General features: G+C 36.5%; 1 protein-coding gene across 1 annotated transcript; it reads left to right on the forward strand.

The window, feature by feature from the left end:
* Nucleotides 1-15,628: 15,628 nt before the first annotated feature.
* On the forward strand, nt 15,629-59,600 carry LOC127545061 (tetraspanin-33-like). Its single transcript, XM_051972094.1, has 8 exons — nt 15,629-21,374; nt 26,310-26,367; nt 39,165-39,289; nt 40,187-40,261; nt 41,390-41,485; nt 51,125-51,253; nt 55,550-55,711; nt 57,245-59,600. The coding sequence occupies exons 1-8, from the start codon at nt 21,318-21,320 to the stop codon at nt 57,395-57,397; spliced, it is 855 nt and encodes a 284-aa protein (XP_051828054.1). The 5' UTR covers nt 15,629-21,317; the 3' UTR covers nt 57,398-59,600.
* Nucleotides 59,601-72,089: the final 12,489 nt, after the last annotated feature.

Consider the following 72,089-nt stretch of genomic DNA (forward strand, 5'->3'; position numbering starts at 1 on the left):
TGAAAAACATTGATGCTCCGTTAGCATGGAGGTTGCAGATTAGTCAGCTGTGAGATGGGTCAATTATTGGTATTAATATACTTGGACTGGTTAATCTAGGTTGGACATAAAAAAGAAAGAGGCCTTGACTTCAAAGAGTTTACATTCTACTAGGAAATTTAATGTTCCAACAGTGCAACAAACATTTATTAAATTCTCACTACATGCAAAGCCAGGGAGATATATACAGAGTTCAGAGAGTAGGAGGGTTGTCAACACTGACATTTTCAATTCAGCTAGCTTTCATTAAATGTCTATTATGCTTCAACCACTGTGATATCTGGGGATAGACAGACAAAAGAAACATTGGGAGCAAGAATTTATACTTTACAATAAATTCTGTTTGCGTGTAAAATGGAAGATTTTGATGCCCTATAGTCCTCCCTGGCTTATTGGTTCTTGGCAGCAGAGACTGTCTTGCCTTTCTTTGCATCCCTGATGTTTAGCACAATGGCACTGTGAAAAGAAATGTTCATGGAACCTGGGCTGCCTGGAGAGTTTTTAAATGCCAAGGCTGATACTTTATCATGAGAAGACATAGAATATGGTGAGAGAAGGCACCTTTGAGATTACTGAGTTCAACATCTCCATTTTACAGATAAGGAAACCCAAGAACTAGCTACAGAAAGGAAGGTTACTGAGAGCAGAATCTTTATCTGAATATAGGTTCAAATAATGAGTCCATATCGTGTACTCTTTCAACTAGGCTACTGCTCTTCCTGGGCCTTGGAATACATAACTGGTCTAATCATTCTTTTAAGTGCTTACTTTGAGCTTTTTTACAGGAGCATAGAAGGCTAAGAAGAGCCTGGTATAGATATAAACATGGACATAATCATAGATATAGATACAAATATTGACACATATACAAATAAAGACATAAACACATAAAGACATAGACATGGATATAGACAGGGATATAAATATAGACACAGATAAAGACATATATATAGACATAGATACAGATAAAGACAGACATATAAATAAAGATATAGACATGGATATAGACATAGATACAGATAAAGACATATATAGACATAAATGCAGATAAAGATATAGTCATAGACACAGATAAAAACAGATATAGCAATAGACACAAAGACAGACATGGATATAGACATAGACACAGATAAAAACTTATAGTAATAGACACAAATAAAGACAGACATGGATATAGATGTAGATACAAATAAAGACATAGACATGGATATAGACAGAGACAGAGAAAAACATAGTAATAGACACAAAGACATAGACATGGATATAGACAGAGACACAGATAAAGACATATATAGACACATAAAGATATATACATAGACACAGATAAAGACACAGACACAGATATAGACATAGATATAGTCAGAGACATAGATATAGATATAGACATAGGTATAGAAAGAGACATAGACATAGATATAGATGTTGATATTGGACTAGCCTTAGAGGCTTGGATCCTGCCTGTAGCTTGACTCCATTCTAGCTGTGTGACTATGTTCTCTTTATATTTTAGAAATGAGGCCTTTATTAGAAACATTGATTATAAAAATTGTTTCCTAGCTTTCTGCTTTCTGTCTAATCTTGGTTCTAATCTAACATGGCTTTATTTGTGCAAAATTTTTTTTCAATAGAATTTTATTTTTTTTGAATATAAGCAAAGATAATTTTCAACATTCAACTCTTCAAAGCCTGTGCTCCAAATTTTTCTCCTTCCCTTATCTCTCTTCTCCCCGAGACAGCAAACAATCTGATATAGGTTAAACACATACAATTCTTCTAAACATATTTCTGTATTTGTCATGCTGCACAAGAAAAATCAGATCAAAAGGGGAAAAAAACCATGAGAAAGAAAAAAAAAAACAATAAAACAACAACAAAGGTGAAAAATACTATGCTTTGATCCACATTCAGTTTTTCATAGTTCTCTGTGTGGATGCAGATGGCACTTTCTCATCCCAAGTTTATATGAATTGCCTTGAACTATCTGATTGTTGACAAGAGCCAAATCCATCACAGTTAATCATTACATAGTCTTATTACTATATACAATGTTCTCTTGGTTCTGCTCACTTCACTCAGCATAAGTTCATGTAAGTCTTTCCAGATTTTTCTGAATTGTTCTTATAGAACGGTAATATTTCAAATGCCATAACTTATTCAGCCATTCCCCAACTGATGGGCATCCACTCAGTTTTCAGTTTCTTACCACTACAAAAAGGGTTACTACAAACATTTTTGCACATATGGGTCCTTTTCCCTCTTTTAGGATCTCTGGGATGCAGACACTGCTGGATCAAAGGGTATATATAGCTTTATACCCTTTGGTCATAGTGCCAAATTGTGCAAAGTCTTTTAAATTTAATGTTATCAAAATTATTCATCTTGCATTTTATCATGTTCTCTATCATCTGTTTGGTCACAAATTCTTCCCTTCTCCATAGATTTGACAGATAAACCATTCCTTGCTTTCTTAATTTGCTTATTTCATCACCTTTTAGGCATAAATCATGTTTCCCTTTTGACTCTTTCTTGATATGTGGTTAATTGTGTGACTATGGACAACTTAGTTAATCTCTCTTTGTCTCAGTTAAGTTAAAACTTTTAATTTCAGTTGCTGTTGAATCTGTGGAGACAGTCTCCACACCAGAATTCACAAGACCTGACTTCTCTTCCTCCTCCCCAAAATTCAAGCTGGAAGAGTCTAGAATGAACATTGGAGTTGATCTCCATTTTGAGACAGATTCAGGGAAAGAAAAGGACTTGCCCTGGATTATCTTGTTTTAATTGGTTCTATATTTATTTCAAGTTTCCACGGATCATGCTTGTTATAATAATTTAAATGTAGGAGAAACAGACCAATAAGTATTGAAAGTCTGACCCCTGACCCAAAAAGGATTAGAAAACCATGGGATTATGCTGTAGCAAATATTCATGGACGACCTAGTACAACCCCCCTCATTTTACAGATGAGCAAACCAAGGTAAATCCATGTCTTTACTATGATCTGCTGTTAGGCTGCTTTTTTTTTTTTTTTTTTTTTTTTCTTTTTTTTCTTTTTAATGAACACTCAGTCCCAAAATAGTTTCCTAGTGTGCTCTGGGATCAGCCACCTTGTGACAACTGGACTGACATACATGCCTCCCTCCTATGTTCTGGGTCTTGCTGTCCTGAGAATGTTCCCAGTCTTCAGCCACTGGGGATGAGAAGACGATGAGGAGGGGGAGGGGGCAGAGCTTTGAGATTCCCTGCTCATGTGTGAGAAATCTGAAGGCATTTCTGGGTCTAATTTTAGCCTGAGGCTTAATCTCCAGGGGGCCCTCATGGCTCCTGGAATCTAAGAATGTGACTAACATGGTGGAGAGATAGTCTACTTCTTGGCTGTTGCTGGTAGATGGGAATGAGCCCTAGACCTGGAGGCAGGAGACATGTCAAATCCGAATCCTGGGTACTAACCCTAAACAAATCATCGGGTTTATATTCCTTCTTATCCCAAGATGCTGACCTGGGAGGAAATTTGTGCTTATTCTATTCTGTTTAGACATTCAAGAAAGGAAATAAACATTTATTAAATACCTATTCTATAATGCCAGGCACTGTGCTAAATGCTTTATAAATATCTCATCTAAGACTAGGAGGTAGATGCTATTATTAGTCTATTTTCATACATCTTTCTCTCTCTCTCATACATCTTTCTTTCCCTCTCTCTCACACATCTTTCTCTCTCACACATTTTTCTTTCTCTCTCATACATCTCTCTCTCTCATACATCTTCTTTTTTTCTCTCTCTCTCTTTCTCTCTTCCTCTTTTTTCTTCTTTCTTTCTCTCTTTCTTTCTTTCTGGCATTTAGGGTTAAGTGACTTGCCCAGGATCATACAGCTAGGAAGTGTTAAGTGTCTGAGATCAAATTTGAACTCGGGTCCTCCTGACTTCAGGGCTGGTGCTCTATCCACTGTGCCACCTAGCTGCCCCTAGGGTGATTCATCTTTTATTTTTATTTTTTAAAATAACTTTTTATTGACAGAACCCATGCCTGGATAATTTTTTACAACATTATCCTTTGCACCCACTTCTGTTCCAATTTTCCCCTCCCTCCCTCCACCCTCTCCCCCAGATGGCAAGCAAGAGTCATTCATCTTGTAAGTATCTGAGGCTGAATTTAAATTTCCTAACTCCATGGCCATTGTGTTGTCCACTGTACCTCTGTAAGAGTTTAGTAGTTACTAAATACAAGGTACTATGCAAAATGCCAGGGATGCATAGCAAAACAAAACATGAGTCCTGTCCTTAAGAAGCTCCCTTTCTAATGGAGGATGTAATATGGAAACAATGATGTATATTTGGGATATATACAGGATAAATTTCAGAGGAAGGTCCCAGGACTGGGGGTGGAGATAACTCTATTTCCTCTCCTCTCCCTTTCTTCTTAACTTGCTACAACTTCTGACCTCATTATTCCACCAAATCTGCTCTTTCTAAGATTACTGATGATCTCCTAAATGCCAAATCCAAAGACCTTTTCTCCTCACTTTGCAGCATCTCTCAAGTAGGTCCCTTTTTTTTCCTAACACAGCCACCTGGTCATTTCAGGTATGGACTATTGCAGTAGTAGCTGGTGCCATAATTAAGCCTCATCTCTCTTCAATCCAAACTCCATTTAGTAACTAAAGTAATATTCCTAAAGTGTATGTCTGACCATGTCATCCCCTTCTCTATAAACTCCAGTGGCTCCCTTTCATCTCCAGGATCAAATAGAAAACTTATTTGGCCTTCAAACCCTTTTATAACCTAAGAGGGGTCTCTTACCTTCCAGTCTTCTCTCACCTCACTCCATTCTTTGTACTATATTATCCAGTGCCATCAGCCTCCTTGCTCTCCCCTGAACAAGATACACCATCTCTCAGCTCTGTGAGGGATGTAGAAGACCCTTACCCCAAATGACTACTCAGAGAGCACTCAGTAGAAGGCAGAAAAGTTGTTTATTGAAAACCTCTGGAGCATGAGCCATTCCATCGCAAGATAAGAAAGAGAAAGCTCGCGGTAGGAGGGCTAAAGAAGTAGTAAAGATACATAGCTTTTATACAAGAAATTACATCACAAGTAAGAGAGCATTGAGAAGGGGAGGGGGAGGCATCTAATTGGCTGTTGCTATTTGGGGAGATTGGAATGGAAGTCTGTTTCCCTGAAATCTTCTGATTTCTAGGAAACAGAAAGTCAGGCCTTCAGGCTTAATCAAGCAGACAGTGGTCCAGCTAATAGACTAAATATCGATAAATGTCAAATACCAATAAATGTCATCAGCTCAGGTTAAGTAAATATGTTTCTAGCTGGCCAAGATTCAAATAGATATGAGCCTGCACATATTATACAGGTCATAGGGGAGACACAGAAATAATAAAATACAGAAAAAGAATTCATACATTCCTGTAAGTTCTTCACCTTATCTATTCCCCACAGCTCCAAGTATTTTCACCTGGAATGTCTCATCCCTGCCTTCCAGCCTTTCCAACTTCCTTTAAGTTCCAACTAAACTCCACCTTCTATAGGAAGTCTTCCCTAACTCCTTTTAATTCTAGTGCCTTCCTTCTCTCTCTAACACCTCTTATTTCTAGTGCCTCCTTTTGTCCCTAATGCCTCTTGATTCTAATGCTTTTCTTTTGTTAATTGTTTACTACTTATCCTATTTATAGCTTGCTTTCATATCTATCTATCTATCTATCTAAATATATTATATATATGTACATATGTGTGTGCATGTGTCTATTTTGATTATGTGTTTGCATGTTATCTCCCCATTAGATTGTAAGCTCTTTGAGGGCAGGGACTGAATTTTGCTTTTAACATTTAGTGGATTGCCTGGCACATAGTCAGTGCTTATTTGTGAGTGAGTCTCTAGAGACTGAAAGCCCCTTAAGGAGACATTTGAGCTAAATCTTGAACATGTTTGAGCTAAATCTTGAACTAGTAATCAAGTCAGACATTTCTTCAGCATTTTAGCAGAAGTTTATAGGAGCTGGACCCTACTTGTTCAACCCTTTCATTTTACAGGTAAGGGACTTGAGACTTAGGTTAAGTGAACCTGGGATATACCAGGTATGACCTGGGCATACAAAGACAAAAATAAGGTAACCCCTAACCTCTAGGAGTTTACATTCTATTGGGAATACAATAAATAGCACTTACCTCTGCTGTTATTATTATTATCATCATCATTGAAATCATATCAGAAAATGGTCACTAAAAAAAAAGAGAGCTTTAGTTTAGGAAGTTAGAGGGATTATGTGTGAATCCCAAGAGCAATCAATCCTGTTCTGGGCCTCTTCTGGGAGCATTGATTAGATCCTTCCACTCTGAGTAAGAGGTAGAAAGTGGAGCAGCAGCAGAACAAATGGAAAGATACCTGCTCTGGTTGTGTTCTGGTGGCCTGGAAGATGGCTGGATGGGTAAAGCATGGTGTGGGACTGACCAGAGAGGGATGAGGGGCAGACGGGTTTACTCACATTCCAATCCCAAGATCACTCAATGGAATTTGAACGCAGCTTCCCATTATGCTCTGTTGCAAACATTCTCTGCTTTGGTCTTCACCACAGCTCTCTGAATTAGACATTGTATTCATCAGCATCCCCATAACCTGAGGCTGCTTAGAAGTAAGACTTGTCCAGGGTCACATAACCTGGAAAGTGACTGAATCTGGGCTTTCAGCTTATTCTTTTAAACCAGAATTCTTTCCCTCAGAAGCTTTGTTCTCCAGATGTCTATCTAGTAAAAGTCCGATACTCCTACAAAGAAAATAATACTCATCAAAGAGCCCTGCCCTCAAAGAGCTCTGTTCTAATGAGAGAAACGACATGTACATACAAACTACATACACAATAGATGAAGAGATATATAGATGAATGTAATGTCAGAAGGGAGGACATGCCCTGAAAACGTAGGGGATGAATGGGAATCAGGATTGAGTTTAGTCTTAAAGGAGGCCTGGGAAGCTATTCTGGGATTTATAACACAGCATACTCATTTCTGATGGAAGAGTTTTCTCCTCTCTGTCCGTGGTTACAATTTAAGTTTTATTTCTTCTATCAAGTTTTCCCGGGCATCTGAGGCCTTGCTAATATCACCTTCCATTTATATAGCTCTTGGGATTCTCTCATTTATAGTCCCTCTAAAAGCTACTATAATTTGATCCATTTTGTAGATTAACATGCATGTGAAACCATATTTCTTCAGCCCCCACAATGTGTTTGCTTTTTTTGAGTCAGAGGGCCCAAAGCAAAAGATATAATCAAACAGTACAGCAAAATGTGACAAGAATTCTCCTAAACACACGGAGGTATATGTCTCACAGATTATCACTTGATCAATGTCTATGGGACACATGCATGGAACACACTTGGCTAGAAACATATTTGGAAGGCACATGTGACACGTGTAGAAGAGTCATTTGGTCATGTAGAGAATATTACGACTGGGACGACTCATGCTTCCAATTCTGCTGATGTACTTTGAGATGTCCGGTAATCTGGCGGTCATCAGCTGGGGCTTTTTCTTTGGCTAAACTGCTTTCTATTGCCATCTACTGGTCTTCTTTGGAGTTGTAGTTTTTTTCTAATAAGGCATCAATTCTTTTTGTATTGTGAATGCCTTTGGCAGCTGATAAATAGTCTATGGGCTTCTTCAAAGAATAATGTTTTTAAATGCAGGAAATAAAATACATAGAATTGCAAAAGAAATTTTCAAAGAATAATGTTTTTAAATGCAGGAAATAAAATACATAGAATTGCAAAAGAAATCTTCAAAGAATAATGTTTTTAAATGCAGGAAATAAAATACATAGAATTGCAAAAGAAATCTTCAAAGAATAATGTTTTTAAATGCAGGAAATAAAATACATAGAATTGCAAAGGAAATCTTCAAAGAATAATGTTTTTAAATGAAGAAAATAAAATACATAGAATTGCAAAAGAAATCAATTTTACTGGTATGCAGTTCTCAAAACATTAAAAAAAAAAGTTAATGAACCCCAGATTGAGATGCCTTAAGGCATCTAAGTAACAAACATGTACCAAGTTCTCCCTGTGTACCAGCACTGTGCCAAGATCTGGGAAGACAAGAACAAGCAAAAACATAATCTGCCCTCACAGAACTTACATTCTGTTGGGGGAAGACCATACATAAAAAGAGGTATGTGTGGGGAGAAGGAAGTTACTGGTCTGTGGCGCCTGGTGGTGAAGTCCCAAGAGTCAGAGGGACAGCCAAGGGGGGAGGAAACATGGTGGGCCTGGGCCATCCCCCAAAGGGAGGTTCTGGAAGGAACTCACCAATGAGAGAAAAGGAACCTCATGGTGTAAACATATTCTGGAGGAAGTTGGGCTGTGTAGGAGACAAAGTCTGATAGCTCTACAGATCTCTGGCTACCTCTCACACCTTCCTTTCCAGCCGTCCTTCTCCATGATTTTCTGACTTGTCTCTGTGCAGTCCCTCAGACTTTTCTGGCCAAACTCTGAGTTATGTTAAGAAACCTAACTCCCACCAGCCTCCTCTACCACTTGCAAGGACCCCTTCTAACTCATCACAGAATTTCTGCTTTGCAAAACTGTAAAGGAGCCAGATAGAGCTGGGTTGGAAGGATTCTTTTCAATTCCATGGTGGGGGACAAGAGAAATTGTCATGTTAAATCAGCTCTGGACAAAATTGAAAAGGCCTGGATGGATCTGGGCAGCTGGGTACTACGGTGGGTAGAGGTCCCACTGACCTGGAATCAGGAAGACCTGAGTTGAAATCTGTCCTCAGACACTTATTAGCTATGTGACCCATTCATGTCAGTTCATTCTATTTGCCTCAGTTTCCTCACCTATTAAAGGAGCAGGAGAAGGAAATGGCAAATCATTCTAGTGTCTTTGCCAAGAAAATTCCAAATGAAAAGTTGGACATGACTGAACAATCACAGTCCAATGGAACTTTTTGTCCAGAGTATTTAATTATAAACGCTCTTAGATCTTTCTCTACTCTAATTGGCCAGTTAATCAACAGGCATTTATTAGGCACCAACTGTGTGTCAAGCACTTTATCAGTATGATCTTGTTTGATCTTTACAACAATCCTGTAGGTGCTGTTACTATCCCCATTTATAGATGAGAAAAAAGTTAAATGATTTGCCCAGCATCACATAACTAGTAATTATCCGAGTTGAATTTGAACTCAGGTTTCACTGACTCCAGGCCCAGCCTATCCCCTGCACTACTAGTTACCAGAATGGAGAGACACAACAAACAAACGAATAGGTACAAACAAACTATATGCAGGATAAATAGGAAATAATTAACAGAAAGAAGGCCCTAGAATGAAGAAGGATTGGGAAAGACCTTTAGAAAGTGAGATTTTATTTATTTAGGCAAGGCAATGGGGGTTAAGTGATTTCCCTGGGGTCACTCAGCTAGTTAAGTGTCTGAGATCAGTTTTGAATTCAAGGTTCAAAGGTTGTCCTGACTTCAGAGACGGGTTCTCTATCCACTGTGCTGTCTAGCTGCTCCAGAAAGTGAAATTTTAGTTGGGACTTGAAGGAAGCTGGGAAACCAGGAGGCAGAGATGGGAAGGTTGAGAATTCCAGGCATTAACCAATCAATCAATAAGCATTTCTTTCTTTCTTAATTTCTTGTTTTCTTGTCTTCTTTCTTTCTTTCTTTCTTTCTTTCTTTCTTTCTTTCTTTCTTTCTTTCTTTCTTTCTTTCTTTCTTTCTTTCTTTCTTTCTTTCTTTCTTTCTTTCTTCTTTCTTCCTTCCTTCTTCCTTCCTTCCTTCTTTTCTTCTTTCCTTCCTTCCTTCCTTCCTTCCTTCCTTCCTCCTTCCTTCCTTCCTTCCTTCCTTCCTTCTTCCTTCCTTCCTTTCTCTTTCTTCCTTCCTTCCTTCCTTTCTATTTCTTCCTTCCTTCCTTCCTTCCTTCCTTCTTCCTTCCTTCCTTCCTTCCTTCCTTCCTTCCTTCCTTCTTTCCTTCCTTCCTCTCTATAATAGCTTCTTATTTTCAAAATATATGCAAAGACAGTTTTCAACATTCACGCTTGCAAAATCTTGTGTTCCAAATTTTTTTTTCTCTCCCTGCCCATTTACCTCTTCCTACAGACAGTAAAGTAATCCAATATAGGTTAAACATAATTCCACATTTATCATGCTATACAAGAAAAATCAGATCAAAAAGGAGAAAAAGTGAGAAAGAAAACAAAAATCAAGTAAACAACAACAATAAAAAAGGTGAAAATACTGTCCTTTGATCCACATTCAGTCACTATTGTCCTCTCTCTGGATGAAGATGGCTCTTTCCATCACAAGTCTGTTGGGATTGGCTTGAATCATCTAATTTCATCAAATATTTCTTAAAGTACCTATTCTACCTGGCACCAAGGTACAAAGACAAAAGTATATCATACCCTGTATTCAGAGAACTTGCATTTTATCAGGGAGATATAAATAAGGGTACTTAAAGTATATATAAGATAATATCAAGTAAGAGAGACTAGAGTAGAGAATGCATAGGGGAGATCAGGGAAGGTTTCATATAGAAGATGGAACTTGAGCAGAATTTTGAAGGAAACAAGCAAATCTAAAAGGCAGCTCATTCTTTGAATTATCACTAGCCGGTGTAAAAAGATGGAGGCAGGAGATTGAGTGTGAAGAACTGGACAGTTTAGCTACTCCACAGGGCTCAGGTAGTAATGTAGAATAAAGATGGAAAAGTAAGTGGAGGCCAGAATTGAAGGCTTTTAAAAACTCAATAGAGCAGCAAAATCAAATGATCCCCAAGGCACGAAGGAGTCATTAATGTTTGCTGACTTGGGAGTGAAATAGACTCTTTCACTTTGGTAGCAGCATGTGAAGAATGGATTAGAGAAGGGAGAGACTTGAGGCAATTGGGAAATTGCAGCAATAGTATATGTGAGAGATGCTAAGGGCAGGAAGAAGGGTGGGGGCTATGGGAAGACGGAAAAGAGGATGGACTTGAGAAATATTGTGGAGATAGAAACAAAATTTGTCAAATGAATGGAAATGTGAAGTCAAGTCAGTAAGCTTTTATTAAATACTTACTCTGTGCCAGGTATTGTGTTCAGCTGGGAATGCTGAAACAAATAAAGTGAAAGGTGGGCTCCATTCTAAAAAGAGAAGACGATATGAAAAAGGGAACACAAAAGGAGCAGACTGAGGATGGTCAGACTGCCTAAATACCAATTTAGGCTGCTTGTTCAATGGTATACCAATCAAATTGCAAAACTTTATTTTCTAGAACTAGAAAAACTAATAACAAAATTCATCTGGAAGAACAAAAGGTCAAGAATATCAAGGGAATTAATGAAAAAAATTACAAAGGATGGTAGCTAAGCAATATTAAACCTAAAACTATATATATTATATATCAAGCAACAGTAATTGTAACAATTTCATAATGGCTAAGAAATAGAGTGGTGGATCAGTAGAATAGATTAAATACACACAACACAATAATCAAGGCCTATAGCAATCTAATATTTGATAAACCACCAAACTCTAGCTTATGAAATAAGAACTTAGTATTTGACAAAAATTTCTGGAAAAACTGGAAAATAATGTCAGAAACTCAGCACAAACCTATATCTCACATGCCATATAAAAATAAGGCAAAATGGATACATGACTTGGGCATAAAGGATGATACCATAAATAAATTAGAAGAACAAGGCATAATTTACCTATTAGATCTTTGGAGAAGGGAGGAATTTATTAGCAAAGAAGAACAAGAGAACATTATGAAAGACAAAAAGAACAACTTTGATTAGATTAAATTAAAAATATGTTACACAAACAAAACCAATAGAAACAAGATTAAAAGGGAAGTACAAATCTGGGAAAGAATCTTTACAGCCAATATTCCTAATAAAGATTTTATTTCTAAAATATATGAAGAACTGTGTCAAATTTATGAAAAAGCAAGTCATCCCCCAATTGATAAATGGTCAAAGGATATGAACAGACAATTTTCAGATGATGAAATTAAAGCCATTTATAGTAAAATGAAAAAAAATGCTCTAAATCACTATCAATTAGAGAAATGCAAATTAAAATAATTCTGAGGCATCACCTCACACCTCTCAGACTGACTAATATGACAGGAAAAGATAATGATAAATGTTGGAGGGGATATGGGAAAATGGGACACTAATGCATTGTTGGTGGAATTGTGAAATGATTCAACCATTCTGGAGGGCAATCTGGAATTATGCCCAAAAAGTTATCAATCTGTGCATACCCTTTGATCCAGCAATGCCATTCCTGGGTCTGTATCCCAAGGAAATCATAAAGGAGGGAAAAGGACCCACACATGCAAAAATGTTTGTAGCAGCTCTTTTTGTGGTAGCAAAAAATTGGAAAAGTAGTGGATGCCCATGAATTGGGGAATGGTTGAACAAGTTGTGGTATATGAAGGTAATGGAATATTATTATTCTATAAAAAGTGATGAACAAGCTGATTCCAGAAAGACCTGGAAAAATTAAATGAATGGATGCTAAGCAAAACAAACAGAACCAGGAATATATTATACACAATAACCTCAAGAATGTATGATGATCAACTATGAAAGACTTGGTTCTTCTCAGTGGTTCAGTGATCCAAAGCAATCCCAACAGAATTTGGACAGAAAATGCCATCTGCAATTAGAGAAAGAACTAAGGAGACTGAATATAAATTAACACATGCTATGTTCATGTCTTTTTTTTTTCCTGTTTTTTTTTTTTAAATCTCATGGTTTTTCCCTTTTGCTCTGATTTTTCTCTCCAACATAATTCATAAAGCAACATGTATTAAAAATAAACTCCTATAATAAAAAAAGTTTAAAAAACCCAGAACAAGTCTTTTGGAATTGTCTTGAGTTGCTTTATAGTTGAAAAGAGCCAAGTCCATTACAACTGATCATCACATAATCTTGTTACTGTGTACAATATTCTCTTGGTTCTGTTTACTTCACTCAGCATCAGTTCATGTAAATCTTTCTAGCTTTTCTGACATCAGCTTGCTCATCATTTTTTAAAAATTTAATTTAATTTTATAATAACTTTATATTGACAGAATCCATGCCAGGATAATTTTTTTTACAACATTATTCCTTGCACTCACTTCTGTTCCGATTTTTCCCCTTCCTCCCTCCACCTCCTCCCCCAGATGGCAAGCAGTCCTATATATGTTAGATATGTTGCAGTATATCCTAGATACAATGTATGTTTGCAGAACCGAACAGTTCTCTTGTTGCACAGGGGGAATTGGATTCAGAAGGTAAAAATAACCCGTGAAGAAAAACCAAAATGCAAATAGTTCACATTCATTTCCCAATGTTCTTTCTTTGGGTATAGCTGCTTCTGTCCATCATTTATCAATTGAAACTAAGTTAGGTCTCTTTGTCAAAGATATCCTCTTCCATCAAAATATGTCCTCATACAATATCGTTGTCGAAGTGTATAATGATCTCCTGGTTCTGCTCATCTCACTTAGCATCAGTTCAGGTAAGTCTCTCCAAGCCTCTCTGTATTCATCCTGCTGGTCATTTCTTACAGAACAATAATATTCCATAACATTCATATACCGCAATTTACCCAGCCATTCTCCAATTGATGGGCATCCATTCAATTTCCAGTTTCTAGCCACTACAAACAGTGCTGCCACAAACATTTTGGCACATACAGGTCCCTTTCCCTTCTTTAGTATTTCTAAGCCCAGTAGAAACACTGGTGGATCAAAGGGTATGCACAGTTTGATAACTTTTTGGGCATAATTCTAAATTGCTCTCCAGAATGGTTGGATTTGTTCACAATTCCACCAACAATGCATCAGTGTCCCAATTTTCCCGCATCCCCTCCAACATTCATCATTATTTTTTCCTGTCATCTTAGCTAATCTGACAGGTGTGTAGTGGTATCTCAGAGTTGTCATAATTTGCATTTCTCTGATCAATAATGATTTGGAACACTCTTTCATATGAGTGGTAATAGTTTCAATTTCATCATCTGAAAATTGTCTGTTCATATCCTTTGACCATTTATCAATTGGAGAATGGCTTGATTTCTTATAAATTTGAATCAATTCTCTATATATTTTGGAAATGAGGCCTTTATCAGAACCTTTAACTGTGAAGATGTTTTCCCAGTTTGTTCTTTGTACAAAGGCTTTTTAATTTGATATAATCAAAATTTTCTCTTTTGTGATCAGTAATGGTCTCTAGTTCATCTTTGGTCACAAATTTCTTTCTCCTCCACAAGTCTGAGAGATAAACTATCCTATGTTCCTCTAATTTATTTATAATCTCGTTCTTTATGCCTAGATCATGGACCCATTTTGATCTTATCTTGGTATATGATGTTAAGTGTGGGTCCATGCCTAATTTCTGCCATACTAATTTCCAGTTATCCCTTGCTCATCATTTTTAATAGAATAATAATATTCCATTTCATTCATATTATATAACTTAATCAGCCATTCCCTAACTGATGGGCATCCACTCATTTTCCAATTCTTTGCCATTATAAAAAGAGCTGCTACAAACATTTTTGCCTATGTAGGTCCTTTCCCCTTTTTAATGATCTTTTAGGGATATATCCTTAGGAGAGACACTACTGGACCAAAGGGTATGCACGATTTGATAGCCTTTTGGGCATAGTTCTAAATTGCTCTCCAGAATGGCTGGATCACTTCACAACTCCACCAACAATGCATTAATAATGATAAATGTTGGATGGTTTTCCCATAGCCTATCCAACATATATCATTCTCTTTTCCAGTCATCTTAGATAATCTGAGAAGTGTGAAGTGGTAGATAGTTAACATGTTCAAAAAGAAGACAGTCAAGAAGTTAGAGAACTGAGATTAATCTGCCTTAGAACTCAGGTCTTTCTGATTTAAGTCCATTCAGCTCTCTATCTACTACACTGAATATCCTTGTATCTAGTTGTAATAAAGCAGGGGTGAGGTCCTTAGCAGAGTAGAGTACGAGAGAGAGGAGATACTGAGAGACCTAGAAAGTGAAGAAATTTGGAACAGTCTCTACAGAAAGTAGGATAAGGAATTGATTAAGGAGACAGTAAAAAAATTATTAGGCAAGGGTGAATGCTTGATTGAGATTAAATAATATAAATGTTTGTAGGGGACCCAGTGAGTTGAGTTGTTTGATTTCCTCCTGCTCCATTCACTGCCAGCACTTGGTTAAGAGCAGAGAAGGGAGGTGGGAATAATTTGAGATTTATTGAGAGAGGTGAGGGAGAGGGGGAGAGATGAGAGATTTGGGGGTAGTGTAGGGTTGATTTAGGCTAGTTATAGGGAAGGAGAAAGGTGAGGTTAGAGCTTGGATGGGACTGGGAGAAGAGGGAATGGTGGAGGGATTTTAGTCTTGAGAGTCTTGTATCTCCCGGAAGATCTTTCCCACTTAGTACTGAACATAGACCTAGGCACATAAATGCAGTTCTGGGGATTTTGGATTGCATGTACCACGTTCAGAGCAAGCTTGTCCTAGGACACACAGCTCATGAATGCTTGGCAGCCCACTCTCCAAAGAGCTTTTCAAATTTTTTCAGAAATACAAGCGGCTTTTTCAGGCAGATGGTGGGAGAGGCAGGCTGAGGAGCATGAACTGGAGATTCTACTTCAGCTACCTAAGGCTTACCCACTGGAAGCCTTGGCCTTGGCCCAGAAAATCAATGTTTAAACTTGCTCCCTTGAGGTCATCTGATGAAGGCAATTTAAAGGCTCTTCCCCCAGGCAGCAGATTTTCACTGTACTGCATTTTACTTGTATAATTCCTCCTTTGTCCAACCTTCATTTTTCAAAGATATTTTACTTTCTGTACTTCACCGAGATATTTCAAGAAAAGAGTTTTGTAAACCAAAAACTATCCCAGAAATGTGAGGGACAATTACAAACCATTGCTGGGTCTAACAACTAGAAACCATTAAGGAATTCCCTTTTATTCTGGATGCTTGTCCAAAGTTCCTGACTGTTTAATTCTGGATTAAATTCTAGTATCTCTCTAAAAATGAGAATAAAAGGGTGTATAATATGAATCAGGTACGGGACAGACATTTATTTCCTATACACAAAAGAAATGCTAACTACAAAACCCAAGGGTACAATGGTAAAACAACTTAAAATATAATTCAGTAACTTTTAACTATTGTTATACTTTTCCAAGATGTTAACACTTAAACCTCATCAGGACTGAAAGCAGTCTCTGGAACTGCTGAATAGGTATTATTCTATTTCACTGTTGTTAATCACTGGTCTTATTAGAGATCTTTCAGCAAATTCGACTCATCTAACTGGTGGGGATGGGGTGAATAGGTAGCTAGGTGGGTCATAGGGAAAGGCAATTTATCTTTTCCAATTATATATAAAAATAATTTTCAGCATTCATTTTTATAAGATTTTGAATTCCATTTTTTTCCCCCTTCCTTCCTTCCTTTCTTCCTCCCCAAGACAACAATCTAACAGACTATACATGTACAATCATATTAAACTTTTCCCACGTTAGTCAGGTTATGAAAGAAACAGAATAAAAGAGAGAAACCATGAGAAAGAAAAAAAGGTGAAAAGAGTATACTTCAATCTACATTCAGACTCTTTTCTCTAGATATGGACATCATTTTCCATCATGAAGTTATCTTGGATCATTGCATTGCTGAGAAGATCTAAGTTGGTGATCTCACCATATTGCTGTTATTGGCTCTGTTCGCCTGGTTCTGTTCATTTCACTCAGAATTGGTTCATATAAAACTTTCCTAAATATAATAATAATAAAATAATGAATAAAATAAATAAAAATAATAAAACAAAATAAATTAAAAAAATAAAAAACAAAACTAGGGGCAGCTAGGTGGTGCAGTGGATAGAGCACCACCCCTGAAGTCAGGAGGACCTGAGTCCTTAGACACTTAACACTTTCTAGCTGTGTGACCCTGCCTCAAAAAAAATCCCCACAAAACAAAAAATGCTCCACAAAACAAACAAAAAAACCCAACTTTCCAGGTTTTTCTAAAATTTGCGTGCTCCTCATTTCTTATAGGGTAATAGTATTCCATCACATTTTTATACCACAACTTGTTCAACTTGCCCAATGGATAGGCATTCACTCAATTTTCAATTCTTTGCTACCATAAAAAGAGCTGCTATAAACATTTTTCTACATGTGGGTCCTTTTCCCTTTTTTTTATGATCTCTTTGTGAAGCAGACCTAATAATGACATTGCTGAATCATAGGGTACAGTTTTCTAGCCCTTTGTGCATACGTCTAATGTCTGGGTCAGTTCACAACTTCATTTAACGATGCATTAGTGTTCCATTTTTCCCACATCTTCTACAATATTTATCAATTCCCTTCACTGTCTGATTAGTTCATATAATAGAGATGAGGGGATACTTTGGAGTTGTTTTAATTTGCATTTCTTTAATCAATTGTGATTTAGAGCAATTTTTGGTATTATAGATAGCTTTAATTTCTTCCTCTGTAAACAGCCTTTCATATTCTTGTATTCTAATAAATTTGACTCAGTTTTCTATATAGTTTAGAAATGAGGCCTTTATTAGAAATACTGGCCAAAAAATTGTTTTCTAGCTTTTTGCTTTCTTTTTTTGTATGTGTGTGGCAAAGACATTTTTATTTTTATTTATTTTTATCTTTTAAAATTTTAATAGATTTTATTTTCCTAAATAACATGTATTGATAGTTTTCAACATTCAATTTTGTAAAACTTTGTGTTCCAAATTTTTCTTGATCTCTCCCTTACCTCTCTCCTCCCCAAGACAGCAAACAATCTGATATAGGTTAAATATATTCTGTTTACTTTCTAATTTTGGTTACATTGGTTTGGGTTGTGCAAAATCTTTTAAATTTTATGTAATCACAGACCTAGCTCCAATGATCTTGTGATGAAGAGAGCCATCTACACCCAGTGAGAGGACTGTGGGAACTGAGTGTGATTTACAACATAGCATTTTCACTCTTTTTATTGGTTTGCTTGCATTTTATTTTGTTTCTCTTTTTTTTTCTTGTTTGATTTGATTTTTCTTGTGAGACAAGATAATTGTATAAATACGTATGCACACATTGGATTTAACATATATTTCTACCATATTTAACATATATAACTGCTCGCCATCTAGGGGAGTGGATAGGGGAAGGGGAGGAAATTGGAACACCAGGTTTTACAAGGGCTAATATTGAAGAATTGTCCATCCATATGTTTGGAAAAATAAGAAGCTTTAATAAAGGGAAAAATAAAAAATGAATGACAAAAAATTAATATAATTATCCATTTTGTATTTCACAATGTTCTCTATCTCTTTTGTATTTCATAATGTTTGGTCATAAATTCTTCCCTTTTCTGTATATTTGACAGGTAAGACATTTCTTATTCTTTTAATTTGCTTATGGCGTCACCTTTTATGTCTAAATTATGTTATCTTAGTATGGGGTCTAAAATATTGGTCTATGTCTATTTTCTGCCATATTATTTTCCAGTTTTCCCTGCAACTTTTGCCAAATAGTGAATTCTTATCCTGGAAACTGAAGTCTTTGGGTTTATCAAAAAGTAGATTACTATAATCACTTATTATTAGTGCCTTATATATCTAACCTATTCTACTCTCCTAATATCTACCTAATCTACTACCTCTCTATTAGCCAGAACCAAGCAAGCCACTCCCTTTTAAAAGGCTCACTGAATAATTGACTCTTCCTGTTGAATGGATAATGGATTGCTTCATCCTCCAAGAACTCAAATGCTGAGCTAATTCATGGGATTGGCTGCAAGTAGAAACGGAATCCCTGCTTCCCCTGGTTATATGAGTTATTATTATTGTTTTTTTAATCATCAATATTATTATTGTACATGAGCAGAAAACAGCTCATGAGGAATCAAGGTTTAGTTCCCACTCTTAACTCACGGTATGATCTTAAAAATGTCAATTCCCCTCTTGACCTCAGTTTCTATAATATAATAATAAAAACACTCTTTTATAGTGCTTTATGATTTTTAAAAGGAACAGATAGATGCTGCAGTGGATAGAATACCAGCATTGGAGTCAGACTCAGACACTTAACACTTCCCAGCTGTGAGATCTTGGGCAATACCCTTAACCCTAATTGCCTCACTTAAAAAAAAAAAAAAAGCCTTTATAAAGTATTTGACCCACAATCACACTGTGGTAGGTATTATTAGTCTCATTTCAAAGATGAGAGAATTGGGGTTGCAGAGTGACCAATTTATTTCTGATCACATAGCTAAATAGGTAGTATGTGAACTCAGCTGATCTGCCCCTAGAGCACCAGCCTCAATGGAACCCTTAGGTTTTATGTGTCCAGATCTTCTCCACCTTGGGCTCTGTCCCTTTATGGTTGTGCTAATAGTTTTAGCTTTAATGCTTCTTTAATGCTTATTCTGAAATAATTCTTTAAGGAAAAACCACTGACTTCTGCTTTCCTTTCTGTCTGTTTTAGATGTAACCCTGATCAGAAAGAGAATGGGGACTGAATTTGAATCCTACTGTGTGACATCGGACAAATCAGGTAATCTCCCTGGGCCTTTGTCATCTATAAAATGAAGTCTCTTTCAGTTCTACAACTGTGCTCCTGTGTCTCTAGTGCTAATATATATTTATTTATAATAGACACTTTGAGCCCACTTTTAAATACTGAGATTTCTGTTCCATCCCTATATACCAGACCTTCTTTTCTTTCTTTTTTTTTTTTTTATTTAATTTTATTTAATAATAACTTTGTATTGACAGAATCCATGCCAGGATAATTTTTACACATCATTATCCCTTGCAATCACTTATGTTTCATTTTTTCCCCTCCCTCCCTCCCCCCCCCCAAGATGGCAAGCAGTCCTATATATGTTAAATATGTTGCAGCATATCCTAGATACAATACATATTTGCAGAACCGAACAGTTCTCCCGCTGCACAGGGAGAATTGGATTCAGAAGGTAAAAATAACTCGGGAAGAAAATCAAAAATCAAATAGTTCACATTCATTTCTCAGTATTCCTTCTTTGGGTGTAGCTGTTTCTGTCCATCATTTATCCAATGAAACTCAGTTAAGTCTCTTTGTCAGAGAAATCCACTTCCATCAGAATACATCCTCATACAATATCGTTGTCGAAGTGTATAATGATCTCCTGGTTCTGCTCATCTCACTTAGCATCAGTCCATGTAAACCAGACCTTCTTTTCAAAGAGTTATAGAATCCCTGAGCTGGAAGGGATCTCACAAGTCACTTAGTCTTTTTATGTTTTACACCATCTACATATTCCTCACCCAAGATCCTCCATCCCTTAGCTTTGAACATTTTGCCACCTACTGTTCTTCAAAGTTCTAGCTCTTCATTTCTGCCTTCTTGATTCCTTGACATCAAGTTCTAACTAAAACCCTATCTTCTCAATCTTTCTTATCCAAGTGCCTTCTTTCAATTAATTATCTCCTACTTTTCCTGTGTATGGTTTGTTTATACATATTTATTTACTTGTTGTCTTTTTCATTTGATTGGCAAGCTCCCTGAGGTCTTAGTGTTTGGCATGTAATAAGAGTTTAACAAATGCTTATTGATGGATTGATCTAGTTTAACACGTAGCTAAAGCCTGGATATTCTCCTATCCTCATCTCCATCCCCCACCACATTCCCGACAGGTTTTGTGCTTGACAGCTTTAAGTGACGGGAAACTCATCACCTAGTTCTTTCCCTCTGAGATTATCTCCCATTTATACTTCATAGATTTTTAATGTATCAATTTAGTTGTTTGCATGTTACCTACTCTGTTAGAATGTGAGGTCCATGACAGTAGGAACTGTTTTTGCCTTTCTTTGTGTCTCCAAACCTTAGCATTGTGCCCGGCATATAGTAGCCACTTAAATCTTTGTTGTTTTCTCTAGGGAATCCCATCTAAATTCTGCATATTTCTGGTTCTTCTTTATTATTGTGTTGAAATTTCCCTCCAAAGTAACAAAATCTTCCCATCTTCTATTTTTCCTCCCCAGGGTTAATCTGAACAAGTCCAATTACCCATAGGTAGTAGAAATTCTTTTCTGGGGGTCAATATCTCCTTTCAAATGCTCATGTTTAAAGTAATGTAGACTGAAGACCAGGGTGGGGCAGGCCATGAACATGATGGGACTGTGCATGTTGAAATCTGCTCCTCTGCCTGGAGAGAAGGCGGGCCAAATGTGATCCAGAGAAGATAACCCAGAAGTCCCTGCTGTGGATGTGCGGCCAGCGGCTGCCGGAGCAATGCGAACCAACCAACTCGTGAAATATATTTTGTTTATTTCTTGTTACCTCTTCTGGGTAAGTGGGGCTTGGGAGTCCAGGGGACTAGATCCTTTGGGAAAAGGCTTTTAGGAGAGGATTAAACTATCTGTGAGACACTGGTGATGCTGGGATAAACTTTCAGCACCTCCGCCCTCCCATAGGTGTGATATTAAATACAGGAAATCCACACCCCTTCCATTGGTTCATGCTTTCTCCCTTCTTAAATTACCTTGTATTTACTTACTTGAATACAAATTGTATCCCCCTGTGAAAAGGTAAATTACTTGAGGGAGAAATGGTTTGTTTTTGTTTCTGTACCAGTACCTGACTGAACTGAAGGAGGTGCTTAATAAATGCTTTTTGGATTGAATTTATTTGGAACTTCCCAACTGGCAAGTCAATATCGCTAGATAGCCTATTTGTGACTATGACTTATTGCAGCAATTTCTTGGAAAATCAAAGCTAGAAGTAGTAGTTTCAGGTTATAAGACAAAGTTAAAACTGGACGGGATTTTAGAACAGAGAAATTAAGAACTCAGAGAGATCTTATTCCAGAGAAAGTCAGAGCTGGGAGGATTCTTAGGACATGGAATATCAGAGCACAAAGTTTAGTTCCTCGGTCTGGTTAATTGCCTGGGAGGGACCTTAAAAGAGGATGCTAGGTCTAATGGAAGGAGCGTTGGAAATTGAATTCATCCACTTCATTTTGTTTTTTCAAAACAATTTCATTATATATATATTATATACTCAATAGCAAACTAAAAAAATATGAACAAACAAAACGAGAAATAAAACCCAAAGGCTTAAATTTCCAACTATTTACTTAAATGTCAATAAAATTAAAAAATAATAAAAAATTGTTTTGTTTCCCCTTCTGATTTGTAGCTATTTTTTAATATGGTTGTAGTCAGTGTAATACTTTCCCCAAATGCCAATTGGGCACTTTCTATGCCTTTTTCTTTTTTTCTTTTTTTGGTATGGTTTATAGTTTTCTAATTTTAGGCTCTTATACATAATATTCTATTATATGAATGCAGCACAGCTTAATCATTCACTAAAAAATTGGACATAGAGCATGTTGATAATTTTTCACTATTATCAAAATAAATCACAAATTTAAAAAAATAGACTTTTTTCTTCTTTTTAGCAATATCTTTAGGATATAGTACTAGCAGTGGGAACACTAGGTCAAAGAGTTTATAACTTATTTTATGTTGCCAAATTACTCTCCAAATTATGAATTGCACTAACCCAAAGCTTCAGCAGTAGACTTCTTTTTCCATAGCCCTGCCAACAATGAATTTTATCATTTTAAATTATGTTTGCTAATTTAAAGGATAAAAGATTTGAAATTACTTCCACTAATGTCCTTCTCTGATGCCTCATCATGGCACGAGGTGACCCTGGCTTTCAGAAGATTATTCCAGGGGAATATAAATTCTGTTAGTTCTGACCTGGAAAAGCTTTGTGTCAAGTTCTATTTGTGATCTAAGAATCAATCTACCTAAATTCAGAGAGGGCCATTACCAGATTTGGCTGCAGGTGGCAAATTTTTTGGCTACCACTCTTGTTGATGATCCATTTATTTACCTATAGAAAGTTGGGATCTGTATTCAGTGTCTCTAGAGAGGGAACCAACATTTATTGAATGCCAACTATATGCTAAGGCATTTTACAAATACTATCTCATTTGAGACATACAACTACCTCAAAGTAGGTGCTATTATCATTCTCATTTTGCAGATGAGAAAACAGGCAGAGAATGATTAAATGACAGGATCATATAGCTAGTAAATTATTGAGGCTCAGGTCTTCCTGACTCCAGATCCAGCATTTTAATCATTGTGCCACCTAAGTGGAGAAATGAATCAAGGCAAGTATCCATTTTTTTCATTGATAGCTGACATTAATATAGCTGTAAAGGTGCTGTAAAGGCCAGCTTTTTAAATTGTGGTTTATATCCCCATATAAGCTCTCATAACTGAATGTGAGGGTCATGAAATTTTGATTTTTACTAGTAAATGTATGATGTGTATACCTATTTTACCTACCTATATACCTGAGATCACAAAAATTTTTCAGGGGGAAAGAGAAAGGGATCAAGAATGAAAAATGTTTAAGAAGCCCTGCTGTAGGGGCAGCTAGTGGCTCAGTGCAAAGAGCACCAGTCCTGAAGTCAGGAGGACCTGAGTTCAAATGTGGGCTCAGACACTTACCACTTCCTAACTATGTGACCCTGGGCACTTGACCCTAATTGCCTCAGCAAAAAAAAAAAAAGTAAAAGAAGAAGAAGAAGAAGAAGAAGAAGAAGAAGAAGAAGAAGAAGAAGAAGAAGAAGAAGAACCTCTGCTATAAAGCACCTTACATATATGATATCAATTGAATCTTGTGAATCTGGGTGGTTGGTATTGAAAGTGTCATTATTCCCATTTTACAGATGAATAAACCAAGCTCAGAGAAATGAAATGATTCAGTTAATGTAAGAAAGAGGCTTTGAATTCAGCTCTGTCCTGACCGAGTTCTTTCTGATACACTACTCTGATTGCTTGCTTGGATAATCAAAGCTATGAAAGATTTTGTGTGATAGAGTTTGGCAATTGATTCTATTGGAGAGGGGTACAGCAGAGAGAGATAAAGGATGGGGGAGAGTCAGATATCATTCAGAGATTACCTCTCTTAAGAGTAACCAGGAGAATGAGAACTCTTTGAAATTCTAGGATCCTCTGAGTCGAAGATTCCAGAATCCCATTTTACTTTTAGGATTTGTATTTTTGCCATAGGTGGGTGGGTAGGGGGAAGACTGCTCCTTCCACAGCACAGATATTGATCCCCTCTGTAATTTAGTTTTTCAAGATTCAGAAGATGTAGGATTCTAGTTCTAGAGCTGGTCAGGATTTTCAAGGTTATCTACCCCAACCCTGGCATTTTATAGCTTAAGAAATTGAGACCCCGAGAGCTGAAGGGGCTTGTCTGATCACCTTGGAGTTAGTGGCAGGGTAGGATTTGGCCCAAGGTGCTTCAATCCAAATCTAGAACTATTGCCATCATATCCTGTTGTCTCTATGGCTGGTCTGATGACAATATTCTCCAAACATAACTGGACTGGTTCCCAGACAATAGCCAGTTCATGCTTGGGCTCCTGGTCCATCTGGGATCCTTCCTTCCTGATAACAAGTTCTAGAGTTGTAGGCTCTTGGCACTGGTTTCAAGAACTCAGGGCTGTCACTCCATATTGCATTGAGACAAAGACACTGATTCCAGGGTGAGCCTGGGCAAGTCACTTCACCCTGTCTCCCTCAGTTTCGTCATCTGTAAAATGGGCTGGAGAAGAAAGCTGCAAACTAATCCAGTATTTTTGCCAAGAAAATCCCAAGTGGAGTCACGAAGAGTTGGACATGATTGAATGAATGAACAACAAAACAAGATAATGAAGATTGTATAAATTTGAGAAAGGCAATAAATTATTCTACAAAAGATGTTGAGATGGGGATCTCTGGAAATCTCATTTGAAGTTCCAGCTGTGGCACATGCTAGTCTTGGGGCTTCAGGGAAATAATTTTCTCTTCTCTGAATCTCAGTTTCCTTATGTGTAAAATGGGACCGGTAATACTTGCCCTACAGGGGGAACCTGTAGTGGGGAAATCTGGGGCTTTGCCTCAGTGGGGACTGGCATCTAGGGAGGACATAATTCCAGAAAGATACTTTTCTCACCTTCCTGGATGTTCTAAAGGATGCTACACTTGTGTCTTATGATTTTCCACTAGCTCTGTCCCCATAGGGCTTGAAGGGAAGAGGGGGTCTTGAGAGGGGAAAGAGAATATTGTGGCAGTTCTTGATTAGGAGAAGTCACCCCACACCTTTGGTAGCAATTTTCCTCTGGAATTGGGTTGGGGATATTGTCAAAGTGTTGGGATTTAAGGGGAATCCCAAAAATGTTGGGGTTCGGATCACAGTCACGAGGTGTCTCAAAGGAATTTGCAGGTGCATATTCAAATTAAGGGCAAAATTTATTATAATTGTAACTCCAATTAAAGCAGGTTAAGTTAAAAAAGAAGTTAGCAAAGAACTAGGAGCAAGGAGGTAAATTTATAGGGAAAAATTAAAGACCAAGTGCTTCATGTCACTGATATGCTAGTTTTATGGCTTAGAGCTGGAGTTGAGGAGTGGTCTGGTTCTGACTTTTTGTGCAGATGCAGTACCTTCAGTTCTCTGGGCAGAACTCACTGGAAATCCTTCTGGAGGTGTGTTTTTAAGTGGTGGAACCTCACTGTGCCTGTGTTAACTTTAAGCACCTCAATATTGCTGCTCATTAATCTCAGAAAACCTGTTATCACTGACCAACAGGCTGTTATCTGACAGTCAGCAATGTTTGTGGGCTCAGTAACCTGGTCATACAGAATAAACTGGGGCTGGATAACCTAAGGCAAGAAATAAATTATTTCCAGCTACTTCACTCCCAAGGTCAAATGACCTTAGAGATATTACTACATCTTTCCTAAGGGCTGCTCCACAAAACTGCCTTTTCTTTTCATATAACTCTCCTGATTGGAGAAACAGTTCCCCTTCCTCTGGAGGAGGACCTGAATCCCAAATCTAAAGAGATATGCTTTTCTTGGGGAACAATGTCCTCAGAAATGCACTCTATTCCTGGAGAAGCTGTTTGATACCAGAAGGTCTGAAATGTCCTTTTTCAGTCCCTATTTTTGTAGGGTCTGATAGTATGAATTTCCCCTTCCCCCACTTCCCATTTTTTCTTCACCAAGGGTGGGACTCAATGTTTTTTGCTTTAAGTGAAAAAATTCCTTCTCAAGCCTTTTAATCTCAAGGTTTATGCTTCCATTGACCTAGCCAAAACTATGCCCATCTGTGTTTATCAATCATATTTGACATGGAATATATCTAGGAAGTACTTTTATAGGGGTTTTTTGCTTAATCAGATGGGACTCCTCCATGTTTGTTTTTCATTACCAGGTAGCCAGTGGTCTAATGATAGCCATGGGTTTGTATGCAAAGCTCTCCAAAGAATCAGGTAAGTGTGATTGCCTCGGTAGAGCTTGGGACTTGATGTGGGGAAGTGGGGAGCCCTCCCCCTACTCCCTTCCTGTAAACATAATCAGAAGGGCAGGTGGCTGGAGCCTGGAATACTGTGAAGTTGAGAGAGAAGCAAAGAAACAGATGCATCCTGTAAGGGGAAAAGCTCAGCAATCATCTAAGTCAGGTGCTCTTAATCATGGCAGTTTTTTTTGGGGGGGAAATATGTAGATCCCCCCCCTCAGATAACATTTTAAATACATGAAATATGTACGATTGCAAAGGAAACTGTTTACTGATTACAGGAAACTGTTAAACTGTTACCAAAATATTTAAGATAATTTTGGACATTCATTTTTAATAAAATGTATTTTAAAATTTCCAAATTTTCTCCCCTCTCTCCCTTTCCCTCTCCCTAAGACAAAATATTTTTCAAAAACAAATTTGTGGACCCTAGATTGAGAAGCTTAGTTCAAGCTATTGTCCCACACTGAACATGGACTAAAAGTCTTTGATGATGAAAAGGTTGACTTCTAGACATTCTACCAACAAAGTCTAGAACTGAACACAATATTATAGATGAGTTTTGATGATGGCAGAATACAAGGGACTATCAACTACTTATTCCTTGAAGCTACATCCCTCTTAATTTAGTACAAGACTGCATTAGATTTTTTGGCTAATACATTGATTCATCTTGATTGATTAATCAATTGAGAATACTGAAACCTTTGAATCTTTTCAAGATGACTTATTTTCTACTTTGACTATCTTATATTGTGACATTGAGTTTTTTAAATGTTTTACTTTTTTTTCAGTCAGCAGAAATCTGCCTTCTCTCCTTCCCTCACTGCTTTCACTGAAAATGAAGGAAAAACAAGACCCTTATTATAAACATGTAGTCAAACAAAACAAATTTCCTCACTGACCATGTCCAGAAACAGTTTATGTTTCTTTGTGAGTTCTGGGTCCCTGCTCTCTTTATCAGCATGTCTTTGTATCCCTACTTAGCATTAAGCATTTAGTACAATGGTTAGCATACCATAAGTCTTAATAAATGTTTATTAATTAACACTGTACAAATAACTTGGGAAAGAAATTCTGAGAATGAAGAGGGTTTATTTGAGAGGGTTATGGGGCTTCATGGAGGAGGTGGCATTTGAGCTGTATCTTCAGAGAGTGAAGTCAAAGGGAAAGGCAAGAGGAAGAAGATATTCAGACATGGAAAGCAACATGAACAGAGATGGGAATGATGTCTTCTGGGAATAGCAAGTTTTGTGCTTAGGGTTTAGTAGGAGTAGAAGAGTATCCTGTCTGCTCATAAAGGTTGGTTTGTAGGGGCAGACTGGAATACGGCAATTGGCTAGAAGTCCACTGTAGTCCAAGGCGGAGATGCTGAGGATCCAGGCTTCCTAAGGGCAGTTCCAGTTACCATCCTCTTCATCCCTATTATTTATATTCCTAATCCAATGCTTCAAACTTTGGACTCACTTTTCTTTCCATCTATTTTATTGAAATTATCCTATATTCCTTTCCCTGAGGATTTTGCTGTGGGATGTCCAAGGAAATGGATATAGTACAATGTTGCCTAGGCTGATGATACTTGGCAAGAAGGTCACTAACAATATAACCAAATTCAGTCATTAATATCTGGAAATTTGATATAATGATGTTTCAACAAAAACTATAACATTGTTGTCATGGACTTGAGAGCTCTGTGGGATGCTAAAACAGCCCTCAATTCATATACCTCTTGGATTTTGGTCTCAGTGTTTCAGATAATTTTTTTTTAAATAGTGTTTTATATTTTCCAATTATATGTAAAGATAATTTTTAGCATTCATTTTTAAAAATTTTGAATTCCAATTTTTCTTCCTCCTCCTTTCCTTTCCCTTCTTTCTAAAATGGTAAGCAATTTGAGATAGGTTACATATGTGCAATTATGTAAAACATATTTCCATGTTAGTCACAGTTGTGAAAGAAGATACAGACCAAAAGGAAAAAAAGAGCATGAAAAAATAAAGTGAAATGTTTAACCTATATCAGATTGTTTGCTGTCTTGGGAAAGTGGAGGGAGGAGAGGGGAAAAAATTTGGAACATAAAGTTTTACGAAGATGAATATTGAAAGCTATCTTTGTGTGTATTTGGAAAAAATAGAATACTATTAAAATAATAATAAAAAATAAAGTGAAAATAATATGTTTCAATTTGTACTCAGAGTCCATCAATTTTTTCTCTGAATGTGGATATCATTTTTCATCATGAATCCTTTGGAATTGTCATGGATCATTGTATTGCTGAGAAGAGTTTAGTCATTTATAATTAATCATCACACAATGTTGCTGCTACTGTGTACAGTATTCTCCTGTTTCTGCTCATTTCAACTCTTTTAAGAATATAGATAGTAGGCAAGCTACTGTTCAGCCTCAGAGATGAAGTTTGTACTCTGGGAGATCTCTATACTTATAAAATTACAAGTCTGAACCAAACATATTCATTTGCTCTATCTATTGCCAAGGAGGCAAATTGTGTCTGTCAATTTAGATCTGTACCTGCTCTAAAGCTTAAAGTTTTAGAGAACTGCTTGGAGTGATACAAAGTTAAATGACCAGTTCTGGGTCAGGAGCCCAAGTTTCTCTGATTCCAAATCTGCTCATTTTTTCCATCCCCTATGCACACACACCTATGTATATATGTAACTTTGAAGTTTTCCAAGCTCTACCTATAATCATATCACTTGAAGCTATTGTGAGAAAGCCACAGAACCATTCTCTGGGAAAATGGTGCTTTGATTTATTATTAATAAAGCTCAAACTTCTTAGCCTGGAATCCGAGGTCTTCTTTAACCTTTTTAGGGTTGTTCTAGCTAATCTCTATGCTCTCACACTAAAATTCTATTTTTCTAGGATTATGCATCATCACAATCATGTTGAAAGACTACTATCATTCTTGTATATGTCTTTTTATTTTAAATTTTATTTTTATTATAGCTTTTTATATACAAAATATATACATGGGTAATTTTTCAACATTGACCCTTGCAAAACCTTTTCTTCCAACTTTTCTCCTCCTTCCCCCCAGCTCTTCCCCTAGATGGTAGTCCTGTACATGTTAAATATGTTAAAGTATATGTTTTTTTTTAAATTTAAATTTTATTTTATTTAATATTAACTTTGTATTGACAGTATCCATGCCAGGGTAATTTAAAGTATATGTTAAATACAATATATGTGTACATATTTATACAGTTATCTTGTTGCACAGGAAAAATCGGATTTAGAAAGAAGGTAAAAATAACCTGAGAACAAAAAAACAAAAATGCAAGCAAACATTAATAGAAAGTGTGTAAATGCTATGTTGTGGTCCACACTCATTTCCCAGTGTTCTTTCACTGGATGTAGCTAGTTCTCTTCATTACTGATCAATTGGAACTGATTTGGATCCTTTCATTGTTGAAGAGGGCCACGTTCATCAGAATTGATCCTCATATGGTATTACTGTTGAAGTATATAATGATCTCCTGGTTCTGCTCATTTCACTTAGCATCAGTTCATGTAAGTCTCTCCAAGCCTCTCTGTATTCATCCTGCTGGTCATTTCTTATAGAACAATAATATTCCATAACATTCATATACCACAATTTACCCAGCCATTCTCCAATTGATGGGCATTCATTCATTTGTATATGCCTTTTTGTTCCAATCCTCCAAATACTTGAAGAGTATAAAAATGAATGAATGGATGGATGAAAGGAAAAAAACTATGAAGTGCTAAGATGTTCAAAGCACAATCCAGATTTTGGGAATGTTAGTCTAGAAAGGAAATGGGTAGGGAGTCACAGGGAGGATGAGTTTATGAATAGGGACATCAATTGACAAAACTTTTCCAAGAACAAAGTAGTATTGATTTGATTACTGAATCCAGAAGTTTAGACAGGGTTTTTTTGGGTGATGTGGGGACTGCAGAGAAGTGGTACTGGTGATACGGAAGGAAGGTATGCTCATCATTGGTAAGATGGACAACAAGATGAGAAGCTAGATGGAGTGTTGAACCTGGTTTGTTTTGGTGTGAATCATAATAGACTATTTGAATTTAAGTCTAGAGATGAAGATGACTGAATATAGAGTATTAGCTCCAAAACTGATCCAGGCCTTAGGCGGGTTTTGTTTTTGTTTTTTAATTCTTTTTCAGTGGTGATGCAGTAGGGCATAGGGCAAGATGGCCTGGCTGGGTGGCTAGATGGGCATGAAATACAGTTTTCATACAATCTTCAAGAATTTTAAGGGCTGTTCCATTGAAGAGGAATTAGCCTTGTTCTCCTTAGTCCTAGAGGGAAGAACTGAGTGATAGACAGTCACAAGGAGGCAGAATTATGAAAAATCTTCCTGGGAATTCAGAGCTACTCAAAAGAAAATTGGGCTACCATGGGAGATAGTGGATTTCTTTCAACTTTCAAGCAGAGGTGGAATGACCAACTTCTTGGGAATGTTATAGAAAAGATTTCTATTAAGGTACAGCTTAGACTAGATACCCTTTGAAAACCTTCTTAGCTCTGAGATTGGATAGGGTGGGGGAGTGGAAGATATTCCAAGCATACAGAGATGCCACTTGAAATTAGGGGAAATTGGAAAAGACTTTATGGAGGAAATAGGATTTAAGCTGGGCCTTTTAGAATGAGTTTCATTTTGACATGCAAAGATTAGGTGAGGAGCTTGGGAGGCTTTCAAGCATACATGGACAAAGCTATAGAGGGAAGAAAGCTAAGAGTCTATACTACATTCTGAGAATAGCAAAAAGTCCAGTTTGGCTAGAGTAAGATGGGTAAGTGGGAAAGGTCAGAACGCAAAAGGACTTGGATACCAAGTTAAAATACTTAGAATTTATTTAGTAGAATTTATCAGTTATCTTAGTGTCCACTCTCTACATTTTTTTTCCTCCTGAGGATTGCCCTTTCCTGCATCATCCTTTCCCCTGAGTTTCTTTCTCTATCCTTTTTCTATCCAGACTTATCTGATTTCTCTTAAGTCATGATCTCAGTTCAAGGTCAATACTACTTTATATCTTAGTTATTACTGTACATGCCTCATGGTCCCCACTAGACAATAAACTCTTTGAGGAGAGAGACCATATCTTAGTTGTATCTCCCCCATGGCAAAAAGACCAATATTTTTCAAATAGAAGGCCTGTATATTGATGATGAAATTAGATAATATAATTCATACTCAAGTGTTAATGACTGATTGCAATTTAATATAACTTTCAGGGATATTTGCATTTTAATGAGAAAAATAGTTCTATCTTTAGAACTTTCCCAGAACCAAAAAGATTACAATTGCTCCTCAGGGTTCTATGGTACCCTACTGAATTTTGGGATATCTCTCTTCTCTAATTCCATTTATTTGAACCCCCCACTGACTGTGTTTCTTCTATTATGAAGAACTAGTAACTGGATCCTACTTCCCTTTAACCACTAAACATCAGTTTTTACAGAGGCACATTTGCTTAGAAAATATTATAAGCACAAAATACAAACATTTCTACCAATACTTCAGGGTTATACTCTCCCCTGCTAGGTTGCACAATGTATAGAACACTGGGTCTTGAGTCAGGAAGCCTCATCTTCCTGACTTCAAATCCTGCCCCAGATACTTATTATTTGTGTGATGCTGGGCAAGTCACTTAACCCTGTTTACCTCAGTTTTCTCATCTATAAAATGAGCTGCAGAAGGGAATGGCAAACCACTCCAGTCTCTTTACCTAGAAAATCCCAAATGGGATTTTGAAGGTTGGATATGACTGAAAAATAACATACTTTCTAAAGAGAGTAAGCTCACTTTTGGCTCAGTTATAATATAACACTGGTTGAATCCTTGCCTTAGCTGCCATTAGACTGGATCTTAGAGGCCATTCCTGAAAATTATATATCTTCCTTCTCTGGTCACTGATGCCAAACTAGTTACAAAAGCTAAATTTTTGGCAGAGGGGTATAGGGGGAACGCATTATCTTATCCCTTTCAAAAGTAAAAAGAAAAATTTAGAAGCCAAGGACTAAAGCTCATTTTTCTTTCTTTTTTTCTCAATAGTATTTTATTTTTCCAATTACATGTAAAGACAATTTTTAACATTCATTTTTGTAAGATTTTGAGTTACAATTTTTTCTCCTTCCCTCTCTTACCTCCCCCCTCCCCAAGACATCAAGTAATCTAATATAGTTTATACATGTACGATCATTTTAAGCTTATTGCCATATCTATCATGTTCTAAAAGAAAAATCAGAACAAAAGGGGAAAAACACAAGAAAGAAAAAGCAAATAAAACAAAAGTTGAAAATAGTATGCTTCTATCCTCATTCAGTCTTCATAGCTCTCCCTCTGGAGGCAGACAACATTTCTATTCCAAGTCTATTGGAATTGTCTTGAGTCACCACATTGCGAGAGTAGGTAAGTCCATCACAGCTGATCATCACATGTTGCTGTTACTATGTACAATGTAATCTTGGTTTTGCTCACTTCACTCAGCATTAGTTCATGTAAGTTTTTCTAGACTTTTGTGAAATCTGCCTGATCATCATTTCTTATAGAACAATTCTATTCCATTATGTTAATATATCATAACTTATTCAGTTATTCCCCAATTGATGGGTATCCACTCAATTTTCAGTTCCTTGCTATCACTGGGATAAAGATCAAAAGGTACTCACAGTTTTATAGTCCTTTAGGCATAGTTCCAAATTGCTGTCTGGAATGATTGAATAAGTTCACAACTTCACCAGCTATGCATTAGCATCCCAGTTTTCTCACGTTTCCTCCAACATTTACCATTATATTTTTCTATTGTCTTAGCCAATCTGATGGGTGTGAGGTTTCTTCAGTGTTGTTTTAATCTGCATTTCTTTATCAATAATGATTTAGAACATTTTTTCATATGACTATAGATAGCTTTAATTTCTTCATTTGAAAATTATCTGTTCATGTCCTTTGACTATTTCTCAATTGGAGAATGACTTATATTCTTATAAATTTGTCTCAGTTCCATATATATTTGAGAAGTGAGGCCTTTATCAGAAACATTAGCTGTAAAAAAAAAATTTTGCCCAGCTTTCTGTTTCTAATTTTGACTTCATTAGTTTTGTTTGTGCAAAAACTTTAAAATTTAATCTAATTATCCATTCAAAATTATTCATTTTGCATTTCATAATGTTCTTTAGTTCTTTGATCATAAATTCCTTCCTTCTCTAAGGATCTGATATGTAAATTATCTCTTACTCTCCTAATTTATTTATAGTATCATTTTTTATGTCTAAATCATGAAGGCATTTTGATTTTATCTTGGTATAGGGTGTGATATTGGTCTATGCCTGATTCTGCCATGTTATTTTCTAGTATTCTTAGCAATTTTTGTCAGCTAGTGAGTGCTGATCCCAGAAGCTGGAGTCTTTGAGTTTATGGCTTTATCAAACAGCAGATTACTATAATCATTGACTACTGTATTTTGTGTACCTAACCTATTCAACTGATACATCATTGTATTTGTTAGCCAGTACCAAATGGTTTTGATGACTGTCACTTTCTAATATAGTTTTAAGTCTGTTACAGTTAGGCTACCTTCCTTTGCATTTTTTCATTAATTTTCTTGAAATTCTTGACCTTTTGTGCTTTCAGATGACTTTTATCATTTTTTCTAGCTCTATAAAGTAATTTCTTGGCAGTGTGATTGGTATAGCACTGAATAAGTAGATTAATTTAGGTAGAATTTTCATTTTTATTATATTAGCTCAGCTTATCCATGAGCAATTGATATTTTTTTGATTATTTAGATCTGACTTTATTTGTATGAAAAGTGTTTTGTAATTGTGTTCATATAGTTCTTGGGTATGTCTTGATAGTTAGATTCTCAAATATTTTAAAATTGTTTCTAGTTATTTTAAAAAGGATTTCTCTTTCTACCTCTTGCTGTGGCTTTGTTGGTAATATATAGATATGTCAATGATTTACATGGTTGTATTTTGTATCCTGCTACTTTGCTAAAATTGTTAATTGTTTCAAATACTTTTTCAGTTGATTCTCTAGAATTCTCTAAATATACTATCATATCATCTGCAAAGAGTGATAGTTGTGTTTCTTCATTGAGTACTCTAATTCCTTCAATTTCTTTTTCTGGTGGTGATAATGAACATTCTTGTTTCACCCTTATTCAGAATACTTATTGGGAATCTTATGGGGAATGCTTCTAGCTTATCACATTACGTAATGCTTGCTGATGGTTTTAGATAGATGCTACTTATCATTTTAAGGAAAACTCCATTTATTCCCATGCTCTCTAGTGTTTGTTTTTAAACTAGTAATGGGTGTTGTATTTTGTCAAATGCTTTTCTTGTATCTATTGAGATAATCATATGTGTTCTATTAGTTTTGTTTATTGGTATAGTTAATTATGCTGATAGTTTTCCTTATATTGAATCAGCTCTGTATTCCTGTTATAAATCCCTCTTGGTCATGGTGTATTATCCTAGTGATAAATTGCTAGATGGCAGAGAGGATAGAGCATTGGCCCTGGAGTCAGAAGGATAAATTGCTGTAATATCTTTGCTAATATTTTATTTAGGATTTTTGCATCAATATTTATTTGGAAAATTGGTCTATAATTTTCTATAATTTGGCTCTTCATGGTTTAGCACCATATCTATGTCATAAAAGGAATTTGCTAGGATTCCATTTATTTTTCCAGCTATTTTACATAGTATTGGAATTAATAGTTCTTTATATGTTTTATAGAATTCACTTGTAAATCCATCTGGTCCTTGAAATTTTTTTTCTTAGGGAGTTCATTGATGGGTTATTCAATTTCTTTTTTCTACAATGGGATTATTTAAGTATTTTATTTTTTCTTCTGTTAATCTAAACTATTTATATTTTTGCAAATATGCATTCATTTCAATTAGATTGTAAGATTTATTGGCATACAGTTAGGCAAAATAGATCCTAATTATTGCTTTAATTTCTTCTTCAGTGGTAGAGAGTACAGCTTTTTCATTTTAGATAGTGGTAATTTCTTCTTTCCTTTTTCTAATTAAATTAACCAAAGGTTTATTTATTTTGTTAGTTTTTTTTCATAAAACCAGTTCTTTTATTTTTTAGTTCAATAGTTTTTTTACTTTCAATTCTATTAATCTTTTCTTTGATTTTCAGATTTTCTAATTTGGTATTTAATTGGGGATTTTAAACTTGTTCTTTTCCTAGATTTTTTAGTTGCATGTTCTCTATTTTATTCATATTAACATCTAGAGATATGAAATTTCACCTAAGAACTGCTTTGGCTGCATCCCATAAGTTTTGGTATGTTGAATCATTATGATTTGTTGTTCCTTGAATGAAATTATTGATTGTTTCTATAACTTGTTGTTTGACCCACCTATTCTTTAGGATTAGGTTATTTACTTTTCACTGAATTTTTGGTCTACTTTTTGTGACTTTTAATTATACATAATTTTTATTGTATCATGATCTGAAAAGGAGGCATTTACCAATTCTGCATTTCTTCATTTGCTTGTGAGATTTTAATACCCTAATATATGATCAGTTTTTGTGAAGATGCCATGTATCACTGGCATATTTCTTTCTACCCCCATTCAATTTTCTCCATAGGTCTGTCATATCTAACTTTTCTAAAATTCTATTCATCATCTTAACATCTTTCTCATTTGTTTTGTGATTAGATTTATCTAGTTCTAAAAGAAGGAAGTTGAAACCCCCCATTAATATATATATATGTCTATTTCTTTCTTTAACTCACTTTAAACTTCTCTTCTAAGAATTTGGATACTATACTACTTGGCACATAATGTTTGGTATTAATATTACTTCATTTTGGTACCCGTTAGCAAGATATAGTTTTCTTTTATATCTCTTTTAATTAAATCTATTTTTGCTTTTGCTTTGTCTGAGATCAGGATCATTATCCTTGCATTTTTTAAAAATTTCAGTTGAAGTATAATTTATTCTCCTCCAACCTTTAACCTTTATTCTGTCTATATTTCTGCTTCAAATGTGTTTCTTGTAAACAACATATAGAGCTCTGGCTTTTAATCCATTCTCTTATCTGCTTCCATTTTATGGGACAGTTCATCCCATTTATTATTACAGTTATGAGTACAACTCACAGTTATGATTACTAATTTATTTCCTGCCATTCTATTTTTTCCCATTTATACTTTTCTCTTTTCTTTTCTCCTTTTCTCCCTTAAGGGAGGAAAGTGTTTTACTTCTGACCACCACCTTCCTCAATCTGCCTTCCCTTCTATTAACCCCTCCTTTTCCATTTCTTAGCTTTTTCCCATTTGACTTCTTGCCTCTCTTCTATGAGTCTTTGCATTTTGCCAAATCTATTTTTTAAAGAGTTGGTTTTTTCAGTCAATTTTTTGTCAGTTTCTTTTTCCAAGCTGTTGGCTTTTTCCTCTAAAACTATAGACTTTTTTTCTCATAATTTTGCATAGCTCTCATTTCCTAATTTTCCTTCTATCTTTATTGATTTTTAAAATCTTTTTTTGAGTTCTTCCAAGAGAACCTTTTGAGCTTGTGACCAATTCATATCTTACTTTGAGGCTGCACTTGTAGTCATTTTGACATTGCTGCCCTCTTCTGGGTTTGTGTTCTGATCTTTCCTGTCACCATAGTAGCTATGAGCAGGACTCTTTTTGCTTATTTTTAAAAGTTGAGCTCAGCAGCTAGGGCACAGGGGATATTGTCCCAGGTTTCTTTTTCAGGGGAAGAGGGGCTTTCCACAATAGGCGCTGCCAGCTTTTTCACTGTATTGGATTGGTTTGATCTAGTCCCATTAAGGATCATTTTTTCACTGAAGCTTATATACCCTCAGAAGCAAGAAGATCCAAGGTCCTTCTCCCTTGTAGCATCTCTCCCACTGGATGCTAACAGTAAATAACTGCTTTAACAAGCAGTTAAAGAAGAGGTGCTAGAAAAGAGTGGGTGAAACTGACTCAGATCTTTTTGAATGCTTCTGCAGCTTTTCACAGAGCCTCCCATTCACCACATGTTTAGCCCAAAAGATCCAGTTAACAGAATATATATACATATTCAATAATCTCTCCAAGACACTTCCATTGGATGTCATAGGGACTGTCCTTGGAAGAAAGCTTCCTAACTTCTGCACTTGGAGAGATGCCATCCAAGGTGCTGTGTGTGTATGCCAGACCCCATTGCACATCCGAAGACTTAATCTCTTATGGCATTAATTCAGGACTGGTGAGATGTTTGTGGGGAACCCACAACTCAGAACCCCTCACTTCACATTAACTGAGTAACCCTCTACTATGAGACAGTTTCTAATGATAAAAAAGTAGAAATTATCAACATTGTATCTGCCCCTCCTTTCCTCTCATTTCACTGTGCTTCCTCTAAGCCTAATCATTTTTTTTTCTAGATTAATGTAACAATCTCTCTTTTTTTCTTTTTGTCAAAAGGAAGGTTTATTTAGAACAAAAGTTTACAGATAAAATAAGAAATAAAATAGGCACTGGAAATGGCAAATATGAAATAAAGTTGGGAAAGCATATAGTTAGGAAAAGAATTTGGAAGAATCCATTAAAGGAATAATCCATGAGGCCTAAGGATGTCATTGTCTGGCAAATTAGATCCAAAGAGAAGTTTAGTAGATTAACCAGAGTTAGCTAGAGTAAAGAGAAAAGTACCATTAGAGGGAAGGCAATGAGATAACATAACAAAATTCATGGGATGCTGCCAAGGCAGTTCTTAGGGAAGTTTTACATCTTTAAATGCTTATTTGCATAAAATAGAGAAAGAGAAGATCAATGATTTGGGCATGTAACTAAAAAAGCTAGAAAAAGAACAAATTAAAAACCTCCAATTAAGTTCCAAATTTGAAATTCTGAAAATAAAAGGAGAGATCAATAAAATTGAAAGTAAGAAAACTATTCAACTAATAAAACTAAGAGTTGGTTTTATTTTTTATTTATTATTATTTTTGACTTGGTTTTATGAAAAAAAAAACCCACAACAAAACAGATAAACCTTTAGTTAATTTGATTAGAAAAAGGTAAGAAAATCAATTTGTTAGCATCAAAAATGAAAAGGATGAACTTTCTACCAATGAAGAGGAAATTGGAGCAATAATTAGGAGTTATTTTGCCCAACTGTGTGCTAGTAAATCTGATAGCCTAAGTAAAATGGATAAATACCTACAAAAATATAGATTGCCCAGGTTATCAGAGGAGAAAATAAATTATTTAAATAGTCCCATTTTAGAAAAAGAAATTGAACAAGCTATTAATCAACTCCTATTGGAGGGAAGGCACTATGAGAAGGGAGAGAGAATAACCTCATAGTGGGCTTTGTCCTAAAGAGAATTTAGCCTGCAATAATCTCTTAATTGGCTTTCCTGACTTCTCTCTCTCTCTCTCTTTCCAATTAATCCTACATAGGCTGATGGCCATCTTCCTTAAGCTCAGTTTTGATCAGGGATACAGTATGGTGTAATGGAAAAAACACTTAATTTTCAGTCAGTTGACTTGAATTCTAATCTAATACTGGCTACAATATTTCTGGGCAAATCAGTTACACTTTGCTATGACTTCTCTTCTATAAAATGTGGGAAATAATTTTTACATTCTGAACTTCATATAATTATAAGGAAATCACTTTATGAATGAACCAATAATACGTATAATAAATTAATCACATAAATGAATGTCAATTGCTAATATTATTACAAAATTACAATACTAAACACTTACCTTATTGATGTGTATTTTATGCTTCACAGGTGCTGTGGATTCCCTGCTGGCAGAGCCTTCTCTCATTGTCATCATTGTGGGGATCCTCACATTCATTGTCACCTTTGTGGGGTGTACTGGTGCCCTTAGGGATATACCCTTGCTGCTGAAAATAGTAAGAAACTGACATATATACAGATCAAAGGGGAGCTACAGACACCCAAGGAAACCCGTGCTCCCAGGACACTCTGAACGAAGGTCCTATGTTCTAGCAATGCATAAACCTTTCACTTTCTTTCCCTGTAAGGCAAGCAATAGAGTAGTCAGGTTCTCCCTGCTCTTATCAATTGCATATAGACTCAGAATAGGAGAGAAGGTGTTACTCTCCTTGGGACTAGTCCCCATCTTTGCAGGTCAGCTCTGGGGCATCTTTAGTATTGTAACCGTGCAAAATGTTGGAAATTACCATTTGAACTCTGTTTAAAAGACTGACATCAATTTGAAATGTGAAAAGCTGAATTGCTAAATTTACTCTGCTTGAACTTTGCCCTTAATATTATATTTGTCTTTTTCCTCCTCAGAAAGATACAAGAAGAACTTTTCTTCCACTTATTTTAAATCTAACTTATCCACAGTATCAATTATCAGCTACAAAAGGGAGACCTTTTTCTTCAAGATCAGGCTTCACACTCAGAAATCACTGATTTGCTCTGAAATACTTTTGAGTTCTAATTTACATGCTTTAGCAATCCCTCTTGTTCCATGAGGGACTTTGTAGGTTTCAGAGCATTTTTATGTTTAGTGAGTTTAGATGCTCAGAAAATACCTCCTTTCTGAGGAAGGCAGGGCAGGGATTAGGATCCCCATTTTACAGATGAGAAAACTGAGGCTCAGGGAAAGATAAAGTGATTTCTTCCTGGTTACATTTAGATCTAGTAACTGGTAGACTTAGAGTTGAACTCAGATTTCCTGAGCTGGGAGTACTTATTGTTTCAGCCCTGTCTTATACCAGGCAGGAAGTCCAGGCTGAGAGCAGGCCCAGCTTCTCAAGGTGCTACTTTTTTTCCCTCAGTTTGCTGTCATCTTGCTGTTGATCTTCATGCTCCAGGTCGTGGCTGTGGGAGTAGCCTTTCTCTTCTCTGGCCAGGTAACAAGAACCAAGTGGGCTCTGGACTCTTATGGGCACTGGAATACCCTTAATACTTACCTCATGTCAAGCCTTCTGCATTAGCTGTTAACTTAATCACAGATCTTTTCAGGGAGGAAAAAATTAGGGAAGAAATATGAATCTGTTTTTTTTCCTTTTCCTCCTGCCATGTCTGATTCATTCAAATATATATCTTGGAAGTCACTTTAGAGTCTTAAACTTCAGAGTAGAAGGGACTATAGATTAAAGAATATAAAACTGGGAATCACATTAGATGGATGGGTCTGACATGGGATGTCAGAGCTGGCAGGGCCCTTACAACACAGGATGTCAGTATAGGAGGTCCCTTAGAACATGGAACTTGAGAGCTGGGGGGTCTTTAGAACACGGGATGTCAGGACTGGGAGGGACCTCAGGACATAGAAAGTCAGAGTTGGGTCTTAGATGGCCTGGAAAGACTAATCCACACACACACCCCGACCCCCTTTTCTCCAGCTATTTTTACAGATGAATAAGCAGAGGCTTAGGGAGTGGAAGTGGATTATTAATTGGGATCACCTTGCTAGTTGGTGGCAGAACATAGTCTAGTGGTTTCACGATAATGTTATTAAGGCAGCTTTGATGCTCTGTCCAAAGCCTTTTGTACAAGCTTCCCTGGTTAGGTGTCGGATCACTGGGAGGAGAATTAACTTAGGTGGTACAGTAGATAGAGTGCTAGTCTTGGAGTCAGGAAGAGCTAAGTTCAAATGCTGCCTCAAGCACTTAGCTATAAGACTTTGAACAAATCCCTTATTCTTTCTGTTTCAGTTTTCTCATCTATAAAATGGTAACAATAGTACCATCTATTACAAAGAGTTCTTTTGAGAATCAAATGAGATAATATTGTAAAGTACTTTGGAAATCTTAAAGTACTGTATACGTGTTAGTTCTTATTAAGGGATAGGAAGGTTATCCATGGGAAATTTTTGACTGTTGAATTCATTTTTGATTGTTGAGTTCAGAATGGATTAGGGTTTGTATGGAGAAATCATAACCAGATGTTTTCTGAGATTTACTAGGGAGATGGGTTAATTTCAGTTAATGAAGAACTGAGTCCATCAAATACTTTTTCTTGGTTTTGAGTGGCAGGTGATGGATAAGGCTGCATTTCTCATGGGAAAAGCCATAGCCAGCTACCGGGATGACCTGGATTTGCAAAATCTCATTGACTACATACAGAAGAAGGTAAGAAGGAGGGGTTGTATTGTATTAAAAAAAAAAGTCCTACTCTGGGAGTCAAGAAACATGCCATTAATACCTGACTGAGGAACCTGGGATCCAATTTCCTCATCGGTAGAATTAGGAATTTGGAAGAGGTGATTTCTAAGGTTCTTCCAGTTCTATTTCAAGTGAATCCCCTAAAATTTTTGGGAATAAGGATCATGAATCACAGAATCATTGACCGAGTGTAACACAAATCTGAAAAAGAATCCTTTGTATCACCTGCTATCTAAGTGGTCATTGAACCTTTACTAAGTTTCCCAAGCATGGGGAACCCATTACCTCCCCAAATTGCCCAATCTAACTTGAAACACTTCTGTTTGTCATGGCTGATAATAGCCATGAAGGGGTACATGGGGTACAGCTTCTAGAGGAAATATAGCAGTAATGCTGAGGTCCCTTGACTTTAGGAGTGTTATTGTTTTAACAACCTGTTTGTCAATAATCCTAAAGTCTCCTGGCTTTAGGAATACTATAGTATAGACCAACAAACATTGCTGACTTTAGATAAATAATCTGTTGGTCAATGATAACAAAGTTCCTGAGAAAATAGGAATAGACGACCTTTCAAACCTACCTGCAAGTCATAAAACTAGCAAATAAGTAACATGAAGCTCCTTGGTTTCTTTAACTTTTCCTATAAACTTATATTTTTTGCTCCTGGTACTTTGAAAAATTCTTTTGGAACTTAGCCTGCTTCAATTGGCATTACAATAATAATAAACTTTGTCCCTTGACTTGGAGATGGGTTCAAGCCTGCAAATTCTTTTGAGACCCTTCACAATGCCAGTCTGTGATAGCAACCTTTTGGGGTCTCTTTTTGAACCTCAACAGTCAGAATTTATATAGTACCTACACAGTGTGTCAGTATCTAATATGCTTTACAAATGTCATCTTAGTTAATCCTCATATCAACCCTTTAGTTAGGTGCTGTTATTATGCCCATTTTATAATTGAGGAAACTGAGTCAGATAGCACTTAAGTGATTTGTCCAGGGTCAATGGTATTTGAGATTTTATTTAGATTCAGATCCTCGTGATTCCAGGACCAGTGCTCTATCCACTGAGCCATCTACCTTTTGTGTTCTTGAACACCGAGACACTAATCAATCAATAAGCATTTATTAAGGTCTATTAGGGGACAAGCACTAGATATTTAGGTACCAAGACAAAAACTTAATGAAAACAAGATTCCTTTCAGTCTTCTCTTGTCCAGGTTAAACAGCTTCAGTTCTTTCAACTAGTCGGCATGAGGCAGATGTTTGGCAAGAATTTTCAAGGTCCTTCCTAGGACTGCAGATACCAGCATCAGTTACAGGTAGACAGCTGTTCATCTACTTAAGCGGGTGATACACTCCAACAGTAGGTGATGGACATATGTTTCACCATTATACAGAAACATATATATATATATATATATTTGTGTGCATGTGTGTGTGTGAATGTGTGTATATTTACATCCACCCTGAACCAATCAGGCCAGAAAATCTGAGGATCTTTCCATCCCAAATTGATTTTTTTTTTGACCAGGTAAAACACCATCTGCCTCATTTCTTATTCAGCCTTAATCACTAAATGGACAGTTGCTTCAGGCAAATTGAGACCTGTTCAAGACCTTACTTTAAAAAGGCCAAGGTCTCCCACTGGATCCAGGGCCATTTCCAGTCGTCCTGACTTATATCTGGCCATTGGGTCTAGATGGCTCTAGGAGAGAAAGTGAGACTAGTAACTTTGCACCACCCTCTTTCAAATCTAATTCACCTGCATGTCATAACATCATCTCCCTGATATTGGTCCTCTTGGAGAATGAAGGACAAACAAATACACACACAGGGTAGTATCTCCTCTTGAGTTAAGAATTTTGGGTCACATCACACAGGTCATAGTCAGGTTTACAAAATGGTTTTGTATAATATTTCATGAAGAATAGAAATAAGTAAATTTATTTTATTTTTTCATGAAAGCTTTTTATTTTTAAAACATATACATGAATGATTTTTGAACACTGACCCTGCAAAACCTTGTGTTCCAAATTTCCTCCCCTTTGTCCCCACCTCCTGCCCTAGAAGTCAAGTAATTCAATATATGTTAAATATGTTAAATCTAACACATCTATGTATACATACACATATTTATACAATTATTGTGCTACACAAGAAAAATCAGATCAAAAGGGGAAAAAACAAGAAAAACAAAATGCAAGCAAACAACAATGAAAAGAGTAAAAATGCAATGTTGTGCTCTACACTCAGTTCCCATAGTCCTCTCTCTGGGTGTAATTGGCTCTTTTCATTATAAGACCATTGGAACTGGCCTCAATCATCTCATTTTTTAATATTAAACATGATAGAAATATATGTTATATCCAATATATGCATACATACTTATATACTTATTGTGCCACACAAGAAAAATCAAATCAAACCAGTAAAAAAAAAAAGAGAGAGAAGCAAAATAAAATGCAAGCAAACAACAACAAAAAGAGTGAAAATGCTATGTTGTGATCCACACTCAGTTCTCCCAGTTCTCTCTCTGGGTATAAATAGTTCTCTTCATCACTAAACAATTGGAAGTGGTTTGAATCATCTCATTGTTGAAGAGAGCCACGTCCATCAGAATTGATCTTCATTTAATCTTGTTGTTGCCATGTTCTTCTGGTTCTGCTCATTTCATTTAGCATCAGTTCATGTCTCTCCAGGCCTTTCTGAAATCATCCTGCTGATCATTTCTTATAGAACAAAAGTATTCCATAACATTCATATACCATAATTTATTCAGCCATTCCCCAATTGATGGGCATCCACTTAGTTTGCAGTTTCTTGTCACTATAAAGAGGGCTGCCGCAAACATTTTTGCACATGTGGGACCCTTTCCCTCCTTTATCCTTCTCTGGGTTATAAGCCCAGTAGAGACACTGCTGGATCAAAAAGTATGCTTAGTTTGATATTGGGCATAGTTCCAACTTGCCCAATTGAATCAATTTACAACTCCACCAACAATGTATTAGTGTTCCAGTTTTCCCACATCCCCTCCAACATTTATCATTATCTTTTCTTGTCATCTTAATCAATTTGAGAGGTGTGTAGTGATAGGAATAGATACATTTTTAGCAAAAGAAAAAGGATGCTTAAATGATTTCAAAGGCATTTAGTATACTATTTACATCAGTTCAAAGACTACATGTTATCAATCAGCTAATTAGTATTTGTTAAGTACCTTGCTGTTGTTTAGTCCTTTCTAGTCACATCTCACTTTCTCTGGGATTTTCTTGGCAGAGCCACTGGAGTGGTTTGCCATTCTCTTCTTTAGCTCATTGTACAGATGAGGAAACTGAGGCAAATTGGGTGAAGTGATTTATCCAGGATTATACAGCCAGTAAGAGTCTGAGGCTGGATTTGAACTTAGGTTCAGCACTCTGTGCATTATGGCACCACCTAGCAATTCTGTTAAGCTTCTACTATGTGTCTCATTAATAAAGACAGTAATGTTTGCATTCCTTGAACTATTCAAGTTTCTATGAGTTTTCTCTTGCAAGTGTAAAGTGATCGGGGGAGAGGGAATACAGCATGAAATATCAGAATGTGGATGTATGGGCCACCAAAATGATGGGGTACTGAGTGACACCCCAAAAGTATATTGGGATTACAGGCCAGTATCATGAGTTGTCTCCAAAGACTTAAACTTCTTTCAAATCAAGGGGCAAAGATTTTATTATGCTTGTTAAAAGCAGATTAAATCCATAAGGGTCTTAATCAAGGAAAGAGGTTTCAGCAATTTATAAAAGAAAGACAAGTTCCCTAGCAGATATGCTCCCCAAAAGGAGTTAGGGTCCCAATAGGCATTAGCTATAGTGACAAAAAGCAAACTAACAAGTGCAAAAAGGGAATTGAGGAAGGAATTGAGATTATGACATGGACTGGCAGACTAATCCTAAAAAGGGTTTAACAGGAATCTATAATATAAACAGATCTTTTATAGGGAAAATGTAACATCAAGGGTTTGACATAACTTGGCTTTTCAATTGGATATAAGAATTGTGGAGTCATGATGGCTTTGTCTATGCAAAGGATTTAGCTAAGAATTCTGCCAGAGACCTTCCTCCAGATGTAGAGCTGTAATAAAATCCACTTAACTGTTGTGTCCTGCTTTCTAGAGCCCCCAAGTCGGAGTGACAAAACATATTGTGCTTTCTAGAGCCCCCATGCCAGGGTGGTGAAAACATACTGTTTTAGTGGAGGAGTAATGAGGCGAGACTCCAGAGGATGGTTAAAATATGGAGTCCATTTACTCCAAGTTCTTTCACCCTTATATACCCTCATACCCTTATATAACCAAAGCAATACTGTGCATGCATTAAGTATATACTATGCACGTGGGACCACATAAACAACTTGCTATTGAATGTAGTTTGCCACCTGGTATTACTCTGCTTCAATAACAACATAAGTTGTCACTGCTCTCTGACTTCTCAGGAAGGCCGAGAGCCCTTGGGGGGATGAGAGCTGAACCAGACATTGTTAGCAGATTCCCTCTGGGCTGAAAGGTCTTATATCTCAGCCAGAGTTCCCCCATTATCTGTGGCCCTCTACATCTCGCCCTTTCTTTTGTTTTAATTGAAACAGGTATATACCGGTGGTTAAATGCATTAGCATGGGAGAAATTACACAGCCAAGTTGTAATATCACACAAGCAAGTAGTAACATAACAAACAATGTGAATAAACAAAATACTATAAAGAATTCCATGAGTCCCAGAAGGAAGGTGTAGAAAATAACTATTAATTCACAAGCATACATACACCTCCTACAGCAGCCAAAAATTAGTCCCAAAGCTATCTATTATCCATCATTTCACATGTTAGGGAATCCAATGATTCTGCATCAATCTCATTGACAATTATTTTTGATGTCCATGAGTTAATTGCCATACACAAAGGGTTAACTGCTAGGCTCTTTCATTGGTGGGCACAGTCAGAGATGGAACCATCAGATTTTTTTGCATCTTTTTTATTTTGAAGTTCTTCTCTTTTTCCGTCTCTCTCCAATGGAGAAAGTGGATATGGCTTGTTGGCACTCATTGGGTTCCTTCTCCATCTGTTGAGATACAAGCAAACCTTCTCCCCCAAGCAGTTAACCTATCTGGTCCCTTCCATTCACCACTTTCTGGATCTTTCCACATCATCTGGTGATTATCCAAAGATAGTGGAGCTGCTCGCCCTGGACCCTGCCCTTCTGGCAGGTTGTGAAACCTGTCTGCTGGAGCCAGTACATCTTTATCAAAAATCTAAAAATTAATAGTATAAATAATAAATTTAGAAGTTCTCTAGGATTGCCTGTGGTTCCCCCTTTCTTTTGTTTTTGGAGGAGCATCTTGATGTCTCTGTTTCTCATCTCTACTATTGCCTGTCCTTGAGGATTAAAAGGTATATCAGTGGTGTGTGAAATCTGATATGTGCACAAAAGTGTACAAAATGTTTAGAAGTATATGCAGGTCCATTATCTGTTTTTATTGCTTGTGGCACACCCATAATTGCAAATGCTTGTATAAGGAATTCAGTGACCACTTGAACTGTCTCTTTTGTTGCTAGTATTGCAAAAGTAAATCCTGAAAAGGTATCCACTACAATATGGATTTTCCATATTTCTTTTTTGCAGCAAATACAAGGGAATTCCAAAGACTTAGAGAAGGTTGTGAGAGTCCTCGGTCAAGTTGCTCCTGTACTATATCTAGTAAGGCTTGAATTTTTTCACTGGTTAAGAACTACTGTTCCACCTACAATGGTATATTAGTTTTCCTTGAATGGGAACAAGTAAGAGTGCAGGCAGGCCTTTGACAGCATTCCTGCCTAAAAAGCTGAAGTACTTAATTATAATCCTAACTGTTGTAAGATGTCTCTTTCCCATACATGGATGGGGACTTTTTTTAACTACAAAAGGAGCAAAAACTCCTGTTTTATCTTCAAATTTCCATCTCAAAGGGTAGCACTAAGTTCAGCTGCTATTGATCCTCCTATGCCAGACATATGGGTGTTTGTAATAATGATCTTTGACCAGTGACTGGGATATTAGCTACACATTCCCCAATTTCCCAAATCAGTGTATGGATGGACACTGTTTTGTAAGCACTCTTAGGAGGTGAAATGCTTACTGTGTGTAGAGGCAAGGAGTCTATAGGCTGGACAGTGACAGGTTTCAGCTCTCTAGGAGATATCTTAGTAATTGTAGCGGTATACATCTCTATTCTCCCTAATTGCAATCCCTTCTCCCCACCTGCTTATTTAAAGACTCTCTGGGTGTAATAGCAGTTGCCATCATGCTCAAAGTGTTTTTTTGCCTGGGAACCTGAAGATGAACCCTGCCTCTTTAATGAGGACATAGGGGATGGGCAAAACTGCTTCATGGGCGGTGCTGATGGTGTCCTTGTCCTTTCTGCTTCTCTTACTCCTCTTACTCCTCCCACCCATGAAGGTGGAGTTGATAGAGGAGGGTCAGGAAATGGGGAATACCCTAAGGTAGCATACTCAGGTGTAGGCAGAGGTGAAAATGAGCTTTGAAGGTGAAAAGCAAGCTCATCAGCAAGGTACTTAAGGTACTTAATTCATTTTCTGCCCAACAAGTTAACTATTTTCTCTCCCAACTGGCCATTCCTTGCAAATCTCCTAGAGTGGTAACAAGCTATATAAACCAGTAAAATGCTAAAACAGACTTCCTTAGCTGTCTCACATGCTGTACCATCCACAGCTATGGGCACCAACTCTCTGCTTGTTTTTCTCCTCATACTTCCTTATCTGGCTGTCCAAGTTAAAATCTTTCCTCTTTTTAAAACTTGTAGATTCCTTAAAACCAATTTTACTCCATTGTATTCAGTTAAGTTGTTCTCCCACTAACTTCTACATCTCTAGCTCCAAACTCTCCTTCTTATAAAGCCACAGAGACTGCACTCCAGAGCATCTGACAACTCAGTGATCTGCTTCTGAGTTACCAACAAACCTTGCTTCTCTGTTAACCTAACTAAGCATGCTTTATACTTCCCTGGGGGGAGGTTTTTTTCTTAGTATTTGTTTCATTTCAGCTGAAAAATTAAAGTGACTAGTTTAATCTTTACCAATTTTTCCTGCTTGCCTATTTCTATATTTACTTTATTCCTAAGATCATGGGGATTCCTCCCCTGAACTTGGCCGATCGAGTCAGTCGAGCTGATTTGTACCCTGCTTTGCAAGGCTCTGCATTTCTAGGACCCCACATTGGACGCCAAACGTCGTGTCCTTCTTTATAGACTCCCAAGTTGGGGTGACAAAATGTACCATGCTTTTTAGAGCCCCCATGCCAGTTGGTTAAAACATACTGTCTTAATGGAGGAGTGATGAGGTGAGACTCCAGAGGATGGTTAAAATATGGAGTCCATTTATTCCAAGTTCTTTCACTCTGTGGAACTGATACCAAATTAGCTATTGGGTGGTTGTATGATGTAGAGGGAGGTCACAGATGGACATTTTCTATCATTTGCAGGAAACATAGGGGCTTAATTAGATAGGCCTAGTGAATAACCAAAGCAACACTGTGAATTCGCTAAGTATATACTGTGCATGTGGGACCATATAAACAACTTGCTATTGTGTGTAGTTTGTCATCTCGTATCACTCCCATCTGCTATCACTTTGCTTCAATCACAACACAGGTTGTGACCACTCCTGACTTCTCAGGAAAGCTGAGAGCCCTTAGGAGAGATGGGGAGATGAATCAGACATTGTTAGCAGGTTCTCTCTGGGCTGAAAGGTCTTATACCTCATCCAGAGTTCCCCCACTGTCTGTGGCCCTCTACATTTAATAAAAGCTTACTTAAGGATGAGATGATTCTTTCAGTGCTCTTCCCTGCTTGCTTCTGGGAATAGCTAGGCTTCCAGATTGTTTACAGTAAATCAGGCTCTTTGCTGATTTCATTCCCTACAACCAAATACTTGGGGGTCTTATTCAGTCTCTGTCAATTACTTTCAATGTCATACAGAAAAATTAAAAATAAAGCAAAACAGCAAATAAAACACAAAATGAAGTTAGTTATGTTCTCTCAAAAATCCAATTTCAGTGTGTGGCCTCCCATTATCCCAGCTGCCTTCTTCTGGACATTCTCTGGCTTATGAGAATCTGGTTTCTATCTGGTTCCTAGAAGCAGGCACAACACTCTGGATGATAATCTGTCCAGCAGAGTGTAAAAGGTATCCATTCCCCAGTTCTGGACTCTATTTAGGTTTATAAGAATCACAGAGTTATGAAATTTAAATTAGAGAAATCCAGAGAAATGAAACTTAAATCAGAGAAATGAAACTAAAACCAGGTAAACTATAAATTAGAACAATACACTATAAAATGTAATTAGAGATGGGGACCCACACTCACATGGGGGAAAATTAATTGTTCTGGATAGATTGTAACCTCTGTAGTACCCAGCCAATGGGGAATCAGGGGAGATTTGCATTTCAGGATAAGGAATAAAAGGCTGTGTTTTTGTGCTTCAAGTGAGTATTTACTAGCTTAGACACTCAATCTTACAAAAATGTAAAATAAAATCCTTTCTGGCTTTATCAGCAGGTCTGTAGAATTCTTGGAAAGATGTTTATCTCCTATAACATAATTTCATTGACGTTTCCTATAAACCAGATAGGAGGGGAGAAGTAGGGCCTCTACCCAACCCAGTAATTTGATATACAAGTAAATGTAGACATTTGGATTTGGTTTTGGATAAAGAGCCCAGGGTTTGAAGTCAGATGTCAGAGCCTTAAGGAAAGTCCCTTAGAACAGCTTGGTATTTAAATCCCTCCACAGTCAAGTTCCCCTTTATTTGCAGAGGTTTTTTTGACTACTTACTTTCATGTACTTTCCATTCTAAAACAACTGGCTTGCTGTGTCCTGTACTCAACACCCCAATCCCCTGCCTTCATGTCTTTGCATAAATGGTTCTGTGTCTAGAACAGCTTCTCTTCTCATGTCCCTCTGTAAAATTCTGGCTTCCTTTACAGTACAACTTGGGTGTTGCCTCTTTGACCAGCCTTTCCTGATTCCTCCCCCAATTATTAGAACTCTCTCCCTCTTCAAATCACATTGTACATTCTTTGGATTCAATTATTCATGCATGTAGCAGTAGATTGTAAACACCTTGCATTCATGAACAATTTTATTATTAGCATTGCATGTTGAATGCTTAGTCTTGTGCCTGGCACTTAAATGCTTGTGGATTCGTTTTTTAAGCAATCGTTTTTAAAGTAGCTACAAGGGGTCAAAACAGTCCTTCCTTTCAAAGAGATCACATTCTTAGGACTAAATCTGTCAGAGCTTGTGACTCCTTAACCAGAGCCTTTAAAAGTGCAGATGATCCTGGACTCTCCAATATTCACTAGGCCTATCTAATTAAGCCCCTATGTTTCCTGCAAATAATAGAAAATGTCCATCTATGACCTCCCTCTACATCATACAACCACCCAATGGCTAATTTGGTACCAGTTCCACAGATTTACCATTTCTTTGCTGTAGGATGCAAAGGCCAGGCTCAACCTGAAGCCAAAGGCCTCCCTCCTAGATATTCTGGTTCTAATGCTGATTTTCCTCTCCAGTTTGAGTGCTGTGGAGTGCGTTCCTACAAAGACTGGTCCCAGAATGAATATTTTGACTGTAGCATCTCCAATCCAAGCTTGGAACGTTGTGCTGTCCCTTTCTCCTGCTGCATCCCTGAGGAGGAACAGGTGAGTGCCTGTTATAAGTCCTTTTTCTGCTCCTTTTGTCTGATGCGTGATTTTAAAGTCAGTGATGGGAAAATTAATTTTAATATCGTTAATATCAATATAATATTCCCTTCTCTGTCAATAAACCATCCTGACTACACCTTAAAGAGAAGATCTTCTCTGTAGAGAATCTAGGAATGTCATTGCATTCTTGCTTTTGAAGTACTTTATACTCTTAACTAAATTAGACTGGGCTCTGTTTATAAGCTCTATTATCCTATAAACTTAGACTAATTGGGGCTAGTCACACTACAGAAAGTGACTTCAAGTTGTTCTTGACCCCTCATTAAGGTTTGGGGCAAGCTGAATCATGAAGAATACAAACAATTACAATGAAGTGGGTTTTATTGTTCAGATTGTCAAAGGTGGCCGGAACCTCACAACCAGGTCTCTTTCCTCATGTGACCCTTTCCTTTTTCCTCCTGAATTCAAATTTAATCTCAGGCACTTAGTAACTGTATGAATCTGGGCAAATCATTCAATCTCTGTCTGTCTTGTTTATCCTTCAATGATAATGTCAGGGAGGGGATGCCATGACATGCAACTAAGTTGGATTTGAGTGAGGGAGGGCTGTGCAAGGTCACCTGCCTTACTTTCCCCTCCAGAATCATCTGGGTGTAAGGACCAGATAAAGATCATGAATATTGAAGATGGCTCTTTATCTTATTTCATTGGAGGAGGAAATGTCAATACACTCCAGTATTCTTCCTCAAAATCTCATGTGCTATGATCCACAGGGTTTTGAAGATTCAGAAATGATAGAACAACAACATAGACATATATCACCAATACTATCACCATTATGGGTAATGGAAAAGAATTAGAATTCTTTCCGGTATATTTAGAGGTAAAAAAGAGATGTCCCTTGTTTGACACAATACTAGAAATGCTGCCTATAGTAATTAGACAAGAAAAAGAAATTGAGAGAATAACCATAGTTACCATTGAGACCATTATTTGATAGAGGCAGGACTGAGAAAGCTGCTCTGATTTGCTTGAAGTTCTATAGTTAGCACATGACAAATCTGGAGCCTAATATGTCTCTCTCTTGCTCAAAATTCTTTCATGTTTTTCTACTGTCCAAACTTCTTCAGCCTGCATTTTTATTATAGCCTTTTATTTTTCACAATAAATGCAAAGTCCTTTTCAATATTCACCCTTGCAAAACCTTGTGCTCCATACTTTTCTTCTTTCTTCCTTACCTCCCCTCCCCCTAGACATCAAGCAATCCAATATAGGTTAAACATGTGCAATTCTTCTAAACATATTTCTACATTTTTCATGCTATACAAGAAAAAATCAGATCAAAAAGGAAAAAAAATGAGAAAAAAGCAAGCAAGCAAAAAACAAGAACAAAGCTTAAAATTACTATGTTTTGATTTACATTCAACCCCCATAGTCCTCTCTCTCTCTGGAGGCAGATGGCTCTCTCCATCACAAGTCTATTGGAATTGGCTTGAAAACACCTTATTGTTGAAAAGAACCAGGTCACCATAGCTGACCATTGCAGTCTTATTGTTGTTACAAAGGCACTGGGAATACAAATAGGAAAGGAAGACAGATCAATCCTCAGAGAGCTTATGTTCTAAACAGAGGAAGCCAACACATAAGAGTGATGATTAGGGAAAGGAATATTGACTTGGATTGTTAATAAGAATGATTATTGGAGCTGCCAAGAAGAGATACTCTTGATAAATACACTCACAGCACAAGTGGCAAGATGCTCGAATTGGAGGCAAGGATGGGATATAGAGCATGATTGGGGGCCAACTTGATACAGAGAATAGACAAATATAGTTCCCTTTAGGCTCCAGGGCTGAAAAACTTCATCACCTGGAGTCCAATGTCCTCAGGATGAGCTCCTCCAGCTTTAACCACAATGTTCCTTAGGTAACAGGCCCACAACTGCCAAGCCTGGAGTTCAAAGCCTTCCCAGCCTGGAAGAGCCTATCAGAACACAATTGGTGCTCTGCTGCCATAACCTTCAAGCACTCAGGACCAACTATGGGAAGTGGGAGAGTAGAATTTATTGAAGCATCTAATTACAACACAAAGGCTACCAAATTAATTAATTATATTTGCTCTGCGGAAGAACTATGATTGATTTTACTTGTGTGGGGGCTCCCTCTATTGGTACAATTTATAATTTCTCTATCTTCCAGTAGGCTACCTTCCTGTCTTGTTGGGACTCAAGTAACTTCATCTCATGTCCAGTCATCCATTAATATACTTCTCTGCATTTAACTAGACTGGTCGTTGGAGGGCCGGCACATGTATATCATTAGGTCTGAATTCAGACCTTTTCTAAAGGTTTGGTCATAGACTAATTACTGAAAATAGCTCTTTTCTTTCTTTCCCCCCTCATTTAATAGTATTTTTTTCCCCCTTAAATTACATGTAAAGATAGTTTACAGCATTGAAAACATTTCTTTTCTCTCAAAAGGTTACTAACCATTCTGATACATCATTAGGAGAACTATGGATTGACACAATGTAAACATTTTATATACAGTAAAATAATAGCTCTGAGAGACAGTGTGGTATGATATGTAGAGAGCTGGCCTTGGAGCTGGGAAGACCTGGGTTCAAGTCTCACCTCTGACACTTTTTTGGCTTCCTGGTGCTCTCCTTTCTCACATTATTTTTTATTTTGTTGTTGTTCAGTAATTTTTCAGTCATGTCTGATTCTTTATGACCTCATTTGGAGTTTTCTTGGCAAGTGTCCTGGAGTGATTTGTCATTTCCTTCTCTAGCTCATTTGACAGATGGAGAAACTGAGGCCAATAGGATGAAGTGAACATAAAGGATGTGAACAGCAGTTTTCAGATGAAATAATCAAAGCTATCTATAGTCATATAAAAATGCTCTAAATCATTATTGGTTAGAGAAATGCAAATTTAAAAAATGTGGACATACTACTCTATACCTATCAAATTGGCAGAAAAGGAAAATTACAAATTTTTGAGGGCCTGTGGGAAAATTGAGATATTAATACACTGTTGGTAGAATTGTGAACTGATTGAACCACTCTGGAGAGCATTTTGTGTTTGTGTCCAAAGGACTATAGAACTGTGGATGCCCTTTGACCCAGCAATGCCATATTGTACCCATAAGTACCCATACGTACAAAAATATTTATAGCAGCTCTTTTTGTAATGACAAAGAATTGGAGATTAAGGAGATGCCTATTAATTGGGGAATGACTGATAAAGTTGTGGTATATAACTATTGTGCTATAAGAAATGACAAACAGAATGTTCTCAGAAAAACCTGAAAAGACTTACATGAAATAATGCAAAGTAAAATGAGCAGAAGTAGAATGTTGTACACAGCAATATTGTACAATGGTCAACTGTGAATAAATTAGCTATTCTAAGCAATGCAATGATTTAAGACAATCCCAAAGGAGTCATGATGAAAAATTCTGTCCATATCAGAAAAAGAACTGATGACATCTGAATGCAGATTGAAATATATATATTTTTAAAACTTTCTTTTTGCTTGTCTTTTCTTTCATATTAATCTTTCATGATTAATATTGTATGTTTTGTATGACCACACACACACACACACACACACACATAAACACACACACACACATATATAGAACTTAACAAAATTATTTTCTTTCTAAAGGAAGGGATAGAGAGAAGGAAAGAATTTGGAATTTGCAATTAAAAAAAACCAAATGTTAAAAATTGTCTTTATGTGTAAATGGGAAAAATAAGATGTTAAATTTAATGGAAATATAGAATGTGCAAAGGAAAGTAATGTTGAAATGAGCCTGGAGAAATCTTAATGTAGGAGAAGAGATAGGGAAAAGTAGTATCTTCCTTTTGTGGGATACAGAATAAGTTGATGGGGGTTGCCATTTTGGTAGCATTTGCCTAGATGTTTTTCTTGCTCTTGAAGGAAAGCTCTCTGGGGAAGGGAAAGGAATAAATCTATTAATGGCTATGTTATTAGAATAAAAGCCGTTAGTGATACTTAAAAGAAAAACAAAGAATATATCAAGATAGCCTCTCAACCCTCGCTCAGAATCTGGAGAAATCTGAAGAACAAAGGGCAAGGTAGTTGAACATATATCCCAACTCTTCTGACTGGCCCCTGATGCTGGGCCTTGTACACAGTAGGTACTAAATAAATGTATGGCAAATTGAATTGAAATGACTTGCAAGGATTGGAGAACAAACCTAATATACACTGGTCTAATTTTCTTTTTTTGGGTGTATGTCTCTGACTCCTTTATTCCTGTAGAATTTTCTTAATACCATGTGTGGCTATGGGACCCAGAATCTGAAAGCCTGGAAGGCAGAAAGTTTGATCTACACAGAGGGTTGTTTGGAGAAGATAGTCACTTGGGGACGGAGTAACCTATATCTGATCGCTGGATTGGCTCTGGGCCTTTTGGCAATGGAGGTAAAGAGAGTTATGATTACAGTATAATAACAACACATTTAAGGAGAATTTTGAAGTTTGCAAAATGTCTTTCATACATTTTCTTATTTCAATCTCATGACTATCCTGTGGGGGTAGAATTGCTATTATTACCATTTTATAGATGTAGAAACTGAGGATGAAAAAGGTTAAGGAATTGATCTAGAGTCACAGATCTTGCTGAGAGCAAGCCCAGTACTTTATCCACTGAGAACAAAATGAGGCTGACACAATAGTAATACTGATATACATACATACACACACACACATATATACATATATATACATATATATATATATATTAGAACTACATAGTGGAAAAAGTACTAGGCTTAGATTCAGGAAGACCTAGATTCCAATATTGCTTCTGACATTTACCAGCTGCGTGACTCAGAGCTTAGCCTAATATTTTCTCTATTATGCAGCTTCCATAATGCTATATGTGAAAAGATAAAGATTCTATATCAATATTATGCCAGAAGGAACAGAAAAGATTCTACCTTCCCAGAGCTACCAGTCTTGCAATGGCTCCCATTTTTCAAACTACAATGTCCTCATCTCAACTTGGTGTGAAACTGTAAATTTTATTCTTTTTTTTTTTTTTTTTTAGTTTGACTGAAGTTGATCTCTTAAAATTTTGCAGACAAATGAGCGTAGCATGCTAAATAGTTGACTAGAGTCCAGTAAAATGATAGGCATTGGTCGTCAGAGTAATGACTGAAGCAAAATCTATAAATATAGCTTAGTCTAACTTGATGTCTTAAGCATAATGCCAGAAGCACTGGAGGCACATGTTGAGTCTGTACTTGCAGATCAGGCTATGTTAGTTCCAACAGACACCCCATAATCAAGACCTCTGGCAGAATTTGTGAGAGTGGCTCCAGTAGCTGGTAACCTATGGTGCCACCAGCAAAGACTTGAGATAAAAAGTGAGATTTAATATTTCCAAAAAACTTTGGATGTAGAATCTGGAAAGTTGGTGGATTTGACTCTTACTAGCTCTGTGACCTGAAGGTCATTGTGTCTTCAGCTGTTTCAGCTTTATCCACTTCTGTAAAATTCAGTTAATGCTACCTAACTCAGAGTTGTTATGAGTTGCTTCCATGGTTGATGGGTGCTATTGTCTCATTATTGGTCTTCCCTGAGCTGTAACAGGTCCTAGCATGGGAGGAAGATACACAGTTTGTTGTTTTTATTGTTCAGCATTTTTCCAATTGTGTCTGACTCTTTGTGATTGAATGATTTTCTTGGAAAAGATTCCAGAATGAGTTTGTTATTTCCTTCTCCAGCTCATTTTACAGATGAGAAACTCAGGCAAACAGTGTGAAGTGATTTGCCCAGAGTCAAAGAGCCAATATGTATCTGAGACCAAATCTGAACTGAGGAAAATGAGTCTTCTTGGCTTCAGGCCTGGAATCTATCCACTCTGCTACCTAGCTGTCCAGGAACATAGATACTCAGTAAAGACTTCTGAATGAATGGACAAGTGAATGAATAACTCTTCTTTCTCTCCAGGTTATTGTCTTCTCTTTGGCTGTGACGCTAATTTACCAGATCAGCTTTATAATTCAGAAGAGAACCAACACAAAGAGAATTCTAAGAGAATTGGACCAGAAAGAGGAGAATTCTGGGTTTTCTTCAGCCCTACCTAGGGAGGAATGTAGATAAAGAACATGAGAGGCAGTGGATCAAAGACAAACTCTTTAGCTCAAGTCAGCCCAAAGGGAAAGCTGAGAAGCCACATTGAGCTAGAATCCTTACCTGTGAATGAATCCATGACATCTGGAATGCAGCAGATGCTTCTTCCAGCCAGTCCTCATGCATCTTGAGGAGAAAAAATTAAGAGTTAGAAAATCTGAGTGTGAATCTTGGATTTGCCATTAACTTACCAATTATATCCCCTCAGTTTTTCTTTTTAAAAATTCAATTTTATTTCATTTTTCCATCCCCCATTCTTTCCCCTACCTTTCAGCTTCCCACTTGGAGAAGTCAAGGAAAACAAAATTATTACAAATATGCAGAGCCATGCAAAACAATTTTCTGTGTTATGTGCCTCAGTTTGTGTTGGATTGGGGTGTCTGTAAGATCTTTTTTTAGCTCTAAAAATCAACATTCTGTTTTTGTAGATCCCCTTCAGCTTTCACATTTTATACTTTATGATCTACAGACTTGTGTGCTAACATTCTGTGTTTTATGTTTAGGGCCCTCCCATTTCTGACTTCCCTCCTGGCACTGGCATTGTAGTATTAAATTTTTTTTTTTGGTTTTGAGCCTGTGTTTTTCTTTACTCATACAGAATGGTACCTCCCCCTTCAACTTAAAGCCTTAGAGAAAGAGTTACTTGATTTTTTTTTTAAATTAATAATTTAATAATTTTGCCTGGGATCCCCCACAATCAGTATTCGTCAGGGGTGATCTTCATGACTCCAAGGCTGATTCTCTATCGGCTGTGTTGTAATGCTTCTCATGACTGTATTCCAATGAAAAGAAGTGCTTTTCCTGTGAGATTTCTAATGTTTCTGCTGTAATCCAGAAGATCAGGCTGGTCACATTCGGAATAGTAAACATAGAGATGACTTATCACTGAGGGTCCAGTTCCAGGAGGCAAGAGAAGGCCACAAAAATGCAACTCTACAGGTCTAGATGTTTCTGTATCTGTTTAAAGATTTAGAAGATTTGAACAAAATCAGACATGCGAAATAATGCAAATTCTGCAATAAACACGAATGTTGTGGGATTTTTTGTTTGTTTGTTTTTTTAAGGGAATCTAAAATACCGGAGAGAGAGAAGATTGGGAGTTTGAGAAGGAAGTTAAACCTGAATACCAAGAGTCAAGCAGTTCCTGAATAAATTGTTCCAGGTTTAGTGTGATGTACATATTTTTGAGCTAATAAACAATGACTCAAGCATTCATTATATTCCATGGGCAGGAACTTGATGGTAGGTATAATCTTCAATGGCCCCACAGATTGGTTTGTTTTTTCAAGCTTTCAAATTTCATTTCTCTTAAAGTTATTATCAGTCAGTCAGCAAGTCAGTCAAGAAACTATGGGAGCAGAACCATCCAACATCCAGAGTCAGAATGGGTAGTCATGTAATCAAGAAACCTCAATTCCAATCCTGCCTCAGATATTAACTGTGTAACTCCCAGTCATTAAATCTCTGTGCCCAAATGCCACCTTCTATGTGAAGTGACTGCTGCACTCCCATCCCAAACCACTTTGTAGTGATTCTGTATCTGTCATTTATGTGTTTATGTAATGGGGGATTGGCCAAGGAAAATTGAGAGCTGGGACCATATTTCCTGGTGTATCTGATTCTGGGTATACATGTTGGAGGATTCTTCTCTCTCGATTTGAGAGCCTGTGTAGATAGATATTCTGTGACTACTTCTACTCTACTGTGTGACTTTTTAATTGGCCTTTGAGTTGGAACTGGAACTATACACAAATGATTCCCATATGGGCAACTCAATCTTTTCCCCTGTTGCCTGTGTTCCAGTGAGGAGGACAAACTGTTGGGGACTTCTGGGTCAAGGAGGGACCCGGGTTGTTTCTCATCTGAACCACTTCCAATCTGAACAATGCATGGCTGTTCCATTGCTTCTGTTTTTTTTAAAAATCTTATTTATTTATTTTTTGTGAACAAGTTTTTATTTTCTCTCTCTCCCTCTTCACTTCTCAATTTAAAAGGAAAAAAAAGCAAAATTTTTGTATCAAATCAAGCAAAACAAATTCACACATTGTCCATGTCTAAAAATGTATGTCTCCTCAGTGAGGAGATGGGTAGCATAATTCATCATCAATTCAAGAGAATCATGGTTGATCATTGCCTTGGTCAGAATTTGTAAATCTTTAATAAAAGCTTTTTGTTTTAACAGTGTTGTTTTTCTATAAATTGTTCTTATGGTTTTTGCATGTTTCTCTCATTAGATTGTAAGTTTCTTGAAGGCAGAGACTTTCTGATTCTTTTTGTAACCTCACACTTAGAACTGGAATAGAATATATGCTTAATGATTGTTTGTTGATTGATTGATTCATTGAACATCAATTTATAGAAGTCTTCCTAGATTTCTGTGAAACTCATTTTCATAATTTCTTTTTAAAGAGTTCCTTTCTCCAGTGAGGTTTTGTATATATATATTTTTTTTACCATACTGCTAATCCTCTTCTTATAATTTTGTTACACTCTCATTTCCCCCTCCTCCCCACCTATTTTTATTCTACTATTCTTACTTGACTTAAAATTTTTCTTTTTGCTCATTTCCATTATTTAATATTTTATTTATTTATTTTTTGCTCTTAAATTTTTTTCCCCTTTCTTTAACTCTTCAAGAAATTCTTGTTGGGCTGGTATTCAATTTACATTTCTTTTTTTTTTGAGACTTTGCTTTTAGACAGTTTCCATTGTCTTCTGAACATGTGTCATTTTAAGGTCTAGGGATTTTTTTGTTGTTTGCCTTTTTTCCCAATCCATTTCTTGATTCTGAATTTTATGTTAGAGTTAGGCTCTGACCTGTGGAGGAGTTGGGAAGAGTAACACTAACCAAATTTCAAACTTTTTAGTCCTGCTGCTAGTTTTAAGTTTAGTTTAAGGTTTCTTGGTGTGCATTCTGAAAGAATTCTTTGTGACTGCAAGTGCTTCTTTCTACACTTGTTCAAAAAATCATAAATGAAAACTGTCTGGATTTATTAGAACCAGAGGGCAAAATGATGATAGAAGGAGTCTATTTCCTGAAAGGAGATAGTTCCATGAATGTCAAAGCTAAAATCTAGAGCTCTTACATTAAAGAAAAAATATCGCAAGTATCTAGAAAAAGCTATTTCAAGTGCAAGGAATCACAGTCAGTCTTACATAAGACATGGCAGTTTCTGTTAAAAATGAGATATCTTGGGATATAACATTCCAAAAGGCAAAAGAGATAGGCTTACAACAAGAATAACTCTGCAAGACTGAATATAATCCTGCAAGGGAAAACATAGATTTTTTTGTTTTTTTAGAAAAATCTTTGTAAATCTTAATATATAAATGTTAGCTGTTATTATTTTAAAATAAAAAGTTATTTAATATATAAAAAAGGAATTGATCAAGAGATTCCTCAATTGATCAAAAGAAGGGGAAGAAACAATCTGATAACAAATAAGCATGATCATATAAAATATTTTCACAAATAGTTTTTCCATGTGTTACCTCATTTGATTCTCACAACAATACTGAGAGTTAGGTTCTATTATTATTCCCTTTTAACAGATGAGGAAACTGAAGCAGAGAAACAACAATTTGCCTGGGTTTTAACTTCTAGGAAGTATCTGGAGTAGAATTTGAATTTAGGTTTTTCTGATGCTGAATCTAGTAATCTACTTACCACTGTGCTGTCTGGCCCTTGAAATCATTTTTAAAAGAATCGAGGCAGATCTTGGATAGCAGTTGGTCAGTTTTGATTAATTGAGGAGAAAGGAGTTAGCAGTAGTAATGCCAAAAAAAAAGAGGGCCACTCAAACTTTTTTTAATGCAGAGAACAGAAGGAAGTTCTTATCATTATATATTTTTGTATATGTACTATATACTATACACACACACATATATAATATATAATTATAATATGATAATCATATTCGTCAATTATGTTGCTTCTCTCCGTGTCCTGTAATAATTTGAGGCCTGAGTAATCATTAGTATGGAATCATGTAAGAATATATACATAGAACTTACACAAAACCTGTAAGACCCTAAGTGAGAATCCAACCCTTCCCTGTAAAACCCTAGACCTGGCCTACATCATTGAGCTATCTTGGTGTGAGTAGCAAAAGACTTGGGTACCTTGTACACTGACTAGGAAGAGTGATGAAAGCTTGATATAATTTGGGCACACTGTGTCCAAGGACAGCCTTCTATAGGACCATTGCTAACCACTTTCATCCTTTTGTTGTGGTCTGAAGACCATCAAACCTGGTCTTATAATGGTCAATGGTATCATTGACCTTAGACTACATTTCTCTTGTCCTTGGGTTACTCATGTTAGACTTTAAGCCTTCCCTTGTGGGGATTAAACTAGGCTGTTATAAAGATTTATTGCTTTAAACAATTGCCTGGTCTGTCTGATTCTTGTGGAAAACTTACTTTTTAAGTCTCCAAATTGTTGTAACAGAATGGGATTGAAATCACGTTGTCTAACTCCTTCATTTTTCAGATGAGGAAACTGGGGCACAGAGAAGGGAAGGAATTTCTCCAAAGTGAAGTATGTAATGTTAAGGCCAGAACAAAGATTCTGCTTTCCTAAATCCTGGTTTAGTGGATTTTTTGTTATACCTGTGCTAATGATAAAAAGAAATAAAATATTCTTATATGAATTTAAATAAATTACATTTAAACAAAATTTACTGCCTTTGTGAAATTCCAAGCTTCTTTAATGACTTCTATCTAAAACAAACATCTAGCTTTTTAGTATCAATATTCTACCATTGTATATGATTCCAGGTCCTAGAGCACAATAGTTTCTGAAGAGGTAACTATAAAGATGGTTCAAAGAGCCATGTCATAAAAAATGTCATTAAAAAAATGCAGAGCTGAAAAGAGAAGATAAGCTGATTACATGACAGGGCCTGCTCTCTTGATTGATGAGTCCTTGGTTGAGATTGCCATTTCCTGATGGGTGCTAGCCATGCTTAATTCAGCCTCAGACCCATTCACTCTCTAGACTGCTTTGCCTCTTTACCACCAGGTGTAGGATGCGCCCATTCTTCCTTCCCCCTATTAGAATGCAATCTTGAGGGGAGAGACTTTCTTGTGTTTTATGTAGCCCAATGCTTGGCACAATGTCTTGTTCTTAATACAGGTTTAGTAAATTCTCTATCTATTGATCTATCTATCATCCATCCATCCATCTATCCACCTATCCATCTGTCTATCTATCTACCTATCCATCCAATTATCCATCCATCTATCCATCTGTCTGTCTGTCTGTCCATCCACCCATCCAAATATTCATCAATCTATCTATCTACCTATCTATCCACCCATCCATCCATCCATCCATCTGCCCACTGCCCATCTGTCTGTCCATCCATTTGTCTGTCTGTCCATCTGTGCATCCATCTATCTACCTTTTTCTACCACCATCTCTAGCATCCGTTTCCCTACTATCTCTATCATATCTGTCTTTTTTTTTTTAATTTCCTATCTCTATAACTGTCTCCATCTCGCCTTTCACTCATGGATAGCTTGTATATTTTGCTGGTGTTAGAAGTCAGTGAGGAAGCTTTCTACTCTGTTGGGTGAAGCTGGTGAGTGAACTTAAGAACCAGAGTTGCCCGGGATGACCAAACATGGATATATTGTCAACAAGGGTACATTCACGTGCCCAGACCAGAGAACCATTTGAGTATTTGACTTTACTATACATTTAAGGACTTTAAGGGATCAGAAAAAGTGAGTGAGGTAGGTAGTGCATGCTTTTTAAATTCTTTCTTTACAGATGGGAAAGACAGAGAAAAGAAGTACTTTAGACAATGTCACATAGCTAGTGAGGGGTCTCTTAAAACTGGGTCCAGGACTGTTTCTGCTGCATTACCCTGTCATTGGATTTCAAATGCACAGGCATTCACTATTTGATTAGAAAACAGAAAAGTGACTGGGGTGTCTTCAGTGCCACAAGAAAAAACCCCTGGGAGTTTAGCATAAATGATAAACACTGGTTGCTGTAGTGATCCTTGCTCTCCTGAGAAAGATGGGAATTGTGGGAAGGTACCATTCCAGCCATCTCTGCTTAGGCACAATTTTAAGTTTCCTATTTACTGTTGTTTTTCTGGCACAAGAGAGGATAACTTTTGTTTAAAAATGTTAGGAGAACATACTGGTTCTTGGGTACTCAGTAGTGAGCTGAGGGAGCATGCCAAGTGTTCTGGGAGCTGCTAGTAGTGTGCCAGGCTTCAGGGCAGGAAGGACTATGCCTTCACAGATGTGTCCAGGCTGCTTTTAAGTACAGTCAAATTGTGGGAAAGAGCCATGCGGTTTCCCTCAATTTACTCATGGGCATTAGGGTACTGATTTTCCAAAAGACATCTTGAAGAAAACAGTCAGTGTGGGCAACAGCATGAGTCTTAGCCCCAGGACCCGTCAGAAGTTTCTCCAGGGAAGGATGGTATTGCTCCCTGACCAGCCATCCAGAGTGGTTAGAATTTTTATCAGCTCAACTTTCACAGGTGAGTGACTTAGGATATGAAGTAACAGTTCTTGGGGATAGAATGTGTATCAGAGATTTATAAAGGCCATCTCCAGAATGTTAGAGTGGAGAAAAATTGCCCCAGGATTCCAAAGGCACAAGTTTGGGACTCAACTCTGTCTTTATTTACCAGTGGCTGCATATTGCTTCCCTCTCTGTTATCAGTTTTTTCAATTGTAAAGTCACGAGTCTGGATTCTCATGTTCTGTGTTGAAAAAGTCCCCTTGACTTGGGCATTCTATGTTCTAATGTCTCTCAAGTTGAAACATTCTGGTTTTATGTTGTGAGGAACATTCTGGTTTATCACTCTATAGGTGATCACTGTTAGATCCTTTTAAGATCAAACAGTCTATGTCCAGTATTATAAGGACCCTCCTGACTCTGATATTCTGTGTTCCCCGCTATTTTATGTTCTACATTCTTTTTTTATTATAGCTTTTTGTTTACAAGATATATGCATGGGTAATTTTTCAGCATTGACAATTGCAAAACCTTTTGTTCCAATTTTTCCCCTCCTCCCTCCCCCTCTCCCAGATGGCAGGTTGACCCATACATGTTAAATATGTTAAAGTATAAGTTAAATACAATATATGTATACATGTCCAAACACTTATTTTGCTGTACAAAAAGAGTCGGACTTTGAAATAGTGTACAATTAGCCTGTGAAGGAAATTAAAAATGCAGGTGGACAAAAATAGGGGGATTGGGAATTCTACATAGTGGTTCATAGTCATCTCCCAGAATTCTTTCCCTGGGTGTAGCTGGTTCAGTTCATTACTGCCCTATTGGAATTGATTTGGTTCATCTCATTGTTGAAGATGTCCATGGCCATCAGAATTGGTCATCATACAGTATTGTTGTTGAAGTGTATAATGATCTATATACTTCAACAACGATACTGTATGAAGATGTATTCTGATGGAAGTGGATTTCTTTGACAAAGAGACCTAACTCAATTTCAATTGATCAATGATGGACAGAAACAGCTACACCCAAAGAAAGAACACTGGGAAATGAATGTAAACTATTTGCATTTTTGTTTTTTTCTTCCTGGGTTATTTTTTACCTTCTGAATCCAATTCTCCCTGGGCAACAGGAGAACTGTTCAGTTCTGCATACATATATTGTTATCTAGGATATACTGCAACATATTTAACATGTAAAGGACTGCTTGTCATCTAGGGGAGGGGGTGGAGGGAGGGAGGGAAAATCAGAACAGAAGTGAGTACAAGGGATAATGTTGTAAAAAATTACCCTGGCATGGGTTCTGTCAATAAAAAGTTATTATTAAAAAAAAAAAAGAAAATGTGTAATGATCTCCTGGTCCTGCTCATTTCACTCAGCATCAGCTCATGTAAGTCTCTCCAGGCCTTTTTGAAATCATCCTGCTGGTCATGTCTTACAGAACAATAATATTCCATAATATTCTTATACCACAATTTATTCAGCCATTCTCCAATTGATGGGCATCCACTCAGTTTCCAGTTTCTGGCCACTACAAAGAGGGCAGCCACAAACATTCTTGCACATTATGTTCTACATTCTAATGAGTTTACCAGCTCTAAGGTCCCTTCTAAGGGCCCCCATATAGTATTCTAAAGTCCATCTCAGTTTTGACATTCTGTATTTTAAGTCCTCTCATCTCTGACATTTTCCTATTGAAGGGCCTTTCCAGCTTAGGCATTTTATGTTCTAAGAGTCTTTGGTGGTTATGAATGTGACAGATTTTTCTTTTCCCTTAAAATCCTTGAATGTTAACTATTGCATAGTTTTGGTCAGTTCTAGGTACTGTAGTTTACTTTGAGATGAAACATATAAAATTTGATTCAAGACTAAGATGAATGAATGAATATATGGATGAAATACATTTACTAAACACTTATAAAGCGTCAAACACTGTACTGTTCTATAGCAGTATGACAGTCCCTTCCCTCAAAGGATTTATATTTTTATAGTAGGAAAGAGGACATATACATACTCAGGAAATCCATTTGAAAACTGGAATTTTCTAGAAAAAGCCGATATGAAAAGTAAACACAACCATGCTATGGTGATCACCTTTCTATAAAATGAAGATAAAATTTTATAACTAAAAATGAGCCTAATCAGTTATAAAATTTAGCATTGGAAGGGGATCCTTCCAGGTCTGAAATTCTGATTCTATTACTTGCAGATGCTGTCAGTGTCTTGGTAATGTTGATATCTTTAGGCAAAATTTTGTTTACCATGTCTTAGTTACCACTCTGCTTGGCCCCAGAAGGCAGAGTTAAAAACTGTGGTTGAAAGTTGCAGAGAGGCAGATTTAGGTTCTATGTAATGGATGGGTTTTGAACTATTAAAACTGTTCACAAAGGATGGGCTGCCTCAGTAAACACTGAGAGTTCCATCACCCATCACCTGACATCTTCATTTAGACTTGATGGCCTCTTGTTGGATATTTTGTGTATATATTTATGAAATCAAAAAATTAAGGAAAGAGTCTCAGCCTTTCCTAAAATAAATCATCAAATCACAGATTATCTGAACTGGCAATAGCCTGTGAACCTAGAACATCAGGCCTGGGAAATCTTAGGACATACAAGGTCATCGTAGGAGGAAAATTTAGAACAGAGGATAACAGATTTATTGCTGAGAGGGACTTAAGACCTAGTCCAGACTTATAATTTTACAGATTAAGAAACTGAGGCTCAAGATCTCCCAGGTATAAATGTTAGAAATAGAATTAGAACCCAGGTCCTCTGACCCGAGAGACAATATTCTTTCTATTCTGGCACATTACCTCATATCAAAGGTAGGAGTGTTCTTAGAACATAAGCATAGGATCTCAGATTTGGGAGGGGCTTTAGAACAAAGCAGATTGTATCCAAAAGGAGTTTTTATAACATTTAACATAGAATGTTAGCAATGAATGAAATTTTAGAATTCAACTTTATTTTATAGAAGGGAAATGTGGAGTTTATGAGTGAAAATTATTTGCACAAGGCCACACAGAAAATGAATAGCGGTGAGGGGTAGTCAGGTGGTACAGGGTGTAGAACATCAGCCTTGAAATTAGGAGAACCTAAGTTCATATTTGATCTTGGGCACTTGACACTTACTAGCTGTGTGATTCTGGGCAAGTCACTTAACCCTAATTGCTTGCAAAAAGGAAAAAAAAAGAAAGAAAGAAAGAAAAAGAAAAAGAAAATTCCAGGCTTGGAATCCAAGTTTACTGACTTTTGGTGTAATGGGACATGTCACTGTTCAATGCTGTCACACTCCATTCAGGAGCCTGACCCTGATCCCTATCCCCATCAATGTCATGTCCTTATTTTGTCTACATGAGCTTTAAGGGTTAATTCAATTCCAGTGTGGTGCTGGTGAAGTCCCACAGTGATGATAATGACCTTGCCTTCAGGGGGAACTGTGGGTCACATGAGTGTTTAGGTTGCTCTGCACATGAGTTCTGCAAATCCTTAACAGCATTTTCTGTGGGATTAGTATTTTTTTTAAGGTAGTCTCATATTAAATAATAACATATAGCGAGTACCTTTTTAGGATTTGGTTCCGTCAGTCCATAAAAACTTATTGCCTCGTGCTATGTGGCAGGGGATCTTGATATTCACTTTTAGAAAAGCATAAACAAAAGCTACATCCAAATTTTATTTTGGAGATTTTCCTGAATTAATACCAGGTGACAGCAAAGAGACAAAAAGAGAAATTCCTCTTTGGGATCAGCTCCCAGGATCAGAACTGACCTGGGTAAACCCAGAGTCCTTTGGGGGTAACATTTCTTTGTCAGTATTCACTTGGAGTTTTCAAAATATTTATTTCTACCTCCATCTTTTCATTAGGTCTTCTCCATCAATCTATGAGGTAAATTTGCAAGCAGGGATGTTTAGTAAACATTTAAAAAGCAGCTTTCTGAGAAAAATGTATACCATACACATTTTTAAGTTTAATCTGATTTTTTTTCCATTGCTTTCCGAAGTCTAGAAATCAACAAAACAATAACTAAAATCCTTATTTGTAGCATTTGCTGATTTCTGAGGTATAAATGCTTGCCTTGAAAATTTAATAATTGGCTTTCATAAGCCAGTTTGAGCTGGCTCTAGCACATTGCTACTTGCTAGGGGAATATGATTATGATTATGATCTTGTCATCACAGATTGACAGAAAGGAAGTTCAGAGAGGGTAAGCTACTTGCCCAAGTGTGAGTGTCAAAACCAGGAATCCAATTTGATTTTAAATTCAGTGCTCTTGCACCTCACCAGGCACTCTCTGCCACCAGCCCCTGCCTTCCACAGATCCTGATTCTCCTACTAGCTAGGGCAGGCTGGGGACTCTGATTTATCTGGTAGGAGAATGTGGGTGGTTTAGCACAAATCAAGCAATTGAAACCCCAAACATACTTTTTGCTGATAGGAAATGAATAGGATCAAATTTCAGAGAGAACTTCTAGTTTTAAAATGCCCAGGTAAGGAGAGAAAGCGCTGTTGCTCCTGTTCCCAAGAAGGTGTCCTAGAGTAGATTAATTTCCATAAAAATTTTCTCTGATTTACTTCAGACTAAATGGTCTCTTTCTTGCTGATATCTTTCAGATATGGATGCTGAGAGAGAGGCTCTGCTGGGAGCTGCATACCCTGAAGTACAGACCTTTTGTCAGAAGCATGGCTTAATGTTGGAGGTAATGTCTCCTTTTAGAGTTCTGTACTAGGGACTAGTTCCTTGTGGGCAAACTGAGCAATCTTGGGGATCAGAAGGTCTTTGAAAATCATCAATTCTATCCCCTACTTTTAGGTAACAGAAAGACTTTGTGTTGCTGGGGCCTAGGTCAAAAGTTAAACGTGATAATAAAGACTCACTTTTGTATGGCCTTTACAATTTTCATATTTTTGGATCCCCTAAAAGAGGATTATAGAATTATGCTCTACTGCCTACATTAAGAATTATCATTCCTAGAAATAGATTCTAGAGAATATTAGAAGATATAAGAAATAAGAGAAAGATTAGAAGGAAAACATTTCTTAGAAAAGAGCATTACATATTAATAATATCATGGAGATTTAAAAAATGGATGAGTTAGGAGGAAGGAGATTCAGATAGCACATTCTTATTTAAAGTGGGAAAGAAAAAGGCTAATCAAATAAGTAAATACAAGAATTTTGGGACTAAGCAGCAATAACTGGAGAGGACCAAGTTTAGATTTGGATAACCAAAACAAATGACAATGACCAAGTGCTGATTTAAAAGAGATGGTAAATTTACATTATACATACATTATATATATATTTATACACACACTCACATCAGTAGTGGAAGAAAATGCAAACTTAACAATTATAATCATAAATGTGAATGAATTAAATTTCACAATAAAAAGAAAAAAATAAAGGAATGGATTAAAAAAAACAAAATTCAGCAATTTGATGCACACAAGAAACACATTTAAATCCTATAATCACCTGCAGAATGAAAAGTGAGCACTGAAACAAAATCTTACTCTTTATGGAATTCTAAAAAAAAGGAACATGATCTTGTTGAGGTTCAAAAGGAGATCCCAAGATCAGGATTATGAGGTGTCTCAAAAGAATTTGCAAGCTTGAACCCAACTCCAAGTCAAGGAGCAGTTTATTGTAATTGTAAAGCCAATTGAAGTGGACTAAATTCCAAAAGGATGTAGCAAAAAATCAGGAGAAAGAAGATAAATTACAGGACAAAATTAGAGACCAGAGCTTCATGTCACTTATTTGCTAATTTTATGGCTTACAGGTAGGTTTGAATGGTCTATTCACTATTGTCACAAATACTTGGTTATTACTGACCAGCACATTATCTATTTGACAATCAGCAATGTTTGTAGTACTATTCTAAGATCAGAAGACTTTAGAATCATTGACAGATTGTTAGAACAATAGCACTCTAAGGTTAGAGGGCCTCAGGATCACTGCTATATTTTCTCTAAAGTCTAGGGGAAGAAATATATATTTCTAAGGCCAGAAGACTTTAGAGTCACTGACAGATAGATTGTTAGAACACCAGCATTCTAAGATCAGGGGACATCAGGATTACTGCTATATTTCCCCTAGATGCTGTACCCCATCAATCTCAGATAAAGAAACAACAAAATTTGAAAAGTCAAGAAAAATTAATGACGAAATTACATTATGCCCAAAGATACCACAGATCATGAAAAATTAATTACTAAATTTATGTGTACCAAGTGTCATAGTTAATAAATTCTTTTTTAAAAAGCTAAGTGATTTTAAAGAAGACATTTACAATCACAAAATGTAAGTTTTAATATTTCCTTTTCAAAACTAGATAAAGGTAACAAAAGATAAGGAAAATATAGAGCTAAGCAAATTATTGCATAAGTTGAATTTAAGTAATCTATGGAAAATTCTGAATGAGACTGTTAATATTTACAGAATATATTTATGAAAATTGGTTGTGTGATAAGGGTATAAGAATATAAAAAATGTAAAAAGGCTAATATTTATAATATGATTTATAGAACATAAAACAATAAAATTAGTATTGACTAAAGGAAATATGATAATATAGACCTAAATAGAGATTAAATGATGGAATCCTGAAAAATTATTGGATCAAAGAACAAATTATAGAAATAATGAATGATTATATTAAAGATAGTAACAATGAAACAACATACCAGACTTTTGGCATGCAGGTAAAGAAGTCTCAGAGGAAAACTTTTATATTTAGAAACTTATATTTAGAAACATAACAAAATGGAAAAAAGAGAGCAGTGAGTATTCAATTGGAAAGCCTAGAAAATAAATAAATTAGCAACCTTAGAATAAATATAACATAAGAAATCTTGGAAATTAGAGAAGAAATAAAGAAGTAAAAAAATACTGACTACATATTTTCACCTTTGTTTGCTTTTTCTTTCTCAGAGTTTTTTCCCCTTTTGGTCTGATTTTTCTTGCACAACATAACAAATATGGAACCATTTTTGACCAATATCAGATCACTTGCTGTCTCGGGAAGGGGAGAGGTAAAGAGGAAGGGAGAAGAATTTGGAGAAACTATCTTTACATGTATTTGGAAAGATGAAATGCTATTGAGAAAAAATAATACTGACTATAGAACTGATAAAACCAAGAGCTGTTTTTTAAAAAACTAAAAAAAAGATAAAATACTGATCAATCTGATCAAGGAAAAAGAGTTGAACATTAAATTAATACATAAACATAATACATAACATAAAATAAAAAATGTACAAGGTGAATTCATAAGAAAGAGGAAATAAAACTTACTATGCACAATTATGTACTGAAAAACAATATCCAAAAGATATGAGATTCTATAAAATATAACATCTCAAGTGGTAGTATTATATATGGAAAAAGCAATGGCCCTAGAATTAAAGGATCTGAGTTTAATTTTCATCCCCGATATTTATTATCTGTGTGTTTTTGGGCAAATCACTTGATCTTAGTGCCTTTTATCTGTAAAAAGGTAGATTAGATGACTTTTGAGGTACCATTGAGATCTATTATGTTAAAAAAAAACTTTAATAAGCCAGTCTCAGAAAAACTATCAAATAAATGAATTGCCAAAATAAAATAATATAAAAAACCTGGGCTAGATGATTTACAAATGAATTTTATTAAGAGGTTGATAATATTTAGATTAAAAAGGGTATTCTCAAAAATAGAGAAATGAATCATTCTATTAGATGCCTTTTTATGAGGTAAATATGATCTCAACAACCAAACAAATGAAAAACAAAACAGAATAAGAATTAGGTCAAACAAACAAATGAATATTAATGCAAATTTTTAGGTAAAATCCTTGAGAAGAGACTACAGAAATATATGCAGAAAACAACTCATTGTGACTAATAAAGTTAAATTCATAGACGGGATTAAGAATGGTTTAACATTAGAAAAATAATTATCATAATTAATCACAAAAATATCAAAAACATTAAAAATCATGATTACTTCAATAGATGCAGAAAGAAAAACCTTTGACAAAAGTTTATGTTAAAAACGCAAAAAACATAGGCACAGGACTTTCTTTAATGCAGTCAAAATCATATACTTAGAAACAAGAGCCAGCATTATTTATAACAGAGAAATACTAGAAATGTTCCCATTATAAAGAGAAATAAATCAAAGATGTCC

Source organism: Antechinus flavipes, chromosome 1 (genome assembly GCF_016432865.1).
Source record: "Antechinus flavipes isolate AdamAnt ecotype Samford, QLD, Australia chromosome 1, AdamAnt_v2, whole genome shotgun sequence".
NCBI classification, from domain to species: domain Eukaryota; kingdom Metazoa; phylum Chordata; class Mammalia; order Dasyuromorphia; family Dasyuridae; genus Antechinus; species Antechinus flavipes.

What these genes read in the sequence shown, in the direction of transcription:
- LOC127545061 (XM_051972094.1), top strand. Translation starts at nt 21,318, where the DNA reads ATGCGAACCAACCAACTCGTGAAATATATTTTGTTTATTTCTTGTTAC. An exon ending in GCATCCCTGAGGAGGAACAG is followed by an intron (nt 51,254 to 55,549) that starts GTGAGTGCCTGT and finishes TTATTCCTGTAG; the next exon opens with AATTTTCTTAATACCATGTG. An exon ending in TGGGCCTTTTGGCAATGGAG is followed by an intron (nt 55,712 to 57,244) that starts GTAAAGAGAGTT and finishes CTTTCTCTCCAG; the next exon opens with GTTATTGTCTTCTCTTTGGC.